At 41.0% G+C, this 72,089-nt stretch overlaps 1 long non-coding RNA gene across 1 annotated transcript; it reads right to left on the bottom strand.

The window, feature by feature from the left end:
- Positions 1-53,102: 53,102 nt before the first annotated feature.
- LOC148182915 (uncharacterized) lies at positions 53,103-53,940 on the bottom strand. The gene is made up of 2 exons (XR_015774125.1): positions 53,681-53,940; positions 53,103-53,544 (listed from the first exon to the last, which is right to left on the bottom strand). It is a non-coding gene; the product is annotated as an uncharacterized LOC148182915 (long non-coding RNA).
- Between the last annotated feature and the right edge of the window lie 18,149 nt (positions 53,941-72,089).

The following is a 72,089-nucleotide window of genomic DNA, read 5'->3' as shown; positions in this document are numbered from 1 at the left end:
GAACAAGCTGTAAGGAGCAAGCTGACTTCCAGAGTTCCCAGAAATACTGAAGGATTGAACAAAACACACAATGTCACGGTCAAAAAGATGCAGCAGGATCTATTTTTGGCTTAAAAATAAGCTGTTAACAACAGAAATACACTTAGCCTTACAAAGAAAGCCCATTTTGTCATATTATTATTAATATGTCTATTATTTACTGAGATAAGAGTGGTCTATCAATAGATTCTTTAAATATAAATGGCTCCTCATGACTCCACAGAAGACCTGGCAGTCTGGAGGCAGGACTGGCTTTCCTTTATCCTTTCAGTATGACACAGAATCCACCTGCTTGCATCCAACACCTAAATCACAAGGACTGTTTTGTGCCTTCTTTTTTGGGGTTTTTTTCTTCCTTCCCTCCTCCTCCTTTCCCCTGTGTGTGGGGATATCTTTTTAGACTTCAGACTTCATAATTAAACTAATTTCTCTTGCTGCACTGTCTCAGTTGTCCTAAACCCTTAAATCACACCTTGTTACCTCTCCCCCAGGTTGGTGCAGTGTTAGAGGCTCAAGCAGAGCACAGTTTTCACTTATTTGTTGCACTGCAGGCTGAGGACACAATTTGAGCTGCCTTGTTGTCAGACTAAGCAGTGATGCTTGTGGAAATGTGTCACATATCAATTAACATTTCCCCAGAGCCCTAACTTAAGCCAGGCCTGGGATCTTAGCACTGAACAGCAAATCCATGGAGCCATTCATCTTCTTTACACCATAATCCCATACATCCAACCTCCCCTCCTCTCTTCCATCAAAAGAATCCCTATCACTGGTACTTCCTCCTCCCTCCCACTTCCAGCTGAGGAAATCCTTCCTCCTCTCCATGAAAAAACCTCACATTCCCTTTCCAAACCCCACATTCCTGTTCCAAACCTCACATTCCTGTTCCAAACCCCACATTCCTGTTCCAAACCCCACATTCCTGTTCCAAACCCCACATTCCTGTTCCAAACCCCACATTCCTGTTCCAAACCCCACATTCCTGCTCTCCCTGCTCAGCAGAGCCACTGCCAGGCTCAGTTTTCCCCTCCCAGGAGCTCTGGGCACTCCCTGCTCCATCTCTACCTGCTCTGGCCTCTCTCATCACCAATCCAACACATCCACTGTCTCTTGCTGCTCTCTTACAGACACAAATGTGTTTTCATCAAGGAATATTAACATTTTCCACGTGTGGGGAAGGTCTCTGTCCTGCAGAGGAACACTACCAGCTGGTTTATTTTAACTTCATCACCAAACTACAGATTTTCACCACCTTCTTTAATTTTTCAGAGCAGTCAAAAACTGAATAAATTTCAAAGGTTTTCCCACAATAAACTACTGCAGCTGAATTCTATTTGTGCTGCTGGTTTCCTGAGGGTTGAGTTATTGCTTTTTTCCTATTTTCACTTCTTTCAACCACCTGGCTTAAGATGGTCTTGTCAAGGTGTTTTTCATTTATTTCAACAATCTGATTCCTACAGCATCTGGTTTGATTTTCCACTAAAGTCCTTTATGGGTACATATAAGCTTTATAATTAAAGTTAATAAAGGTAAATGGTTGTGAAGTCAGAAATGGAAGAGGAGAATACTAAAACAGGCACAGAAAGGGCAGGAGAACACCAACAAAAGTATTACTTCCCAAATTTCAATAACTCCACAAATTCATCCATCCACTATGTGATCAGTGTTATGTCCATCTTTCACAACTGCAACTCAGAGAAATTTTGCCTCAACAAACTTAGGTTGCAGATTCTTCTTCTGTGCTAAAGAAATCAATCCCATACATCTTTTATAGCTTCCTGAAAAATCTTAGTCTGATTTGTTTTGGTCTTCAGGTTTATATTGTATAGAAAATTGTAGCACAATAAAATGTATTGATTTTGTCTATACAATTTATGTACAGTGGGATAAGAAAAACAAGTGTACATCATTTACAGACATGTTGAGGCAGAAGGTTCAAAAACAAAGATGCAAACACAGATTCTATCAGTCTACACTACTTAATTTTGAAGTTTATATGAGAAATAACATTCATGGGGCAAGAGGAAGTAGCATTTAGGTGCAGTATTATAAGGCACAGTCACTTTAAATCCTGTATTTCCTCACTGATTAAACTTTTGCTCAGAAAAGTCCTGCTGATAAAATATGATTTGGTTCTTTTGGAGCAATATCATTACCTGATGATTCTGAAAAAGCCTTATTGTTCAGAGGAGGAGCGAGATGCATTCCCTGGGATTGCACAGGGCAGCTCAGAGGAGCCAGCCCAGCTCCTCTGGACATGTTTAGGGTGGGAAAGGGGAATGAACACACCCAGGTGGGATCTCTGGTTTGACAGAAACTCTGAATTACACAGGGGAAATCCTGATGTGGAATTTTTCAGGTACTTACTGAAAAAAAAAAAAACCACAAACCTCAAAAACCAGAAATATAACTTTGATCCCTATTTCAATAATTATTTATGTCTTAACATCCGAGCTGGTCACCAGGAGTCATCATGACATTCTTGTACTCTTCTGGACTCTTTCAAAACTAGCAATTTAATTTCAATTTCCAGTATTTTCCAAAAGTGATAAAACTCCTGCTTTTCCTACTGCCATTCATTTCCTAGGACCCAGCAGATAGAAGCTCAGTGGGCTCTACATCATTCCTGAAATTCACGCAGGATAATCCCCAGAGCTCTCAGCAGTCATGACAAACCAAAAAACATGCACAGAAAAGTAATATTTCTTTTTTTTGTGTGTACCACAAACTGTTGCTGCTGGTGTAATTTGTATTTATGCTGCTTTACCACACGGTGCTGACAGGGCTGCAATAGCCCAACTCAGCACTGCTTTGCTATTTCATTTTTGAGAAATGATTCCAAGAGATTTGGTGCCTTATTACGGCTTCATTAGAGAGGAACAAAAAGACATGTAACTGTCTAACAGTCTGTGGGGCTTTCATAGCATGGAGATTGTGGGATAGAAATGCTTGAAAGTACTCCTAAAATGGCCAGATGCAGCCCCAAATTCCCTTTATGGAGAATAAACTCAGGGTACTTGTTTCATTATTTCCATCCTACAGGAATAATGCAAACCAGGTGCAACAGAAGCAAGAGCTCTGACTTGGATTAATAAAGTCATAAATCAAAGTTTAAACTAAATACCCTTTCCTATCTAAATGCTGTTAAATTCTAGTGCTTGTTGAAGTGTAATTCTTCTCATTTGTGCTTTTTTTTTTTTTTCCCCATGGAAACTCCATTTCCAGTGAGAGCCCATGGAAAGGCAGGATGGTGTTTGTGCAGCTTCACCTGGCTGAAGCCAGGTGAGACAGGATTCCCTGCAGTGGAAAAGTGCAGGTGCACTTTTCCTGGGGGGCACTCAGGAATGATGTGCACATTCATGGTATGATTTCCATATCTATCTGAAGATGCTGAGAATTACAAAATATCTGCCCTTCTACAAGGATATAATGATGCATTTACACCTGTACTTCCAATAATTGCTGCCTAGGCCAGTAACCTGTCCTGTCCATAAATCACATTTTAGGGAACTGAACCTGATCTGCAAAGCCAACAGCAATGAGGTGTTGATGCTCAGAATCCTTCACATCAATCCACACCCTACTTCCTCCTCCCAGCCAGGCTGTATGACCAGCACCTGTACCCTCCTTTTGACACGGAGCTGCTTTCATTCCCTCATTTTTGGGATGAAATCAGCAGTGTGGCTGCCTCTGCAGCAGCCTCTCTGAAGGTGATGCAGCTGGGGCTGTTTGGCCAGGCTCTCATAAATACAGGTAATAAGAATTCATCAGATTGTTTTACCCTCAAAGAGGCTGAACCTCTTGACTCTTTAGGCTGCAGAAAGTAACAGACACCAGTCAAGTCCAACATTCAGAACTACTGGAAACTTCTGATCCTTCTAAACCATTCTTGCATGAAAAGTATTAAACATGAACCCTCCCCAAGCATGTTCCAGCACAGAACTGCAGGGCTTGAACAGCAACAGCAGCAGGAAGCTCAAATGTCCTGGTTATCTGCAACATCTGTGCAGGAAGAAGATCAAAGCAATATATGAAATGGCAATTTTCAAAAGACACTGAAGGAGGCTGAGCCATAACAGTCTAGAAGAGAAGTTCATTACACTTACATGTGCACTTACAATGTTTATGAGTCTCTAGGCCTGAGTAAATGAGCCAACACTAAATAAAAGGAAGCAGTCAGAAAGCTGTCATTATGATCTACTACAAATTTCAATCTCATTTAGATTTACCCACTCCTCATACCTCAATTCAATTCAAAAGAGTCAAAATCCTTCTATAACCTTGTCTTCCATAATGGAATAAATCAACATGCAGGATTTAACTGAGGGGAAAAGGGAATAAGACTGAACATGCTATCAGGATATAGGAAGGAATGATACAGAAAAGATCTGTTTCTATACTTTTATATGTATAGTCACCAGAGAATAATGACCATTTTGCAATAAGAAACAAACAAATACTATTAGCTCTAGCAACATCTACTACAGGGGCAGGCAGAACAATGTTTGGCCATCGTTAGAGAGGGGCTTAATTATATCCAAGATTTCAGTCCTGATTCCACAAAATTCATATGAAAGACTTTCTACTGTTAGGGTGTTGAAATATCAATCTTGCTTTAATGAACAAGTAGAGTCTATCCAGAGAATATCCTTGTGCTGAAATAAGTTTTGATTTTCTTTTTTTCTCCTACACATTTGAAAGGATTTTAAAGTTTAACTCTTTAAGTTGCACATCAAAGTGATCCACTGGTATTGCAGAAAGGGCATCTCAATGCAAGTGCACGGGATCAGCTCTCAGGAGCTGGCCCTGCCCTGGCGCCAGGGATGGGCTCACATTTGGCTCTGCAAGTGATGGCTCTGAGCTCTCAAGGTCTGTGTCTCCCTTTTCTCAGGCTGCCTTTTGCCAGCCAAAGGAAAGCTGTGCAAACAAGCCAGGGCAAGAGAAAGCCTTTCTGCTTGCCTTGGCCAGGAGTAAATGATGAGTACTCAGGTGTGCTACGTAACAAACCCCAGCAGGCTGACACCCCAAACTACAAAAGAACAAAAAATCCTCAGCTGGAGGCAGAAATCACTGTACTTGTGACAGAATGAGAGGCCCTTCTAATAGACATTAAAAAATTAAGTTTCTAAGACAGTACACTGGCAGCAGCCATTTACTTTATCTGTACATTTGGGAGCACATTGAGGAGCAGCTTTTCAATCTGAAGGATCAAATCTGACACAATTCATCAGACAATAACAGTGAAATCAAAAAGACAGTAACTGGAAAATGTAATCCTCCCCTGAAATTCTCCTCAGCTCACCATCTGCTTCCATTCTATTACATCCCACTGGGGACTCACTGTCTTGCAACATCTCCTCTGGGTGGAATTGCCACAGATGTAGCAGCAGGGCTGATAGCTCTGCTGCAGGACCCCAGCCAGGCTTTGGGGGACACAAAAGGCAGCCTGCACCTTCCCCAGGCAAAGGGACACAAGTGCATCACCCAAAGAGCAGGGAACCCAGAGCCAACACATCCCAGCAGAGTAAAGCTGCTGCTCACAGAAAGCAGCCGGGTTTTCCTGGAGTGAAGGCAGCAGGATTGAGCCACCACGATGGAAAATTTAACAAGAATCATTTAACTGCAGAGGTTATTTCCCCAGAATGCCCTCAAACACAAGCGGTGCCCGCAGTTGTCAGAACTGTTTTGCTGACACAGAAATGCACTGTTGGTGCCTAAGACGTGGATGGAACCACTGTGACAGGAATTTCTTTGAAGGAAAGTGCTCCGAGCCATCTGGGAAGAATAGCAGCCAAGCAGTGCTGACTGAAATGCTATTTTCAGTCTTCCACAACTCCACTAGACTAAAATGGTGGAAATTCTATTTTAAAAGATATATAATCCTTACAGCATAGAGAGAACAGGGAAAGCTGAGATCTATCAATTATCCACTAGACTTTAGGACATTGCTACCAACCCAAATGCATTATCAAAGGTTATTCTTTATATATTAACTTACCCCTATGTATACTTATTGTTGTGTGATGTATGCCACACAGCTCACAGCTCTGAGAGCTTGGGGGAAAAAAGAATCTGTGTTTTCCTCTTAATTTGTTCTTGGTTCTCTACAATTCAAAGTGCATGTTCTTTGAACAGGACGTGTAAGTGACCATTTCTGCTCCCAAAGAGAGTCTCAGCAGCAGCAAAAGAACAAAGATGAATCTGTCTAACTCATTCATCTGAGCCTCAACTGCAGCTGAGTTCAGTGTGGCAGAAACAGAATCCTGAACCCCCAACCATCTTAGTGCACTTGAATCGAGTTCAGCTGCGAGCAGGAAATCTGAATCATGCCCAGGTGAAGAACAAAAAGTTTTTTATAAATAAAGCTTCCTATTATTTTGGGTGCTCTCTGTGGTCTGATAGTCCAATAACTATCAGAGAAGGTGTTCTACTCAGAAACAGGAGTGTTGGCCTGGTGTGGGTGAGTGGTGTGGGTGAGTGGTGTGGGTGTCCTTTGCTCTCCAACCCCATTTTTCCAGAATTTCTCCCCTCTCAGCTCCAGCCCAGCCATGCACAGGTGTGGCCTCACCTCTGCCCACCCCAGCAGCCCCAGGGGTCAGGTCACTCTGTTAAAGCCCAGCCTGGGTGGAACAGTTTCTCCCATTAAACCACAATCCTTTGGGAACTGCCAATTCCTGCCTGTGTTGTGATAATGTTGTGATAAATAGATTTATTCAGTACTGAATAAAAGCTGCCTGCACTGACCTTCCTGCTGAAGCATGGAAGCACCACACATTGAGCAGGATCTGGAACAACCCTGCCCACCACTTTGGCTCCAAACCCTCCCATTTTTAGACAATGACATCTTTTAAATTCTATTAGGAGAACCATTACACCATTACTTCATACCTTGCAAGCAGCAAATAGAAAAATGTTGTCGATAATCATATATACCATAAAGGAGTCTTCAAGGAATTAACAAAAAAAAATAATTTACCTAAAATTTCCCAATATTTTTTACCCAGTCAAGTTTCTTTTATTATTACTAAGGTGAACTCTTATGATCACTTCAAAATATATTAATAAATTTCAAGCCAGGCAAAAGAAAGAAATATATGTTACTATTCATATTTTAAAATATATTATGTGTTAAAATTCATTTGGTCTTTTACTGAAATGCCAGAACATCAAAATGCTAAAATGCTTGCACCTAATTTTTTGCAAAAGGTCATGTTGATTTTTCATGATGGAAAGTTCATACCTTCCCACTTAGCAAAAATGGGAAGTACAACAAAAACAAAATATGTTTAATGAGAAACTTCTGATGTACTGAACTCATGTTGTCCCAGACTGGGTAAACTGAAGCAGAAAACAAACAAGTCTTTACAACAGCTGGCAAGGATCTTAACATGCAAGAAAACCAGGAAGCCCCTGAAACCTTCACAAATCCATCTGAAAACCCCTCCATCAGATTCATTTCAGTTTCTTCAAGTCTGGAAGCCTCCAGGGATTTTGGACCCATTAAAAGCCTGTGACAATGCATCAGTTTAGACAGATTTGGAATGAACATAGGTTCTTTATTTTCTTTTTTTTTTTTATCATTTATTCTACTCTAAGGTCTCTCTTTAATTTCTTACTGAGTGATGAACATACATCTATTGAGCCTCAATGTCTGAGAGGATATTACCTTTCTCACTTTGCAATGCAAATGCAATAAAGCATTAGGAATGTTCTAAATAGACTGCTCTAAATACAAGAATGTCTGCTGTATCTGTTATTTTTCTGACAAATTATTTTTTGTGAAATTATTATTCTGCTTGTGTAATGCAAAGCGTGATTATATTAAATTAATTGGAAAACTGTGTTTCGCGTTTGCACATTTTCAGTATTTTATTTCCTTCGTAAATGTTTGAAAACTGTGGTGCTTTGGGAAACCATTTAAGCACTGGAATACCTCATGAACAGCAGCTTTTCCCATTCACATGCAGGAGAAGTTCTTTCAGCAGGACCATTACCAGAATGACTCGCCTTGGTTTTAGAAAATCCATTTTAACCTAAGAACAAACTCACTGCTTGGAATTTCAAAACATCCCGGCACAACGGGGTTTTTATGTATTTCAAATTCCAATATGCTGTGGTTTCTCCCTCTCTCCTCCCACTGCTGCTGTGCTGTAAATCAATTATATGTTTGTGTCCCAGCACCATCCCTTCAGCCAGGTTTGATCGAGGCCATGGCCACCACCCTGAGAATGCTGCCTGGCTCCAGGGCCAGGAATAGGGAAAAATCTGTGGTGGGGAATATCTGGAATGTCAAATATTGTCATCAGTGGGAGCCTCCCCAAAGGGATCCCAGGCCCTGAGGCTCACAGGGTGAATGTTCTGGAAACTGCAGCCCTGAGGGCAGGGAACTGCCTGAACGCATCAGGCACTGCAACTTGTCAGGGGCTTGGAAATGGAATTGTTCCTAACCCTGCTTTATGATCATTCCAGCGGCAGAATGCTGGGAGCACCTCATTATCTTATGTAAATGTTTATGTTAATGAGCGCCACCTCTCCTGAGCAGGGCTCCCAGGTCAGGACTGCTCCCACCCCAGCTGGATTTTGGGAGTCACTGGGACGTTCTCTGCTCCACTGAAGGCCCTGGATTGCTGTGGGGACCATGCTGCACTCCAGTCCCGTTGCCCACCTGTGTCACCACATATCCCCTGCTGTGCTTGCCAATAACTGGATTTTAATGAGCTTTTCAAGCCACCAGAAAGGCTCCTGGGGGTGTGAGGGCTCAAGGGCTGCCCTGGTATCAGACAATGCCAGGCCAGCTGCTCAGATCAGTGCAGGAACCCACAGCCACTGTGCCAGGCCTGCATCTCACCACAGATGGACAACTTCTTTCCCACTTGCAATAAGAAAAACAAAGCCCATCATCTTCACTCATTTTCCCCCTATAATTCACCTTGGCTGCAATGCCCTTCCCAGTTAATAAACTGAGACTGGAGATGTGTTATGACTCCAGACACATCATCTTATTGTCATCTCTTATCTTAGATTTAGATCATAAGCTTTATGAGGCAACGTCTGTGGTTTTGGGCCGATTTTATCCAGTGGCTGGTGCACAGGCTTAATTCAAAACTGTGGCTCCTAGGAATTGTCACTAGTGATAAAAACAACTGTATTAATGAGCATGCATTATCAATAATATCATTAGTGTTATTCTCTGATAAATGTCATCGTTTCAAAATCAATGTCAGGCAATTATTTTAAAATATACACTGGATGGATTATTTTCTAATAACCCTACAAATGCGTGTCTTGGTCAAACAAAGAGACAAATTCAGCTCCAGCTAAGCATGAAATACTCTCTAATGTTTTCATTATGAGGTTACATATGAGGCTGTTCATTAGACAGACTAAATAAGTAGACGATAAATAAAAATTGAAAGAGAGAAATGTTCAGGGCATCAGGATAAACTCAGCAGAGCTTCTAGTTTTTCTCTGACAATCAGACTTTGCAGCCCTCCCGGATTCCTACAAGGAGACCACTGCTGCCCTTTGCCAGCTGTGCCAGGCCAGGCCAAACAGCTGGAGCTGTCCCACCTGTCCTCAGGTCAGTGGGAGCTCCTGCCCCTTCTCCTCCCTGGATATGGGGTCAGGATCCTCCCCACCAAGCCCAGCTTTGGTTTGTGGCTTTAGTGAAAACCACTTCATGGTTAATAATTTACTACTGTTCTCTCTCAGATTATTGGTTTAAGGGCAATTAATTGTTGACTAATGACAGGAAAGATGGTATAAAAACCCTTCTCTCTTTTCTGCTGTCTGCACTCTCTCCCATGGAAGCAAGCTGGGTTTACCACCTATTTCTTCCAGCTAAGTAATGATCATTTTAAAGAGCATTACCAGTGTTTCTGGGCTATATTTAGAGATACACGTGTAGCTGTGCATTAGGCACCATCAGTGCGCTTCTTCCTTCTCTTATCATTTCTACCATGAAAGAAAAAGATGAGGATAATATATACAGAGCATTTAAGAGTATTTGTTTCCCCTGAATGCACTCATTTTGGTGATATTCATCATCATTAGGCACAAGGTTTGCTTCCATTCCTTTTTATTTTGGTGAAGAAAGCTTTCTCCCCAGCAGTATTTGCACTTGTACAGATTTGGATCCTCCCACTGGTGGAAGCTGTACGTACTAGCTGGATGCAATGAGTGAATTGAAATTACAGAAATATGTCCATAAATATTCATCTCTTTAGGCTGTTTTCACCTCCTTTCCCCTCGAAAAAAGGCTGAGTGCTGTAGTCAGTGGATTAGGGCACACTGAGCAAGGCTGGGGAGGAATCAGGTATCAACTTCCCAGTCACCAAAGCCATTGCAGTGACCTTGTCTTTCACAGAAAAGGACTGGGACACGTTAATGCTTCAATCAGCTGCTTCTTTGTGCCATCCCAGGGACAGAATTTCTCCTTGTGTGAGTGATGTGCAGCCTGTGCATTGCTCTGGTGGCAATGGCTTTTTGCTTTCTCTTCTTTTACAGGAATTAGGAGCATAGAGAAGTTTCCTTCCTAGAAATTAAGCTAACGACTTGGGATTTGCTGTGTGATTTTTTAAAAGGTGTAAAGTAAATGAAACCAAATCTCTCTTTTTCCTTAACTGGCAACTATTATTTCTGTATCTTGAGGAATAAGAAACTTTACAGAGACCATTCCCTCATTGCTGTACCAGAAACAGGCACCTACAGACTACTCAAAATAAGTAGGATAGAAAATTATTTCAAGTTTCTACACGTAAAGAATTTGGGATTAAAGTTACATTTATTGATATTGAACACGAAGGTGTCTCTAGAGGTCATCCTTATATATCCTTATGCTGACCACAGTGGCAGCACTCAGGATCTAGAAGTTATTAGTGTAAGAAAATTCCCATTTTTACCCAGCTCTGCAGTGAGAACTCAGTGGAGTGGGCAGAGGGGATGAAGTGCAAATGCAGCCTCGAGCATCCCGTGCCATGAAGGACACACTCATGTCCTGGCGGTGTAGGAAGAGGGACAGGCTTCCCTTGCCCTTCCTTTGCAGCATTGAATCTATTTGTTACAGCTGTAGATTGTCCTTTAGATAAACACCTGCACCTGCACATTAAACCTGACTTCATGAAATACCCAGCTCCAGCAAGAAATGGAAGTACAGTGGCTACTGCCATGTTCTTGGGTGGTTCTCTTTGAAAGCTGCTTTATGTTGACATGAAATATAACCATGGCCTCAGAAAATTTCCTGGACACTGACTTGAAAATGAAAATTCCCATTACAAAAAACAAGCAAACAAAACATCTTATCTGGTTCTTCTGGAAGTACCTGATGCACAGTGAGATTAAATGACTTCACCAAAGAAAGACAAGAGTCAGGTCACTCCCTTTAGACCCTTAATGTGTCAGATGCAGATTTCATTTTGTGTCATCACCTACAATGGTTCACAAGGACACATGACAAGGTAATTTCAGGGATGCAGTTGAAAATTTTCATGGAGTAAGGAACCTCAACATGGTTTCAAAATGCAGGAGAGTTAGATGCCTAACACATAGCTTGAGCTAGCATTTCCCCTACAAGAAATTGAACAATTAGAGAACAAAAAAAAATAACATTAACAGCCATTCACTGTCATTGTAGCCTGGAAATGAAAATGGCTTTGAAAATAAAGACAGCTCAAGTGATCTGTCTGTATTGTGCCTCCTTTTTTGGTAGGAGGATATCCATTATTATCCAGCAACACTGGAAAATGGTTTTCCTCCCACTGGCTCTATGAGATTACACCCCTCCATCACTTTCTCACTTCACTTAGTGATGGCTGGGTTTGGGCAAACATCTGCAATAAAACAGTTCCTCTTTAGAGAGCAAAACAAACAACACATGGTAAATTTAATACAACCAATCATCTCCCCCTCCAAACGACTTTCATTGCATTTGCTCCTGATAGTAAGTGACAGCTGTGTTTAACGAGCTGGAAGAACAGGTCAATAAAACATATATATAAATATATATATATATGCATGGTGCTGAAGTGTCTATTCCATATATGCAGACATTAAGGCAGCTCATGGTGTTTTACCCTCCTGCACGATTTTATCATAATGACAGAGCACCACAGGTGCCATCAAACAAGATTAAAGATTATTTCCTCACACAATGCTGCCAGTAATTCCTGAGTATTTAAAATGCATTTTTCAGATCTTTGGATTGGTACAGATGATCAGACACCACACCAAGGATGTCCTTGCCTGGCTCTGTGGAGTTCATTACTGAAACACGAGCTCCTTGCCTGCTTTCCTGCTACTTCCCAAGGAAGAGCTCTCTCTTGGAATCACCTGCTCTGCATGTTACTAATGCAAACAAACATTTCAAAATCACAAACCTAGAAGGGTGAGAAGCTGCTAAACCCAAATTATTTTAGGAGCTATCCCTAGGGAACACTGTAGCATTTTCCTACTGTGGAAAACCCAAGGCGTTCCTACACTTTGGTTTTGGTGGTAGAACCCACCACCAGGGATTTGCCTGACACTCCCCTGCACTTCCAAGACCCAACTTCCTCGCTGGATATTTATTCTCAGGTCTTCTCTTAGCTCCAGAAATTGAGGCTTACTTAAACCAACATACTCAAGAAAAGAACAAACAAACAAACCAACAAACAATAAAAGCACAAGGTTACAAATTCAGTGCTTAAAGAGCATTTGAGCATCATTAGCCCAGTCCAGGATATTCTCCAAAGTGAGAGAATGTGAAATGCTCTCAACCAAGAATCCGTGAGCACAGCACAGCTCAGACCAGCAGCTCAGAGTTTCCAATTGCTTAGAAAGAATCCTGCCAATAAAGTGCCTAAATAACTACAGCAGGATAATGATCCTCAAAGCAGTGTGGAGGCATCTGGGATTGGGACTTGAAAGAATCAAACTGCCTGGCTCTATTCTTTCATGTTCACACACAGGCCTGAAAAAGCTGAGTCGATCCTTTCAAAAGTGAAGTTAATGAATTAAAGTGTAACAGTGAAGAATTTATTAAGCATTAAGGAAAGGATCAGAGCAAATGATCCAAATGCTGTCTCTGTGAGAGTAAAGGGAATGGCTAATTAGCTGTGGCTTTGCACCCTAACACAGAACCAACCAGAACACCCTAGGTTTGCTTTCAGATCAAAACCATGCCTGAAACGTTCATAAGAAAATAAAACTTGTCACATGCCGGATGAAATGACTGAGTTCTCAAAGCCTGGTGGTCTGTCACCTAACAGGGACCCCATTAGATTCCAGAGGAAGACAATCTTGCACCACATTAAGTGCAGCATAATGTTCCAGGTGAAGAATATGCAGGTTTTGAATGTCTGCATAGGATATTCTCAAAAAAGCTCAAAAGGTGCAGGCAGTACATCAGCACTCACCTACACCAGCCCTCAACATTATTAGAGAAATTAAATTAATAATTATTTACATACTGGGGGGTTCACCCAAAGTTTGGACACTGGATACAAGAGGAAAAGCCAGGGAAATGGCCTCCCTTACAAACCCCAGAGTGCAGTGAGATACACACAACACCACAGCTCTGTTCTCGTCCCTCCCAGCTCTGCCTCAGACTTACAACTAGAAATTGAAAATTCCTTTTAACTCATTTCTGGAAGAGAGCAAAATCTCCCGGAGATGAATTTAAATTTGTTTTTCAAGAACATCAGGACCCAGACACAGCGGTTTAAAGGGAATCAACCAATTTCAATTTACCTTGCAGCATGTCGTGATCCCAGGCTGCTGGGGCAGAAACTTCTGCACTCCAGCATCTCTGTGGAATGGCTGTGGCAAGAGAGAGCCCTGCTCATTTCTGGAACACGCTGCTGGTGAGCACTGGGGCTGTGGGAGGGAGGAGAAACCCTCCTGAGCCCCGAGCAGCACAGCTCTGAGCCCCGAGCTCGCGCCTCCCGGCGTGATCTGACACCCTCAGTATCCATGAAACATTAATAAAGTGGCAAACACACCCTAAAGAGCAAAACTATTTTAGGTTAATTCCACTTCTGCTCTATAAACTCACCAGGTTAGAGCCAGCCCAAACAAGCCTCTTGAATACTGAACAGTGTCCAGTGAGTTTTCCACAGGAATTGAGCAGATTTCCATCGCTCTCAGAGAAACAGTGGGGAGCTGAGCAATCTGAAAACCAGTTTCTTACCCAGCAAAATGAACTGATTTCCCTCTCTTTGAAATCTCTTCAGGTTCATCCAGAGACACTGTGATTTTCTTGTATGTGCAATGTTTGCATGTGGAATTTGAGTCTTGAGCTCAGAATTGCTTTGAAGCTGCCACAAGGACTCTCTAATCTTGTTTTAACAGATTTTCTTTTTTTAAATTCCGCATCCCAGTGAAAGTCAGTTAGATCAATCCAGGCTTCTATTGTCAATGAAAATTTTCAAACTTCACTTAGAACAAGGTGAGAAAATCACATGCTGCTGGCATTTGTTGTTTTACTTGTTACCACTGTAACAACTCTTTTAATTTGACTTTACAGCGCTTGAAAAGGCTCAATGCTGAATAGTTCAGATTTCAACTTCTATCTCAGCAAAAGTCAGACCAGGGACTCTCTATTTTTTATGCCATTTAGCACCTACACAGAATTTTTAAGCGTATCTTAAGCCACTTCTCCAATAGGAATGCAATTTAATCCCAATTTCTGGCCTTAGCTCTGACCAAGGCAATTCAGTGCTGTGTAAAGTTCTTCTACCAAGTACCTGAGCTCTGTAGGAGCCAGGGCCTCCTGCTTGGTGTCCTTCATGCCTATAAAATCTCTTCCATTTAACACTCTTTTGCAGAATTTGGTGCATTCTGTGACACCATGGGATATTTTATATTCTATAATCTTGCTGATATTGGGAAGATAACAACTGCCAGAGAGTAAGCATTTTTAATTATCTAAATGAATATTTTTTGACAATCAGTTAGCAATTTTTAGTAATTTGCAAAACAGATTTATCATGCTAAAGGATGAAATGAAAGTATTTGATACAGAATATTAAACTACCAAATACCCAGTTTTCAAGAAATAGCAGGGAGGATTATGATGTAAAGAGCAGCTAAAGTCCCATTTAGACCTTATTAATGTGAAGAATTTTCTCAATAACATTCTGAATTGCAAGCTCAAGCCTTGATAGTTTAGTCAATATTCTTAACCCAAATTTCTTCATCATTCACAAAGCTTTGAACATCAAAAGTGGGCAAAACCCACCATTTTCCAGTGGATATAAACATAGAAACCAGTGGTTGCTGTGCTATTCAGCCAGGCAATGTTTCCCCTGAAAGGAATGAGAAAGAATGCACTGCCCTTCTATTTTAGAACAAAGAGAAGAGCTAAAAATTAAAATCTCATCTATTGCAGTATCCTAGAAATTATTTAAAATAAGCCACATACCAACAAAACTCTGTGATTTAAGAGCAGAATTTCCTAACATACTCAGTTTATTCAATGTAGGGAAAGTAAAAATATTCCACTGTAGCCCGTTTGCCAATGCACCTCAGTTCTGCACACATGAACTTTGAACACCTGTGTAGCCAGAGGTGTGTACTTGAACAGGGATTTAACTGCTTTACTCAGTGACTTGTAGTGCATGGCTATCACAGCCAGAATAAAATCTGCCTGAGTAAGAAAACTCTGGAGGGAATCTCAAAATTAGTCTCTTAATGACCTTTATAATTTTAAAAATGAGATTAAAAAGTTAAAGAAATTATAAAAAATGAACCACCTTACAATGTGTTCTTTTATTGGGTCTTTGACTAAATGAAATCTGAGAAGGGATGACCCATGAATAATTGTCAGTTCATTTTAAAATCTCTACTCTTTCCATCTTGCTATTCAGCCTCCCTGAACTTCTAAAGTGTTTAATTAAAAAAAATGATTGGACCAAATCTTGAAAATTGTTCTATAGACCTTGAATGCTGAAACACAGGAAGTTACCAGGCTACCTTATTCCACTAGCAAAAGAGTAGGAAAATAAAGCACTCAAACATTTATATTTTCTTTCAAAGAAAGGCCTTTCTGCTGGGGATCAGCACTACCCTGTGATGGACAGAGCTGCAGTTCTGCTCGGCAGCGGGCAAATTCTGATTGCCACAAATGTGTTTGTTGTATCAAAACATTTCATGAGTTAGTTTTACCCATTTCTCTCCTCTGACAGAGTGAATGGAACTGGTTTCATCACTGCTCAGGGTGTGACAAGGTGGTGACGGGGTGAGATTTGGTTGGACTTTGTTTTAGAGATTTTTCCAGCCTAAATGTTTCTTTGAACAGGAGCTGTGATCAGTCAGAAACTGTCTCAGACTACACTCAGTGTCCATTTGTTGGAATCCAAAATAAAAGCCTCTCTGAGCTCCTCAGAGAGAGAAAAGAATTAAAATATATTAAACCATAAATAAATGTGTATAAATAAAAGTGTAGGTTTTAGTTTTAAGTAGGTAAAAATATAGCTTAAGTGCCCTAAGCTTAAGTGTGTCAGCTAATGAAAAGCCTTATTACCCAGTTTAAAGTTCATTGATTATATCCTTCACAGATTCAACTTAGCTCTAGACATAAGGAAAATATAATTTGCATTCTTGGATAGAACAGGATTATTCACGTAAACAGATAATACCCTATGCGTAAGATTTAGGTAAAAAGAACATTGCTTTCACATGTTTGAATTAAGTCCCGACTGGTGTAGAAAGTATTGTTTTAGAAGCATGTTTTTAGCTGATTGGATGATTTATGAATTTAATCCCCTGTGCTGGGGATCAGAGACACCTGAAGAAGAAGAACAGCAGCTCCATCATCATCACCAGCTGCTCCTGTGGTCCAGGACAACACAACTCCACCTGAGAAGGTGTTGCTCAGAATTCAGGACTCCCTGGGCTTTAAGATTCCTTTCCAACCCAAACCCTTGTGTGATTTTTGATGATTCAGGTCTCTGCTGGAGACCTCAGGAGAGGGTTTCCAAGTCTCAGACACAGATATAGAAAATGTTTTCCTGTCTTAGCACAGTCCTGAAGTGGACATGGGCCTCCTGCAGCTCCTGGCCCAAGCAAGGTGCTGGTGTTGGTGCATTCCCTGTCCCTCTGGACCCTCATGAGAGATCCCTGCACTCCCCATGCCTTGGCACAGAGGGTTCGGGGCTGGGAGCTTCTGTTTGAAGCAGTGGGGTGGAAAAAGGAAGGACTTTAACTCTCTGAACTCTTTGCCTTTGAGACTGAAGTTTTTATACAATAAATCCTATTCTAGCAACCACCAGCTGCTCATGACTCCTTGAGACCTGGAAATGCCTCAAATCCCCACTGAAGTGTCAGCATCCATTGACAGCAAGAACAATGCTTTCCCACGTGGTGTGGGATCCATCCAGCAAGGCACAGCCCCGAGGATTCCTGTCCTGGCCCAGCCCCGTGGCACCAGGCACAAGGCTCAGAGTTCATTTCTCATCAACGTTTCTGGCTGGCCCGACTCTGCAAGTGCCTGTCTGCTACACCACAGCAAAGGAAGGATCATGGCTGAGGAAGATGGTGTTGCTACTCTATTAGCACATTGATAATTATCTCTAATTATTTTTATTTCCCATTTTAAGGAATTGGGACTTAGAAGTTGATTTAAGAGCTCTGGTATGCAGTGTCAATAGTGAGAAATGCCAAGTTGCCAGGACAGCTGAAGTTCTAGATCATACTGTGCCACATTGCTTGGGCCCGTCCTTAAGTTCATGAATTGTCCACTAAAATCAACTCCTTCTATAAAATACCTTAAACCCCCCAACATGTGTGATCTGTCCACAGCTCGAGGATGGTCAGTTCTAATCAATGTCACTGTACAGCCCAAGCTCTATTGTTTATTTAAATATTCCAACATTTCACTTTCAGAGAGCAGTACATGAAATTTTGCTTATTTTCTTTGTTTACCGCTTCTCTTTCTGATTCAGGGTTTTAAAACCAGTAAAACTGAATATATTATCTACACTGGAGAGTCTCTTTTGTTGTCTCCTGCTCTCCCCACTCTGTGAGAATGTTAATTCTGCTGCCAGGTCAGCTCTGGCGATCTGATGCCAGCTCCCCAACCTCTCTCTACCTCCTGATAATAATTTTTTAAACAATAAAGATAAAACCAATTGGAACAGGTTTTTGTAAGTGCCCAGGAAAAAAAAAAGCACATATTTAAATTGCTGCACTGACTTGAAAGTTCAGGGAAGCAGAAAGAAGATGATTATGCTCCTTTATTTTCAGATTTTGATATCCTGGCAGGCACACTCTGACACTGCAAACATGCTCTGCCTTATAATGCTACACTTAGGGATGAAATTTAAGGACATTTTAAAAGTTATATAAGGAGATTTATTGACAAGAAACTCAAAACACTGTCTTTGAGGACTTTAATTTATTGCTAAGTTTAATTAATGTTTCCTTCAACCTTGATCTAGATAATTCTGTCCCCTGGGAGGAGGATGAGGGGAAATCTTTCAGCAAAAAAAAATATATATCTACAGCTCTGAAGAAAAAACTTTTAATTAAGACCAAGAAAACCCAACCAATCACAAAATCTAAACTCAAGACAGAGATAAAATGGAGTAATTTGCATTTTCTAGAGTAACTTCAAACTACCTGCAATCAATGCACAGGGTGTCCGAATGCCAAATTTCTTCAAGCGATGCAGAAGTGTTCAGCACTAAACCCAACAGTGAATTTTAGCTAACACCTTAAATCTCTATTCTTGGGAGAGCTAGAGTCAAAAATCTCCACCAACCCACACACAGATGGAAATGCTTGAGGGTTTAGGTGATCAGGAAGCTTTCAATTAGAGCTGCAGTGGGCTCAGAGAAGTGATGAAGAAGGCCACACTCAGAGTGTGTGTGCACAGCTCCGTGTCACAGGGGCAGCGGTGCCAGAGCAGGAGTCACATTTACTGATAATTCCTTCTTGTTTGCAGCCTCAGGCCTTCCTCACATTTCAGTGTCCTGACATTTAACTGACCTTGACAGATTCCTCTTGCATGAATTTGTCCAGTCTCATTTTTTAATCTGTGTAAACTTTATCAACCATAAAATCTGACAGGAAGAAATTCCATGGCTTAATTAGAGGTTGCGTTAATCAGCAGCTCCTTTTGTTTTGAAGCCACTGCAGCAGCAGCAGTTTCCTTTGGGCTGTCCTAGCCCTTGAAGGGGAAGGGACATGAGCTCTCATGGTCTGTTACTGCTCACTCTGCAAATCAGGAGTTGCAGATCTTGGTCATAAACTCCCTTTTCTGGGCTGGAGAGCTTTTTTTGTGATCCCTCCCGTAGAAGCTCGCATACCACATTGTTCACACAATGAACGGCTGTGGGAGTATTTCCCATCCTCATGTAGACTCCACACACATTCCAAGTTTAACTAAATTCAGCTGAAGGAGAAAAAAATAAAGCCTGAGCTTGAAAAGCACTGGAGAGGAGCCAGTGTGGTTAAGGGGAGCCAGCACAGATTTAGGCAGGGCAGGTTGCGCTCAACAGAGCTCCTGGAGCCCTCTGAAGATATTACTGCAGTGACAGAGCAGAGCAACCCTGTGCTTGTCCTGCAGTCAGTTTTCCCAAAAGCATTTGGAAAAAATCTGCATGAGAGATGAGAGCCAGGAATCCCAGGCTGGAGGTGAAAGCAGGGCACTGGATCCAGGAGAAGCAGCAGAGCAGGAGGAAGGAGCAGGAATATCAGCGTACACATGGAGCACAGGTCCCTCTGCAGGCGTGGCACCCAGCCCTCCCTGGAATACAGAATTTATGGGACACCACAGACCCCAGGCACTGCAGAATCAGCAGAGAACAGCCTCTGCAGGAAACTGCTGATTAATTTTATCTGATTGAAATTAGAGGAGCAACGAGAGCAAGGTGAGCAAGCTGTAATTACTGTGGCAAAGCAAGCTCAAGGCACCTCCCTGAGTGGGGCTCAGCAAGGACACGAATAATGCGTTTCTACCGCTTCTGTAAGTCAATAAATATGTGTCAAAAACGTGTTCCAAGAACTTATCCACCCATTTCCAGTAGCCAGGTCTGTGAGTTCATGGCATGGTACTACTTTAGACATTGATCTGATAAACATTCCCTCTAAAGGGCCTCAAAGCAGCCAGCAAAAATACTAAAAATACATCAGATTTTTTTTTCAGGTGTATTCTTATTGTTATCACCAGAATGAGTGAGAAATACATGTGTTTTTCTAACACACTCTGGCATGTCCTAATATGAAAATATCAAGGCAACCATACTTTTTAGTCTTTTTTCCACAAATGAGGAAAATCTAGCAGAATGACTTTGTTTATGGAACAGTCTGGGATTTTTGTTATGGCAAGATTGTGGCACATTACACAAATATATGAGGTCCTAATGTACCATCCTCAAAGCTCTTGGATACTGATAGGCAGCAATGGAGAGATAATTACAACTTTTTAGAGAAGGAACAAAGAAATATTCCCCTACTGAGTAGTATAAATTCAAGGCTAATAAGTAGTTATTAGTATCACACAAGTAGAACTGTGTAAATTATGCAGAAAAAGTATTTACAGATCCATTTCAGTTTCCAAGTGAATTACTTTCAGCCATGTGCTGGATGCTCACTTTCATAAAAAATTAAAGCTGTTGTGTTTTACTACAGAAACACAGCCCGTGAAGAGGAAGTTTTTAAGTTTCATTAGACAGTGATGTTATTGAAAACAGGTTTTGAATCTTCACCAAATATATTCACATAGGCGCTTGTGTACCCAACCAATTAAGGTCTGGGAAGTCCATGCAGCCTCCTAAATCATTCATTGCAAGAATCAAGCTCAAAGTTCCAATCTGTACAATAAAGTTTACAGAAAACATTTCTCAGAAACATCTGAATAATTAATACACAGCTGAGAGAATCTTAAGCCATTCTGCAAGTGGAAAAAAAAAATAAAATTATTTCCTATGAATTATTCATTTAGCTCTGCATACAACTCTTTTCCTTAACCCAGAAGGATTTACTCTTTTTAGGTGATTATCTGCCACAGTGGCTCTGCTACGCTGGAGCTGAAGCGATGCTGTTTGTGACTCCAGACTGGGGTAGCTGCACCCCAGCAGCCAAGCCCTTAAAACCACAAAAGCAGAGAGGAGGAGGCAGATGTTTGGGGTTTTCTCACCCATTACCTGGCTGCCACTAGCTGGGAGGAGAAGATGAACTGCAGCCTCCACCCTCCTGCTGGAAAGGTGTTTGGTCTGAGCCACCAAGGTGTGAGTTTATGTTGTCAGTGCAGTGCACAAAGGAGCTTGTTATTTGCCCTTCAGAGCACTTCTCTGTAGAGCTGAAATAAACATTGCCAAGCTTATGCTCATTCTTCTCTAATTTTTTAAGTTTGCTGTGCAGCACAGGAATCCTACCCTGTAATACTTGTTGTTGTTTACCAGCATAAATTAGCATTCCCCGGTTTTAAAACAAAAAAACCCAGATGACACAATAAAATTTGTTCAGTGGTGCAGCAGAAACCAATTATAGCCCAGAAACATGAAGATTGAAAAGCAACAACTTGTGACTATTTGTTCTGGCTGTTTTCAGAACACAACAACTGAAGTGTATTGGCATGTTCCAATTCTGACTCTTTTTTCCACAGCCTACCTTTCCCCTCCTTCCCTTTGCTTTAAATGAATGGCTGCTTTATCATCAGATGGAGATACAACTCTCTCCAGAAACCCAGGGAAGAAAGAGATACTGGAATTTCTGCTGAATGCAGAGAAATAACAAAACAATGATATAAAAGCATCCGTGAAGTGCATACATCAAAGTCAAAAGAAATCTTTGTATTCTGCCGGTAATGCTTACAAGGTAAAGTGGCATGCAGATTTCTTATTTAATAAATTCCCACAGAAAATTAGTTTTTCACAGTGGGAAGAATTTCAAGGCTTGCTGCGATGAACAGGCAGGATCTAATCACTGCTCAGGCTTTGTAGATACACCAGGGTTTGCAGATATTTCAATGATCCAATTATTCTGTTGAGGCACAATCACCTTACCTGCATACTAATCAAGTCATATGCCAACATGAAACAACTCTGCCTTTTCTGGAAGCTCTAGACATGTACGGCTCCCTGGTTGACCTTCTGCCAATTACATTCATTTCAATTCTATTAGCTCATCTTTTGCCCAAAGGTGACATATGCACAAATCTACAGGGAAAATTGCCTGAATCAACTTTGCACTGCACAGGATGCAGAACGGTTGCTCAGCGATGTGAACAGGAGGCATTAGATTCTAAAGCTGGGTGCAATTGGACACTAAATAGCAATGAATTTTTCACTCATGAAGCCTCTTCAGAAACTGTAAAGTTACATTCCATAAAAGCGACAGGGTTCTGTTTATTAGAGGAAACAAAATCAATGACTCAGTTTTGTACCCTGTGAATGCCAGCTCAGAAGGAGGATGAACAGAGCTCGTCTCATTTCTGCTGGATCAGTATTTAGAGTGAGTGTTGGGGTTCCCTTTTGGGGGGCTTCCTTCAGTTTTAGGATGTTCTAGTCTGATTCTTTGTGACTGTGGACTGAGAGATGGGTAAACTGACTGAATTTGTCACTAGTAGAATTTTGGAGCATAGCAAGCAGAGATATTTTTAATACATTTTCCAGCTATGTTTTGTTACAAAAATGCTTGTTATCTAGATTTTACTAATAACAGCCTTCTCCTCAAAATGACAATGGAATTATTTTAAATATTTATTGGTATCTATTCCAGAGAGCCATACCAATTTCTAAGACTCACCAACATTTTGTCAGAACATTTCTGATGCTCATAAACTCAGGAAAGGAGGCAAAAGCCACAGCATTTTTCAGGCCTAACAATAGTGACACTAGCTATTCTTTAATTTATAGACAACTGCAATGGTTTTTGCATCAAGTGCCTGCTCTATCAAGAAATCTGTGCCCTTATGCAGTGCTGCACATGTTAAAGGAGAATACCAGAGGGCTTGAAGGGGATCAGAAGTGTCAAACCATTAACCCTGGAGCTCATCATTAACCCACAGGAGATGGTGTGGGGCAAAGCCCCGCCAAGGAGCAGCCAGAAGTGTGAAATGTTGCCCCTGATTAACGGGACTGATTCTTCAGCCTTTCCAGAAAGCCTCTGCTCTCCCTTTCCTGCCTCTCTGAAATCATCATTAGCATTTTAACCTCCCCTGGAGACAGGGGCAGGGGGACAGACCAGGCTGGGACTCTCAAATCTGCATGTTCTGCTCTGTTCCCCTGCCACCCCTCACTTCTGGCACCTTCAAAGTGGGGAAAACCAAATTTTTTTTCTTTTTGTTTTGTTTTTTAATTACCCCTGCACAGCCTCACCTGCAGCACCAGGCCAGGCAGCAGCTGTAATTACTGCATCAGGAGTTGGTTTAAAAACTCCAAGGCACTCTTGAGGAGAACTCAGCTCCATTAAATGAGAGGGATAAAAGGCAGATGGTTTTCTGTTTTCCTTCTATTTCGTTTTTCATACAAGAAGCTTGTTCAAGGTAGTAAGGGAAAATACCTCCTCAAGAACAATACTGAGGTGAATTTCTATTGCTTTTTTTGTCCTGTAAGCTTCTTACAGGGGAAAAAAAAATCAAATAGATTCTCTGGAAGAATTGACTTTGTAGAATAATAACACAGGAGGAACACAGGAGGAGGACAGATGGATAAGATGCACATACTCCTAACAAAAGGATGCATTGTTTATTTATTTTTCAAGGCCATTTGTAATATGTGAGTGTCCCCAGGAAAAGCTTTTGAAAAGAGAATGGAAAGTGCTCACAATTGAGGAAAAATGCTCAAGTACTGCATATTTTACAATTATAAGTGTCTTTTCTGAAAAGAAAAAAGTCTGGAAAAACTTATTTTTTTGCAGCTGGTGATTATTACTTAAATAAATAAAAGCAGGTATAGCTCTGCCATCTCCCCACAGAACTGATACAACAGCAAAGGAAATCCATTCATTACAGAACTCAAGCAATTCCTAAATTTATAACTATTATTAAAGAGGTAAAATTGTTTTTCTCCTGTGTAGATTTCCCTGATAAATCCCAACAGTTGTAGCTGTGCTGGCTTTGATTTAAAGGCCAGCTGAATTCAGCTTATCCTGAAAGAATCTGGTCTCTGTCAGAATTGTCTATGCAAATCTGGGTGACAAGAGACCGAGAAGAAGGCAATCACTTTTATACATTTTGTCATTTTGAATGACCTCTTCTTCAAAATATCCACTTAACCCTACATCCTGCTATTTATACAACAGCTTTTCTTTTTATTGTGGCAAAAAAATGTATTCATCTACTGCACCCAAAACTGTGTTATTGTGAACACTTCTGTTTTTTTGCTAAGCCTCCATTTATATTCCTAAGCAGAACAAAGATTGCCAGGTGATCCTGCAAACAATTAAAATTTAAGTGAATTTCCCAAAGATATTTCATCAGTATTAAAGCAGGGCACCTCATAGATTTCCAAAGTGGACTTGCTCTTGGCCATGTAAAGGAATTCATAAGAGAATTCAGTTCTGCACAGGCTCCTGAGTGAACTGAGCAAGTGAGGAGAGGCAGAGAGCAGCCACCTTGTGTGAGCCTCTGCCAGGACCTGCACATCAAAGGCAGGGCTGGGATCAGGCACAGGAAAACACCCCGTGCACTCTTTCTGCTGGGATTTCACTTGCAGAATAAGGAAGCATTCAGGGGCTGAGGAAGCAGGGCTGGCGAGCTCAGTGACCACAGCTGGATTTGGGAGAGAGGAGCAGTCCCTGAGCTCACAGCCCCAGGGATGGGCTGGCAGGCTGTGTCCTCCCAGGGACCACAGCTCTGGGCTGCTGCAATGAATTCCAAAGGTAATATTGTATTTTTAGATCCATATTTATGTACACATCATGCCTTGGTGCTCAGAGTTTGACACTAATGCAGCGCAGGATCTGAAAAATATAAAAGCTGAAAATTTCAGGCATCACACACAGATTAATATACATCACACACATTCTAATAAAATAGATATAATTATAGAATTTGCTGTCCTAGAAGCATCTCAATAAAACACTCTTTTTCCTGCCCTCTACAAAGCAATATTTTGCAAATCTTGCAAAATCTTGCCTGGCCATGGAAGTGCAGTCTGTAGTGATGATGCAGAGTTCTACAAGCAGCCCCTTCCTGCTCACAGGGCTCTTCTCTCTTGGCTCTCAGTTTAGAGAAGTGAGAGAAGCTTTAAGGATTAAATTATTCCCAAAAGATTTCACTAGGCTTTTTATAGTAGTTAAAAATAACTTTAAAATTGAGAACACTGAAGCAAAAATTCTGTGGTGAATTTTAAATTGAATTTTAACTAGCTGTGGATTATTGAAACATTCACTGAATAAAACACTGAACTTTGAATACGAACAGCTTCGTTTTTGTTCATATAACTTGTGTAGTAAGAGACAATATAACTGGAAGATAAAAAAATACTTTAGTTGTTCATACTTAGTGTATTCCTTCCACAAGTGCCTGCTTGGTGTTCAATTTCTTGTCCTTTGCAGATTCATGAACATTTACTGCAGAACATATCAAACACAAATGTTTAAATATTGTCTGTTATCAGGCTGAGTTCAGTGACTCTGGGGAAAGAGGCCTCCAGCTCCTTCCCCACACAGCACTGCAAAGCAGAAAAATGCTAATCAATAATTATCTATCAGGCTCTATTGATATAACAGATACAACTCCTAATATCCAGGTTATCTTACTGAACTTGTCTCTGATTTAGAAGAGTTTAGGAAAGAACTGGGAGGAGAAAGGTGAATATTTTTTTTTAATTTTTTTTTAAATTTTTATAGCAGGGCTGTAAAGGAGCTTCCAGTCTTCAGAACAGAAATTGGTTTTTGGCTAAAGTATAGCAAATCTTAGCACAATCCCAGAGAAGGTTTATGTTTTAAAGCCCCTGGTGAGTGTTTCAGCCCCACAGGACCACTGTGGGGATGTCAGTGCTCCAGCAGATCCTAAGGAGGGTGAAAACCTGAAACCCTGGCACTGCAGAGTGCTGCAATTCCCTCTCCCCTGCTCCTGAGTCGGTCCAGCTGCTATTTACCTATTCCCCACCCCAAACCAGACTTTAAACAACAGCTATAAGCGTGCTGGGTTCTCTAGCCTGGGCTTGTTCTGCTGCTACACTCTTTGGTACCCATTTTATGCATAGTAGAGCTTCATTCTAGAATTTTCCCATAAGTTTCAAAAGAATATTTTTGTATTTATTTACAGATATAAGTACTGGGGTTAATATTTTGTTAATGAATCTTCCTTTCTTTATTTATACGTATGTCCACCCCTCAGTCACCCAGAAGTTGCATTACATTGTGATACAGATATTAAGAACCTTGCTTAACTTTTTCTTGTTTTTGGTGAAATGTCTATTTCTGCCAAGAGCTGCCTGATGCTGATGTTGTCAGTCCATACATGCTGTGAATATTGGCATTCGTTTTGCATGCAGTCACCCAGCACCAGGCACTGTTTTAGTGCCCTGATATGGTGACTAACGCTTGAAGCCCTGGAGAAATAAAGATAAGCAGGGGGAAATACAGCCCTAGCAGGGATTCACAAGTGAACCTTTCTTGATGAAAAGCAACACAATAACTTTACAAATGTTTTCATCATAATAATCCAAATCCTTATGAGTCACAGCAGAGGAAACTCAGCACTCATTCCTCTGAAATATTTACGACTCTTATCACTTTTTGACCAAATAAATGGAACCATGTTCTGAATCACCAAATCCTGGCTGTTACCAGGGAAGTTTGCAAAGAGGGGGAAAAAACCACCTGACAAGTGTTTGGCTTATTTAACTATTCAGAGCAACCCAGCATTATTCATGCAGCATTTCCACTAGGAGGCTGGCTGATTTCTGCTCTCTTCTCCAGTCTTTTATGAGCAGCTTCCTCAGTCTAATTAAAGCAGAGAACCCAGCTGTCTTCCCCTCTGCTTCAGAGAGCTAAGGGAAGAACTCCAGGAAAATCACTCTTCAGGGACTCCACAGGGATAGCCAGGATCTAAGAACTGGGAATTTAAATCTCAAGCCCCAGATTTCTGAGCTAAAAGGGAGCTACATTTGCAAGTTACGTTAGGACCCACTCCAAGCCCTGGGTTTTGGTGCAGCCGAGGGCACGAGAGCTGGGTGTTTAAAGGAAAGGAAGTAAAAATATTGCATTTCCCACCTGACCTGACCCACAGCAGCAGGCACTGGGTCTGAGTGGGGTGGGATGGGACAGCTCCTCCCAGCTGGTGCAGAATGTGGCTCAGACATGGACAATCTCCAAGGGCTTTTGCTTTTTGTGCTCCCCCTTTGCTCCTGCCAAAGGGGTCCCGGTGTTAATCAGGGCAGGGGTGATTAAGAACTGTGACAGCTTCTAGGAGGGGTTAGGGGGTGGCCACAAACCCTCTTACAGCTCAGAGATGGCACCTGAACTCAAGTTTGCCCTGAGAACATGCAGCAGGAGGAACAGGAATATAATCAGCAGGGTTTTGTGGAACCGAACAAAAAGAATTTCAAAATTTCACTTCAACAGAGACAAATTCTATTTCACACCTTTGGCAGACTGGCTTCATCAAACGTTTCTCTCCCCCAGGAAAGCTGGAAAATGCTGTCTGTCTCTGGGAAATATCACAATCCTGTTGCCTGTGTCTTTCCCTGTGACTGCCCATGTGAAAGACAAGCATCTGCACAGCTGAGCCTGGGAGAGCCGAGCAGAATGGGACGTGTGGGCTGACTCCAGCAGCTGCCAGCAACCCTGCACCATCTCAGGAGGGATGGATTGTCTCTGCAGCCTCCTGTCCTCTCAAGGACAGAGCTCAGGAGCAGAAGGGGACAGGGCTGGATGTGCCATGTCCCATTGCAGTGCCCAAGCCTCTCCACGAGGCCAGGGCACTTTGCCATTGCTGCAGGATAAGGGAACCCAAGGCAGGCAGCCCCAGCAAAGTCCTGGCTTGTCTAAAACTGGGATTTTGCTGCCCTCATCAGTTTACAGCCCTTGAAATTACCTGGCTTGCTTGTGCCTGAAGCTGACCCTCGAGATGAGCTTCCCCAAAGGTGTTGTAGCTCATTAAAAACCGCACTGAACAGTTGGCTGTGGATCTAGGAGAGGTGGCCTTGCTGCATGATTAAGAAAAGTAAAATGAACTGCTGGAAACTGTATGGTTACTAATGAATTCCCTTTGAAAAGTCAGAGGTTAAATACAAATGTCAACAACAGGATTGCAAGCTGTCCTCAATTTTATCAGTGAAATGGTCAGTGCAGGCTACTGACTCCAAAGATAAATATTTAGAATAAAAATAGAAAGGTCAGCCCAGAGAAACGCAGAGTTTGCAAAGCCAATTAAATAAAACCCTCAGGATAGATGGTACAGTGATGATATCCCAGTACAGTCCTGTATTAGATCAATGTAGGAATGCACTTAAAACTGATTTTTGAGAGCTGTAAGCAATACACAACAGGGTAAGTTGTCTCTGAACACCATGAAAAGCAGATACTTCAGGTGAGCATGACAGAACAATGATCTCAATTTTACAATGTTAAAAATTCCCTGTCCTTGCAAGCAGCAATATATTTGTATTAAATTTCCAGTGTTCCCTCACTGGCACAGGGAAGTTGATACAACAGGTCAAAGTTAGTTAATTACAGAAAAGATGTGTTTATGGGTATATGAGGGCTTGAAGAGATGTTTAGTACTCACATTTCCATGTAGGAGCTGGATTATTCTCAGACAGAGCCCAGCAGATGATCTACTCCTCACAGACTATTCTTTTAAATACATTGGGTGCAAAATAGACCAAAACAAACTTCATAGTTTGGATTTTTTGTGGAAATGAGCTAGCCTAGCTAGGGAAGTGCTTAAAAGCAGATTGTGTGTGGTGTGAAGGGGTGATGCTGACGAGCTATGTACGTGTGACAAGAGGATGTGCCATGTGCAAGGGAAATCTCCTCCATGCCATCAGAAGTTCCATTAAATGAGGGATCATAAATATCTGCAGATTTAACCATGTGCATAGCACAAAGAATTATGCCCCACTGCGCCTCGCAGCTTCTGAGACCTTCAAAGTTGGAATATTCCAGAGAAAGACGAACACCCGCCCTCAACTCATCAGTTATCAACACCACACTGCCTGGTCTGGATCAACAGGATTTGAATGAAAAGTCCTTCCCTAATCCTCCTCTTTGAAAGGAAAATATCTCTGCATTTAAAACATCATCTGCTTCATTCCTTCGCTCATCAGAAGAGCTTATCTGCAGTCCTAGACAAGTGAGAACATTCAAAGTTATGTGTGGAAAGCAAATGGGGAAGAGTGATAAATTTGGCAGTGGTCAATATGTTCAAAAATTTGAATGAAAATCTGAATGGTGTAAAGAATAAAGCACACTCTAATTATGTAGTAAGCCAAAACAGTTTTCACAGTGCTTTGATCTATTTAGTATTTTACATTCACAATTAAAAAGTGCCTACTAATGCATTTACCTGAGATTTGCTATGATCACTCAGGGAATAAAGCTGCTTATTCTCATTTATAAAGCTGAGACAACTTGTTTTCCTTATTTTAAGGCAGGAGAATATGGAGTTTGCAATATTTTTATGAAAAATTATGATTTGACTAAGAAAACAAAGAGTTCTAAACGAAAATGTACAATTAGAAGCCTCTCTCTATTTGTTTACAGAGTAGACTCAAGTCAGTGAGCTGAAAACCCAACTCATTTTGGCCTTAGATAGAAAAGAAGTTTCTAAAGCCAAAATGAAAAAGGAAATTCATAGAACAGCTCGTGTACATGATCAGTTTCTGTTGTTACATCTTCGAAAGGCCTCAGCCTCAAAGTCTGCTTAGTTACTCATTCATCCAATTTTGAATTATTAAACATGTTTTTGCTTTTCACAAACTTCCTCTAATCTATCCACCCCGTTTTTGGTTGTTTTTGTGAGGACTGAGGGAAGAATTGAGCTTGGCATTTTGATGAGCTCCCATTGCCAGCTCAAGAGAGGCATGGATCAGTCCTAGCCCAATTTATGGAATCTAAAATCTCCTAAAATACACATTAAAAGTCACAGTGACTTGAAAGGTCACTTTCTTCTTCCACAGGGGAAATCCCAGAGAGACTCGAGTAGAAAAGCCCAACAATTGTGTTTGAGAAAAGGAGCTGAAGTAGAAGAGGGTTATCCAGGATGGATCAGAAGAGGGTTATCCAGGATGGATAACCAGAGCTTTTCGTCATTAATAGTATAGAAAAAGAGGTGGGCAACCTGAAAATAGCCTGAAAGGCTGCCACAGAAATTTTTCACCACTTTAATGGTGGCAGTGGGGGGGGGAAAAAAAATCTCCATTTTTGACTACTTGAGGATGTTTTCCAAAACAAAATACTTTTTTGCTCTCTTATCCTGCTGTTCCTCCCAGGTTCCAAGGAAATTGTAAACAGGACTAATAATGAGAGGGAAATCAGTGCAAAGTGGTATTCTGGAGGAAAAGGATTACTGGAGTTCTTATTTTGTCCCCCAAGCAACAGCCCATTCTTACCTGGGCCAGGATCTCCAGAGAGAACTGATTGCAGCACAGATAAAACATCAGGAATAACTCATTGAAACACCTCACACACAAATCTTTTATTCTCCAAGTGAAATAGAAACTGTTGAAGAACCACCACCAATGAGAAGCAGCAGACTAATTTTTAAAGAAATTCTTTCCATACCATTCCCTGACAGTGCCATCATTAACCTGGGCATGTTGTGTTTGTTTTTGTGAACTTTTACTGCCTTTTACCCTGACAGTGCCTTTGTCCACGGGCTGCCAAAGCCTCAGTGCTCTCAGAAATGCCACCCAAAGTGCCCCTGAATCCCAGGCCCTCTGCCAGCTGACAGCCCTACAAGCACACAAGGATTTTTTTTCCCCATGAAGACAAACACCAGCAAATTGAATTACTGCGCTAACAGGAGCAAATACAATTTATTTAGAAAAAGAACTCATAGTGAGATTATCTAATTAAAATTATTCAGAGTTGCTTGGCACTGCCAGTGTTTTGAAGAAGGATAGCAGGTAGTACAGTATCTAGTCCCTGTGAATTTATTAGTGTTGAGCTTTAACCCTACAACTGTCAGCTCTGATTGGAAAAATTACGTTCAAGGTTTTGTAGCAAGAAGTGATTAAGTGCATTTACAAAGTGAGGACATCCGTTCCCAAGCTGCCTAACATCAATTAAAGGAGGCCAAATTAAATCGATGTTCTAATTCTACAAAATTAATGGTAACTTTTTTTTAATAGATGTAACAACATTTCCCTGAGGTCCTGTAATAAATTCTTATCACAGCAGCTCATGTAGAAAGTAAATGGTTACCTATCCATGAAAATGCCATGTTTAAAACCAGTTATGGGAATGATGACAATGAGATTCCTAACAGTTCCAGCATTCTTCCAGGCATTTTATACTTGATTTAATGTTTGAGAGTTCTTTACTTTTAAACATGAGGAAAGCATGAAGGGAAAAAACATAATAAATAAGGATTTATTATGGAAGTATTAATTTTTTTGCATTAATTCATTTTAAGTAGAGCATTCCCCTAAACTCATGGGATCAGGAGCTAATTAAGGTGACTTGTAATTACCTTTAATCAAAATGCAATCATATGTCTTCACTTTACATCACTCTGTGAAAGGAAAAAGGGATTTTTTAAATTTGTTTTGTTTTGGGGATTGGTTTGTTTGTTTGTTTTGGTTTTAAGTGTTGGGTGACATAAACCAAATACTTCAATTTTCCACCTCATCATTCCTGCTCAGGAGACAGAGAGACTGGAGACATTTAGATGCTGTTTTGCAATCTAGAAGCTGAGGTGAAGGCAGAGTGACACTGGCTGTGGGTGAGAAGGAATTAGACACCCCTCACCTGTGGGAGAAGCAGCTGAATTAATGCCTCAAATGTATTCTAAACTTTCACTTTCATTCTCTCTGCCATAAAGCTCTTACAATTATTAGAAAAGACACATTTGACTACTCTCTATGACTCCTTTAATTTAGTATTTGAAGTATTAAATAAAGAGCCATAAACCAAAATTTCTGATAGTTACAGTCACATTCAGGATTATTTGTCACTGCCATTAACTCTTCTCTTTCTGGAGGATCTCTCCTGAAACACTGTCCCTAGCAGAACCATAATTGAAGATATCATCCCTATTACAATGAATAAAGTATTTATTAAAAGCTTCACAGAAACAGGATTAAATTATTCTGCCTGTTTGTTCTGTTCTGTTTATGTAGGTCCAGGCCTTAACCTGCTCCTGGGCTTTTCTTCTGAAAAGCACAAGCAGTATTCAACTGCATTCTCGACTGAAGCCCATGCAAGACAAACTAAACTAATGAACATAGCTCAGTTCTTGAACACAGATTCTATAAATTCAGCAATCTCTTGGTATCGATTTAAAATGTGATTTTGTAACACAGGTTTTGTAGTGATGCTTCAAAATTCATTAAACACCACAAATATTTCCTCCTAGAACATTATTCTGGTCTCCTGACAATCGGTGGCTTTACCAGCATGTAATCATCTATGTTTATCTGGAGATGCCCTTGTGTTATTTGTCAGAATAAATCAGCTAGAGCTCAAACACGATGCTGTTTTCAATTTCATGTTTTCAGAAGTCCTGCTGAATGTGAAGAGCTGTTCAGCTGGGAGCTGCTTTTCCTCCCCAGAGAAGTTACAGCAAAAAACATTCACTGAATCCAGAGCAGGAGAGAAATTCTTGTGTTATGTTTGAAGTCTAAAAAAGTAAAGTCTGCATAAAAAAGCAATTGAATTTAAAAGATTGAACTCTTTGAGCTTCTCGAGATGGTTTGGATCTACTCTGAATTCTTCAAATCCTACTCAGGACAACGTTCACTATGTCCTTTGGAAACAAAGGGCACTAAGGAAGAAGGAAATGAGATACAGTGAGAAGAGCAATTTTCAAACCAACTGCTGGGAGTCACTCTGTTATAGAAACCCTGGAAAGATGATTCTGAAGACTTCAGCCTGGTCCCAAAATCATAAGCTCCCTATCCAAAAGACAACATCCTTTAGTTAGAACACTTTAGTAATTCAGCAAATAATTCATCATATGCCAATAATTCATTACAAAGTGGATAAACCACTTCCAAACTACAAGTAATTGAAAACTCTTTATGAGACCAGAACCTGAAATCATGTTTCAATGGCAAAGAAATGTGGAACTGCTGGGGAAAAAGGTGCCTTAAGAAGCAACTCTACACCTCGGGCTGCCTCTGTCAGCCGCATTTCCTGAGGTGGAAAATGCACATCTTCCCAAAGCAAAGCGGGCCTTCCCCTACAACATGTTTTAATTATGACCTCTGAGAAAACTCAAGAAAAGGAAATATTTTGGCTATGCCTTGTTGATCTTTCCTTAAAGTTGCCATTACTGAGGGAGAGAAAGATTCTGTTTCACCCATCACTCCTCAGCTCCACACTTTCCTCCAGCACATGAGTCTCTGCCAGGTCCACTCCTTTATCTCCTCCCCTGGGATGCTGGGCAGCAGCTTCTCCCTTCCTTCCTCCCTGAAGCAGCTCCACCAGAGCAGGTACCACTGTTCACCTTCCAGGACCCAGCTATGAAAAGCGGGACACAGAGAACAAATCTGCTTCTTCTCTTCCCCTATTACAGCAACATGAACATTTCTCCAAGCAACCACTGCAGTTTTAAATCTCAAACCCTCCCTGGGATTTTCCAGAAGGGTAGGAAACATGTTTGGTGGCTGTTAAACAAGAATGGGAAAGCAAAATATTTTAGTATTTTGCCCCCAAACAGCCCCCTCATAATTCTGGATATTTACCTTTGCATTGAATGTTGCTGCTAAGAAAATTGGTTTTTATATGTACAGTGGGAATGGGCAGCAGCATCCTTCCACAACTTCCTAGTGAAGTCCCAAACCAAAGTGCTGCTCGGCTCACAATTGTTTTACCTGTGAATAGATGTCACCAATGAACATCTGTGTTTTATAAACACATTATTTCCCCTTAAAATAAACTCCTCATGCTCTCTAAGTGCTGAATCAATGTGTTTGTACTGTTGGAAACATTTCTCTTCATCCTGCCGCGGAGCTTACAGTTTGTTTACCCAAAACTACTTACATTTCATTCTGAAACTTTTCCCAAAATGTCTCTTTTGCCCATTTTGGGCACAATGTTAAGCAGCAGTACAAGGTTTAATTAATAAGAAATCCAGACTTTTCTGCCTTTTCACATATAAATTAAAGCTGTTGAACTAAGTACCTGATGGAAAGATATCTGGTTTTGACCAGACACTGCAGTTCCCAAGCTGAGACCTTTTTTTATTTAAAAGTGACCTGTGGGGACTGATTATTAACAATTTAAACTCCTCTTCCTCTCCCTCAGCTTCTGCCACCTCCCACCCAAACTGAGATCATGTTCACTGCTTGTAAAACCTGGCACGGCTCCATTAAGGCCCAGCTCCATTAAGGTTTATGAAGCTCTGCCAGTTTCCATGGCAGAGAATTTGGCCTGTGCTTTGCTTAAAGGTTATAAGCCTTGCTTGCAAATGCTACAATTCCATGTGGAATTCAGCTGCTTTTTAATTTTTACAGCTTCCCATGGCAGCCAAAAGGTCTTTACTTCAGACCCTCAGTGAAGCAGAGCAATGAAATTGTTCACCACCTTTCAGTATTCTTACAGGCTCTTAAGGAAATTTTATCACAATAATTTACAGTGTACTTATGAAATTTCATCTTTTGCTCTTGCTCTGCTGTAAATCATTTTTGTTCTATATCAAGAGAAAAGAAACACCTTTTTTTCAACAATTGTAGAAATAAAATAAAAGGCAGAAGTTTGCTCACTCTACTTTTTACTAACAGAATTTCCAGTGTAGGTTTTCAGTGTATGAACTGAATAACCATCGTTACTCCTGTATAATAATTAGTTAAAAGAAGAACAGTCCCCAGACAAATTTCACTAGGCCTGAGGATGGAAGCAAACTTTGGTAAGAATCAGAAAAAAGTTACTTTGAAATACCTGCCTCTTTTTTAAACAGCCAATGGTGAATATTAATGTATTTTCAGCTAAAACTTCCTTTTGATGTTTTTCTGTAAGTACACTCCTTTTGTTAACGATGTACTTCATAAACATGACAATTGTTGCCCATGATTTTTCCCAGCACACAGCCAAGGAATGCATCCAATTTTAATGGGAAGAGTATGCAAAGACCTTCTGAATGTTAGTCCTTGCAGAAGGAAGAGATTTATCTTCAAACAAAGATCTACTTAAATATGTTTGTGACAGCTGAGGAATTTATCTCCAATTCTTTTTGCCTGTGGTGTGCCACATCGCTATTTTCCCCATAGCAGCATGCAAGAAGTGAACTAAGATGTCATATACATAATACAGAGATAAAAAATGACCCTATTTCCATGTCCATGTGATAAATAGAATGAAAGTTCAGTGAACACATATTTGCACATTAATTGAACTGCATGATTCTGTCCTGTTCAATCAAGTCACTACTCTGTGTACCACAGGAAATTTTTCCCCAAGAACCATTAAACCAACTTTATTGCTTAAACACATACACATTTTCACCTATTTATCTTCCTGCCTTGCCAAGATACAAGCAGAAAGTTACCTCTGCATATTCACATGATTGAAAACACGTACACAGGGATTTATATATTACTACATCACATCACTATAATGAGAATCTGAACTAAGTGTTGCTGCTCACTGTAATAATCAGAGAACAGAGGTATTTGATGAACTTTTGTAACCTATAAATATTTAGGAGACATTTGGGTTTTGAGAATATTAAGTTTTCCCTCAGAAATCAAGTTTCCTTTGGCTGATTTAATCATCAAGATCAATATGGCCCATCTAGAGCTGTGACAGTGTGATACTCTTGAAATCCACAGCGGAGGACTGAGAAAAGTGTGATTAATGCAGCACCTTTAAAACCTTCATCAAAACACGTCCAGATTCTCCTACAGGCAGTGAAAACTTACAGCATTCAGCAAGAGGATGTGGAAGGAAAGTAAGAAACTGAATCAATAAACAAAATGCACTTTCAAGTCAATACCAACCCTTTAGTGAGACAAGCTTATATTCACTTCTGTCGCCATCAAATTTCTGATGCACTTTGCTGAAACACATTCTGCAGACACATGTCCATAAAATGTGTGTGTTTATAGATACACATACAGAAAAGGCATGCAGGATGGTTCACAGCTGTCATTATTAAATGTCACTTTCTACAGAAGCCTCCTCAGAGTCCTGCCCAAACAGACGTGGGCAGGGTGGGGGGGTTGCTGGTGGCGGTGCAATCTGTAAATCTTTGGGGGAATATTCCAGTTTGAGGCTCAGGGGTTGAATCCAAACAGCCACATCAGGTCTGGGGAGGTCTGGGTACAATATTTCCCCTCCAGGAGCTCGCTCTGCAAAGTGCAGTGACATCCAACACAGCAGCCTTGGGTCCCACCCTGTCCTGTCAGCAGCCTTGGAACCACGACCAAAGGGACTGGGCAGAGTTCGGCTGAGAGAAGGACAAAAAATCTATGGAAGGAAACTTCACAAAGCAGACATCAAAAGAAAGATAGAGGCTCAAAAAACCAACCAACCAAACAAAAAACCCTCAAAAAATAAAAACAAAGAGAAGAAAAAAATTGTAAAAACAAACAAAACAGACAAGAAAAAAATAATTTATAAAACAAATGAAGCAACCAAAACAAAACAAAATCTAGCAAACAAACCCCCAAAACCCCAAGGCCAGTTAAAAGACTGTTTGCAGAGATAGAGACTTTATTGGGGAAGATTGTGCAATTTTGAATGAAGCAAATGGAGGTACCTAAATAAGTCCATGGACCATTTTTCATACATGCACAAAAAAAAAATCCAAGTCAAAAGCCTGTGTAGGCAACAGAGTCTCAGCTACCAGAGGCACAAGTAAGAACCTGCATGGTATCATGGCCATAAAGACTCCAGTCAACAAATATTCTGCCCTTGTTTTGTAATCCCTCTGCTAGGAGCACCATGACACACCTGGGTTCTCTTCACACTGTGCTGGGACACTCAAAAAACACCTTTTTAAAAGCCTATAAGACCCAAACTTTTGTCACTTGAACTGAGTAAAGGTAATTTATGTGTCCCAAGTCCTTGCCAAACTGGATGACAATTAAAGCCTAGTACTTATTTAAAGAAATACAAAATGAAGGCTCAAGTTACAATCATATATATTATAAATGCTCTATTTAATAATATATAATCAGTAAATTAGACAACTGGTTGTGTCTAAACTGTGATGTATTGCAGGATTCAATCTAGCTGGGGGTTTATGAAAGTTTGTAATTTCCATTCATTATCTTTTGTTGAACTACTTGCTTTTCAGTGGTAGAAGCTTCTGCTTCTATGAGTAAAGTAGTCCCCAAACCATAAATTATATCCTACAGTTTTGACATCATTTATTTTCATACCATTATACATGCCAACCTTTTGACTACTCAAGATCAAAAGAGTTGCTCTCCAGGCTCATATTTCACTATAGCTCTCATATTTTATGCAGCAAATTAGGTTTTACAGTAGCAGCTACAGCAAGACTGTCTCTCATGCTGCACAGATTAAAATTACTGCACAGGATTTCAGACAGAAGGAGCAGAATCCTAGAAATTCATGCTCAAGTTAAAAATGGATGAAAACTTCGTACAATTCTTCTCCATCCACTTTGTGTAGTCTTTATACATCTATATGTAGCTAATGCGGTTAAACCTCAAAACTATAAAAGGAAGTCAGGATTCTGTCTTTGGTAATAAAAGTTGGGGGGAAATCCATCAAATCCTGATGGAGGCAGGTATTTGCTGTGTTCAGGGGTGGCTGCACCCCAGGCACATCCCGGGGTCACCCGGCAGGCACACACTGCCATGAGTTTCCTTCCTGCCACGTTTGGAATGTCCATATTAACTTGTCAGGATAATTGCTCCAGCTGGGAGCTCCCATCACTGCCAATCAAGGGTTTATTGGGGATCTGAAGACACAGAATCAGCAGGATTTGTATGTGACACTGAGTCACCCAGGGACACCTTTCACTGGGAGTTCAGACCCTTACTCAGCTTGCATGATTGAAAAATACTTTTTAGTGGAAATTACTTAAGGCACGACATCAAAATCCCAATTTCTGCACAGTTACAACTGTTCAGTTCTAAAAGCTTGAAAATTAAAAATTATTTTAATTTCTAAATCTTGATTTTACACTTGAATTTATAAGTATTCTTAGTTATATTATGCAGAATTATATTACAATTATATTACAATTATCTTTTTAAGAAAAAGTACTGGTACCTATTTATATATAATTTGTGACAGCTTGATTCGGCCAAATTCAAAGTGAAGACCAAGCAAAAATTACAATCTTACTGCAATAATTATAAATTCCAAAGTCACACTACAAACTACAGAGATTTTAAACCCCTTAAAATAACCATAATTATGACCATAAGGAAAGCTTTATGCTACACTCCTATATATTTGTAGTTTTCTTAAATCGCAAATATTTTCTTGCTGTAAATACATTAAAGATAGGAACATTCAAAAAAAAAAAGTACTAATGGCAAATTCTTTATTAGTCATCATGATTGATCACTCCATGCCTCATTCCACTTGGAAGGGAAGAGGGAACACAGAGCTGGATAAGATTAACAATGCACAGTTTCAATCAAACGCTGTGGCTGATGCAAAGTATTGATGCATCAGGACGGGGAGAAGCTGTAATCCACTCGCTCATCCTGAAAAACAAGCTGAAAATAGAAATGGAAATGTCTCCTGTCCTGAGCACGCACGTCCCCTGCAGTGATGGCACACGAGGCCCTCGCATGTTAAGTGTGCTGGGAAGAATAAAGTAGGGCAGGGAGTGGAGGGAGGCTGAATGACATGTTTTTATCTGCCATGGGGTTTTAATACAGCACCTGCAATATACCCTGACAGCATCCAACCAAGCATTCATCTTTCCCCAGATAAAGTTCCCACTGATATCATAGTTTTCCCATAGAAATCAATCAGACAGCCAACAGGATTTAAAAATTCCTCATGAGCTAGCAGAAAGAATTATAAGTCTAGCAGGAACGGCGCACACTGCAAACCATCAAACCACTCATAGCAGAACAATATTGGTAGAGGCATCTTTCCTGAGCAAGCTCTGCTATCTGTTTACACACACACATCTCACTGACTCCTTTTCCAAAAGGAATTAGTTCACTTGGCATCAGAAGCAGGCAGTGGAGGCAGGCATGGTGCTGCTGGCAGTGAGAGCCCAGCTCTGCCACTGCCTGCCCTCCTCCATTTCTCTTGAGCTGGGTTCTCCATCACCTCCAGAGCGTGTCAGACGCTGGACAGTGTGCAGCACTGATGGGCTGGGGTGGCACCTGGGGCCCCCAGGAGCAGTGCAAGGCAAGCAGGCAGTAATTCCAGCCAGCACAAAGCCTTCACAGCACCCTCGTGGTGCCTTTCAGACTGGGTCTGCTGTGGACACCTTGTACGTGCATCCCTGACACCTCTCGTGCAAACAACTTTCCTGCAGACAGGATTTCTCATACACATTTTACAAATAAAAAAACGGTGAAATTGCCTGTCCTGTCAGAGGATTCTCCTCTCCCCACCCCACCCAGAGGGCAGCAGAGGGTGGATGAAGGGAATCCATGTGCTGGCCTTTTCTGAGCTGACCCGTTCCATGTCAGGGATATGGGGACCTTAACAGTGACATTTCCTGATAATCAAGGACCTGATGGATCACTGTATAAATAAATCACACTTTTGTTATCATTACAGCCATATTCTCCTCATTATACTGAGGTTTTCTGTGAACTCTGATTTAATAACCTCCTTGGGCTTTGAGCTGATTTTGATTTGGTTTTACTGAGATATATTGGCACCCTTTTCTTTATGAGAGTAAAAAATAGGCTGCCTTGACATTCCTCCCATTAAAGCAGGCAGAGAGCTAACACAAAGTTATGCTGAACTTGTATTTCAATCAGGCATGACCTCTCACTTCTCACAAGAAGGCCTTGAACTACACGGTATCATTTATTCAAATATTGCAGAGGAAAAGAGGAATCACAACAAGCTTTCTCTGTTCTATTTTAGTAACACCATTTGTTTCAGAAAAAGGAAAAGAAATTATGCTTTGCCTAACATAAAGATCATTTATTCTCACTTCTAATTAGAAAGAAGAACACTCTGGAAAGTCAAATAGTCTGCTGAATGAGACATCTTTTCAAGGGAAAAAATGTACATTCAGAAAAAAAAACAACAAAAGGACTAGATGCCAAACACCTGTAATAGATAAAGTTAGCAGAATGGAAAAAGGGAATTCTTCAATTTGTTGTTCCAGAAAATCACATGAAAACTTACTTTATTGTGTGTTATGGGAATTGCTACAGTGTGTATCTGTATTTGGGACTGATCTCAGGCCCACTAATACCCAAGGGTATTAACAGAATCTGTCATGGGCTTGAACAAGAAACCAGGGTAAGCTGTGATAAAAATCTTTGTGTTTGACTACCTATGCATAAGTTATTCCTTTTTAAGATGCCTCTAACTGGCATATTTACAAGATGATGACCCCAACAGACACAGTGTGGGCAGATCTGGCAATTATTTTTGGAAGGCTTTGCTGCCTACAGCTTTGACTCTGTCACTATTTGCTGTCCCTTTGTGTTAAAAGATGGAAGGAAGGTCCTGGGATCACTTGACAGCTTCCTCTCGATGTTCTTGTCTCTGTAGTGCTACGTGGCAACCAGCATTTAGGAAAAAGCCCAGCTGGTTTGTATCTTCCTAAAACATTCAGTAGCTGCACAAACACACTAAGTTTTCATCCAGACTTCATACAAAATTTAGTAAGGGAACACAGCAGCATCACCTAAGAACAAAGAAAAAGGAATAAACAAATTTCAAGACTACTCGGATCAACAGCTCAAGAGCAACCAAGTAGAGGCTCTGATAAAAGATTTTAGAAAACAAATGTAAGTGCTTTTTTATCCAAAAGCAGAGCAGAGAGCTTCTGGCCCAGCACTCCAGCAGCAAACAAGGGAGCTCCAAAGAGACAAGACCCGACACAAAAGTAAGCCAGAAGAAGGGCATTTGGGGTAGTATCTTTCTCAGAACTGCTCACAAAGACACAAAGGTAAAGCAAAATCCAATCCAATCTGGCAAAACAGAGGGCAGCTATTACCAAAGCTGAGGAAATGTCCTGTATGTCTTGTTATCCCACAGTTCTGTAAGGACTCAAAACTCCACCACAACTGTAGTGCTGTGCCTGTGTGGGTTTCAGGAAGAAATTTTGGGAAGTTTTGCTATTATGTCAAAGAAGTTGTTTCCCTCAAGCTGAAAATTCATCAACCACTTCTGCATGCCTGTAATCTTTTTATTTGCTATTTTATGTGAGTTACTCCACTGGACTCAGACTATTTCCAAGCAACATTCATGCCCGATTCAGGGAAAATATTTAATTATCCTTTACCTTCAATTAGGATTTCACTTAGTATTTGGCAATAATTCTGAGTACTTTCATGAATAGGAGAAACAGCACCCAAGCATAACCTCTCACACACAGAGTCAGCAGGCCCACAGGCTGGGGCACAAAGTTCAGCTGGTGAGCCCTTAAAGAACAACCAAATGTGTTAACTCAAGGTTTTCAAACCAATGGAGTACTAACAAACTCAACTGGCCAACACAGAAACTTGCAATATTCCTAGAATTTTTACACACATGAGAGAAAAAAGGTACATGAAGACATTTGACAGCTAAATAAGAAAACAGACTGTATAGAAGGCAGCAGAGTCAATAGCAGTACCCACACAGTGACAAATCTCAGCCCCCAAAATCCCATTACGAAATAAAAAAATGAAAATTACTATTAGTGAGCTCTTGATAGAACAGCACCAAACATTTGAACAGTGCAACAGCAAAAAAACAGATACAAATCCTGCTCCTGAAACTCCCTGAGACAAGCCAAGTATGCAATTGAATCAGACCAGCTAAATTGAACACTGATATTCCAGTCTCAATCTAAATAAAAATGAATGATCTCATTCTTTTGCAGTATGCAAGTGAACCCGTGCTCTTGTTCTTTAAAGTAACTAGATCAGTTTATCTATTCTCTTTAATAATGCAATTTAATTTAACAAAGGTTCATATTAAAAATTTATCTGACTCCAGCAGTTAGAGTCACCTACCCATTTTGTCACAGTTAAACATTAGCTTTGGAGCACATCACAGATTCCCTCCTGTGAGTCTGAGAAGGGTTTCACAGAGGAGCATGCTCAACTTCCAACTGACATTACAAATAAATGGCTCAGGAACTGTGCCCCAAGTTGAAATATCAGCCAGTTACTAAAAGTGCAGTGACTTGTTCAGCAGCAATGTTCAGAAGAGGCAAATGCAGTCGAACACGTTTGTGCTCACAAAGGATTGCCACTTTTGCTTTAGCAGGCAGTTATTCAAAACATACTCCAATAATCGGGATATTTTCACCTCCAAGAACACCTTCAGACCACTCAGAAATTCTCACACATCAAGAGGAAAGGTGACAAAATAAATGTGAGTCCAAAAGGATCAAGCTAACCTGCAGCAATGTCAAGCACCTAGTGTACAACACTGCCAATGGCCCTCCGGAATTCAATGAGAACTCAGCACAAAATTCAACTGCTCATTCGTGCTCCAGTCTGTTCAAGCAGCTCACAGCATATGGTACAGGAGGAGTGAGGAAAAGCAGGTGTGGAGCAGGACAGAACACGTGCCAAGCCCCAGAACCACCCCTGGAGCAGGTACAAACCCACTTGGCTGAGGAGTAAAGGAGAAGAGAGAAGGGCACAGGGCAAGGTCAGCTTGCACCTTCTGGGGGCAGGAAATAAATCACACACTGAGCAAGCCTCTGAAACCGTGTGGTTTTGATGCCATGGAAACCTTCAGAAAGACCTGCACAATGGCAAAACTTTTCTAGAAGTACTTTATGGGCTTAAATATTGTTATACCACAGCCAGATTTCCAAAAACTGGCTCGTTAAGCACTAGGAGCAGCACATACACAAAAAAAAAACAACATCCTGAAGTAACTTAAACTTCAACCCCAAAATTGTAATCAAGCTGGCCCCTCCATCAGGAGCACAGAGAGCTGTTTAACATTCCACCAGTATAAGACAGAATTTCCTACCTCAGCTTTGCTGGCATCCAGCGATGTCAAAACCTGAAAATTACAGGAGAAATGCATTAGTATTGATCCAACAAAAGAGGAGTGGGATTAATTGGCTTTTGAGGTAACTGACATCAATTGGTTATTATGGCTTGAGGGAACAGAACTGAAGAGAACTGTCTTTCACACTGAGACTATTCACCTCTCATGCACACCAGAGGCGAAGACAGGGATATATTAAAACAGTAAAATTCAGGAATATTGGGTAAAAAATCCAGGAAATATACCAAAAAAAAAGGACTGGAAAATATTTATCTATTTTTACTAATTTTTAATTTGTTGACGATGAGCTATGCAGCCATAAGCTTTCCAACCCAGACAAAACACCCAGGGTACACTCTGAAAAGATTTCTGTTCCACAGTGGTAAAAGTCTGAAGTCTGAAGTCCACATTCTGTGTGCAGTGTGACAAAGGAAGTTTTTCCAGATGCTTCTCCCTAGGGACAGTCTGCTGAGCACAGGTGACCAGGGTTTGGCCACCTGGGAGCCCCAGGGCTGAATTCCAGCAACCAAAGCTGCCCTGAAGCACAAACGTCAAGGAGTTCTCTGCCACTCAAGGGTTACACTGAGCTCAGTTAAGGTCATTGTCTAACACCAGGGAGATACAAAGTCTACTGCTATGAAAACCTGCACAAAAAACACTGCTGGAAATACAGAGAAATTCATCATTTATATTAAAGCAACTTAAATATTTTAAGACACGTATACATTGTTATAGGTCAAACAACAGCCATGAAGTTAATAAGCTCATATTAGACTCTGAAGGCTGTTAAACCATGCTGTAAGACAAAAATCTTTGTTAGAACTTTATGTCACAATATTGTCACCACTGTACTAGGTTGAAAAGCCCTTAATAGTCTCCTCACAAATTCCAGACTGACACCTAGCTATAATTCTGTCTCCAGGAGAATAGATCTTCCTTTATATTGGTGTTAATCATCACTTCTAAAGGACATCACCAATTCTCCCAAGCTCCAAGGAGCAGGAGGAGGAGTGCCCAGCCATGACCCTGGCTGAGCACAGGGGGAGGAGAGCCCAGTGGTTATTGAACAGAGCTCAGCCTGCACAGCAGAGGAGACAATTTGTGTGCAGAGCTGCTGTTCAATGGAAGACATCTGTGGATTCATCAAAAACTCGTTCCAAAGGAATTTAGGAATGGAAATGAACTCCTGTCACATCACAACACGGTACCTGCAATCACAAACAGTTATTTAATTTAACCTGATTCAAACCCAGGTTCAGCTCTATTTGAAATGTGTATCTTTGTCACTAATGGGATTTTGGAAGCTGTTCAAGAATTTCTCTCACACAAGCAGAACTGAACTTATTTCAATTCTATTTATTTACAAACAACCTATCGCCTTTTTTTGTTGTTGTTGTTATTCCTCTTCATCAATATTTTTAAGTGCTAGCAGTTATTTTTCCTTTCCAAAACAAACCATACAGAAAGCCATCCCATCCATTCCCTGCTGGCATTCCCTCAGGTCACTCCGGCAGTGTCCCCTCACAAAAAGGTCTTCCTACTAATAGACTCATAGAGTTTCACTCCACTTACATCAATTTAATTAAGTCTTTCTTGGAGGCAAATGACTAAAAGCACATATTGTAGAGGATATACCAAAAACCTGTCTTGAAACAGCAGAATTTGGAGTGGAGCTTCCTGAATCTGCCATAAATCCCGTTCTAAACCCTCTGTCAAAGGTGCCTATCTTCTCCCTCTATCAGCTTTGCAGAAAACGTGAATAGAACTGAACAATGTGACTATTCCAGGCAGAGCTCACTAATGCCTTGCAAGGCAATTACTCTTCTATTTTAATAATTCACCTTACGTGTCCAAGGACTGTATTTCTCTTTTATATTTTTGTACCTTCCTGGTGCTTTACAGTCACCCAGTGGTCAGCTGGGCCACCGGACATATTATGTCCCTATCTTTCTTCTCCAAGTTATTGTCTGATAAATCCCTGCTCAGCAGTTGAATTCCAGTTAGTTCTTAGAAGCATGACCTTTTCCTTGCTATTACTAACATTAATTCACTTTTATTTCAATCTGCAAGCCCATCCATCTCTTCCTGGATAACACACCCGGCTCCTCTGTGTTAGCAATTCCTCCCAGCTTTACGTTTTTATCAAATTCCATTAGCACATCCTTAGGCCAAGCATACTAATGAAAAATTATCAAAGGAAATGACAAATAACTCAACACAATGCCACTGCTAAGAGGAGCTCTCTGTTGAGCAGTGCAGCACCAGCTGCCCCCGGTACAGCAGGTCAGGGGGCCAGGCTGTCACACCAGAGTCCTCCTGCTGAAATACTGCAGCAGCCTGAGCTACACAGCTGAGAGAACATCTGCACCCAGGATGGGCACAGGGACATGAACACACCCAGAGTTATTCTGGGAGCTCTGCAAATGATCCTCACAGCAGAGGGATTACGGTCTTTGATAGGATACTCACCACTACACCAATGGAGACAAAGATGGAGTGTTTCTACTTAAAATAATGACATTCCTCAGGCTAATGTTTAATTAATAAACAGTAAAACACATTAATTTAATATTATGGGTCAAATAACACTCATTAAATTAATGAGCTGACTATTGTTAGTCTGTGAAGACCTGACAATTATCTAAAAGTTTTAACAGCGATTTTATTTAAGTTTATGTGTCTTGAAGGGAATGATCATTCTGTTTGTATGAATGATTTCTTCCTCCCCCTCACTCCTACCCCCTGCTCCTGAAACTTGTAATTTCCAGCCCAGCAGCTGTATCTCCTGTCACGTTTGAGGAGCCAGTGAATGAAGACCTGGGAGCAGTGTAATGGGTATGACAAAGACTTGCAGCTCCAAGCCATCCTTTGCTGAGGCTTTTGAGGAAGTATCTGCATGTCACAGAGTGATCACTCAATTAAATCCTCTGAGAAGGCACTGCCAGCTCTCCTTGAGCAGAGCTAGGACCTGCAGCCAAGCCACCCGAGACACAAAGCAAATTTATTCACCCCCATCCCAGGGGATCCTGGCTGAGGGAGCACCTGGAGTGATGTGTCCATGATAAGCTCATTGCTGCAGAAGGTGGGAGTGGGCTGAGCCAAGGGAGGAGCAGAGAGGAGAACGGAGCTGCAGACAAGATGTGCCATCACGAGTTCACCTCCTTTCCCTTTGCAGTGATCCATTGCTCTGCCCCACGGCTCCTGTGAATGACAATGACCATTTCCTCTCTCCTGCTGCTCCCCCATGACATCTCATGTCCTAGTTAAAACCACAGCAATTTCACCAGGAGGAATTATAGCTCAGGCGAGGGATCCTTGTCTCTCTCACCATAATCCCTCTGTGACATAACAAAACCATGGGTTTATGTCACTTTCCCAAGCAAGATGCAATTTATTCTTCTTGTGCTACAAGCTAAACATGACTGACAGAAAACATCTTTAAAAATGGATTTTTTGCTATTCCTAGAAGTTGTACTCAATGCAGAACTTCCCATTCTACCTGAGGAATCTGTGAATACTGACAAAAACATAAACACGGTGATTACACTGCAAAACAAGTAGAGTCTTTTAACTTCTGTCTACTGCTTTCAGCATTTAGAAAGGTCTTATCTTGAGGTGCATGCCTCCATAGTTCCTCTCTCCAGAACAAACAGAGGACAATATTTGCCATTCTAATCCAGGAAGCAAATAGCTGCTATTTGTTATGTATCTCAACACCTTACCAGAAAGAAATAAAGGAAACTTTCTTGAATGAAGAAAACTCCTCAAACATGAGGCTGGACAGCTCATTTAGTATCAGTTTTGTATATAAAGTAGATGAAATTCCCTGTGTCAAAGTTCAAAGACAAAAAGAAAAACAAACAAACAAACAAAAAAAAACCACCAGGAAAAAATTGAACAGGCCATGTTTTGAGCACAGATTCTCATCAATCCGGTGCCTGAAGGTGTGATCATTTCACTGAACTGTCCCATCTCACCCACATGTGAAGCCTTTTTTCTGTCAGTGATTTTCCTAAAAAAGACGTTTTCTTAATTTTTGTCACCTCCTCACATCAATCTGAATCCTGTACATTCAACAAAAAAAGAAAAAAAAAATCCTTTTTTACCTTTATTCCTTTAATATCCTTCCCAGGTTCCTAAGGAACGAGAGAAAGAATTTAAAAAAAAATAAAATGAGGCCAGGACTAGAAAAAAAATCTGCTGCAAATAAACACTCAAGCTAAAGAAAACAATCTTTGGCAGTTAGGACTTTAGAAACTTGTTTGGAATATTAGGCATAGAGGATTTTAAGCATGAAGAAAAGATATAAACCTAGAAATAGTATTAATGGGATTGGAATTGCTAATGCCGAAACAGAATTAATTTTATTTCTTTTTAGACACAAAATATCTGACAGACAGACAGTCCTGGAGACCAGCACCTCCACTGCTTACCCACTCTGGAATCTGCTGCAGTCACACCCTGCAAGGGAGCTCAGCAAATTTGATGAGATCAAGGGCAGAGACTTGACAAGGTCCTGAGAATGTCCTGGCATTTATCTGAACAAATGTGAAATTCTGCATTGCAAGTTTGTCTCACTGAGCTCAGGCAGCATTAAAAATCACACTGTGATTATCACTGTGCTGCAAACTTTTATTAAATTGGGGATCCCCCTGTGGGTCGGGAGGGATGGAGGATGGATTATTGCCCACTGACATTTCCCAGTTTTTCTCTGCCTGGAGCAGCTGCCAGCCTGGCTCCTCGGGATTCAGAACAGATTTCTGATTGTGGCTCCCAGTCCAGGCCACTGAGCAGAACCTGAGCTGTTGGAGCTGTTTTATGACAGGGTGCAAAGAAACCAGCCCTGTGCTGAGTGTTCTTCACCACCTCTGACTCCATGATGTGAACAATTACCTGTAATCTCGCTGCTTGGCTGAGATAAACAACAGCAGGGGAACAGGAGAAAGGAAAAAGATAAAACCAAACCAACCAACAAGCCTTTAGGAACATTGCAATGTACTGTCTGGCACTTTCAGTGTTGACAAAATTAGAAAAATAAGCCAAACCATATTGTAATACTTCACTTCCTAAAGCACTGTGACTTTCAAACATGGAATTCTAATGCATCTTGCCAAATTTAGTGAAGTAATCATGATAAATATAGCTATAAATCTAAACTGTTCTTTAAACATATTTAAATCTCTCCATAAAAAGCATAGAAAAATATGCATGCAAGAGAGATCACCTTCTTGCTAAAGCAATTCTTGTTAATTCATCAGTTTTCATTCACCTCCTTCTTGATTTCTAAAAGCAATTCTGGAAAGTGAAGCAAAATTAACTTTTACATCCCCACGCCTACCTAAGACTACCAAGAAATCCTACATGACTCTTTATGAACCTAATCCCTAATGGTCACCAAAGCTCCTGAGTGCCAGGAGGGTGGGACTTGACCCAAAAATGTTAACTCATCAAGGCTGGGCTTTTTCATTTTTTTTTTTACCCTTGTTCTGACTAATGCTCAAATAAAGGTCTAAACTAAAACCCTTTTTCTTGATAAACACCCTGGATATTTTTTCAGAATTGTCTGTGAAGGCTTTAAGAGGTTTATCTCTAGCACCTCGTCTCTTCACAAAAAAAACAAGATGGCCAAAATGAGACTGTCTAAGAAAAGAGAGCTCTCAGATGGATTTTTGCCTGGGACATGAAAATGAACACCTACATTTTCAATAGCCAAGACTTAATTTTTTAAAGCGAAGTCCTGGGCCCCAGAGAAGTAGTGAGGGTAAAATGCTGCTCTTCAGTACTTGCTCCTGAAAGCACAAGTGAGAAATTCCTGGGGTATCCTGCAGGATCAGCTCCCTGGGGCTTCCACAAGGCTAAACACAACAACCTGTGGCTGTTACACATGAGTGCCCAGCACAGAAAATCTAATCTATTAAAGGCATACATGAATGGAATATGCTGAAGGGAGAACAGGGGGAATCAAGACTCATATTTCATAGATATGTATCTTTAATTAAATTTTGCTCAGTTTATTTACTGCTGTGGATATATATAACAGCATTAGGTTACTCCAAACTTTTGTTAACTCAGTAAGTCTACAGGCAATGACTTCCACAGTTGGTGAAAAATATATCTGCCCTTAACTACACCCTAATAGTATTTGTGATGCTCAGTTAATATTGGCTGTTAAAGATCTTTAAGCTAAAGTTGCTCTATAAATCAGTCTGCAAAATGTGGAGTAGTTATCATGGTTAGTTCACTTAATGTATGAATTCTCAGTCATAATGTCGTCTTTTAAAAAGTTTCTGTAGTATAACCAAATAAACTCTCCAAAATAAATAAACAAAAGGAAAACAATCTCTGAAACACTTGTTCTAACTAACTTATACAATGATTTTCATGAAAGACTCTGTATATTTGTGTGTCTGGTATAAAGCAGTTGGAAAATAACGTGGTTTTCTCTTTGAAATCGGAACTCACTTTTACAAAGCAACCTAAGCTGCACAGGACTTGCTAAATGGCTCCTCTTTAATACTGGGAATAAATTCCATTACTTGGGAATAAATTCCATTACTCTTAAAATGAGGTAATGAGAGAAAACATCAATACATAATAAGTTAACCACAAAAAATACATGGGATTTTTATGCAATAAAATATATGGTCTTTGTTTGCTGTCCTCTTAAAAGTAACCTAAACCTACTTTATCCACACCTTTAGCAAAATATCCACATACACTGCTGCCCTGCTGCCTATGATAATCCTGGCAATTTCTAGATGTCAACAAGAGTAGGATTTCACACTTATTAGATGGTAGAAGCTCATGATCAGAATGCAACTGCAATAATATAAATCTGGAATTCAGGGTAAACAAAGTGTTTTTAAGGAAATTGTCGAGCCACTACAGCTTTTCCATGGATTCTGGTAAAAATGACATTAATGCTTCCTGCTTATTTTAGCAAGGAGAAAAAAACAAAAACAAACAAACAAACAAAAAAAAAAACAGACAAAAAACAACTGGAATATAAATATAAACAAAAATATCTCCGGTGATTTTTTTTCATGTGTCATTAATTTTGTAAGGCTCCAGAGCAGCGAGGCAAGAGGACAGAGTGAAAAGGCAGCAATGAAACAACTCCCTCGCGACGCCTGCCTCACAACACTCAGCAGCACTATTAGCACTATCCATCTCGCCCAGGAGCAATAAACTCACATTTTTTGGAATGCCCACATTATGCCAGAATAATATAAAAATAGATGATGAAGCAAAAATGAGCTAGATTTAGCCCCGGTGTCCTGCAGTAAGTGTCATAATTGCACAGCCAGCTCATTACAGAAAGCCAGTCCCCTGAGCCTCCCCTGTCCCAGTTAAGCGACTGTAATAGAAAGCAGCTGTATGAGGACATCAGGTCAGCACAATCATTAGCCCTGAAAATTGCATCCCCATCCCTCCCGTGCGGCAGGCAGGCGTGCACACAGCAGCAGCCTCCCAAACACCAGGTCAGGCGGGCTGATGAACCTCACCCAGGAACTCCATTAGCGCTGACCCGCGGCTCGTGGCTCCCAGCAGCCCTCACCTCTGCAAACTTCCAGTGCTTTAATGAATTTGGGCTGCTGCTCCATGCCCTGGGCTCCCAGCCCTGGGGCAGAGCCCGTGCCAGGGACACCCCTGCACTATCGGCTTCCTCAGGCTCGGGGACTGGGTAATGCCAGAGCTGAGACATCTCCCAGCTCTGCCAGGTCATGGTGATCCCTTGGAGTGGTGGCCTGGAACAGAGGCCAGACAAGATTAAGAGAATAAAGTGGGTATTTATTAAAGGCCTCCAATAGGAACACCTTGGGCAGTCAGGAGCCTCCCAGAGGCTGCACCCAAGATGGAAAATGGTCACCAGCTTTTCCATACAATTATGAATTTGGTCCATTTATATCAGGGGTTAATCCTCCAATTACAGCTTCAGGTAATGAAGCCATTTACCCCCAGTTTTCCTCCCTGAACTCACTTTTATTTTTACTTTTCAGGGCCTGAGTCAGGTGTCCTTGAGTTTCAGGCCTAGAGAGGAATTGTTTTATCTGACTAAAACAGGAGAAGAGCAGCTGGCAGCCCATGGAGTTTAGAGTTAAACACTAAAGCAGCACAGGATCTGAAAAATAGAAATGCTAAATCCTAAGGCATCAAAGGGAAAGTGATGCTGCCAGCAGCCATCACCATCAACAGGAGGAGCAGGACATCCTACCCCCATAAAATCTCATCTGCTGTTTGTTAACCACTTAGATAACTCAAACAGGACAGGATGTCTCATAGGGAGTTATTTTGGTGCCATAGGGTTAGCACCTCCCAAGTGACAATAAATATCTTGTAAATAATAAATGTCCATTTAAAGGGACATCTGACAAGGTAAGCTGGATTTCTGACTGACAGCCACCCCCTTTACAACCATGAAAGCCACACCAAACTTTCACAAAGTAGAAATCTTCCGTGTGTTTTCCTGGAAATGTGTGGAGTTTCTCCCATGAGTAGGGATGCCTACTCCAAGGTTACTACCCTGGGGTTAAATGAAGGAATCTGTACATCATCATAACTTTGGTGATAAGTTACATTCAAATCCTAATCAATGCCATTTCTTTTGCCAGCTTTAATATCAGTACCTTGATATCATGCACTTCTTTATGATGTTAAAATCAACTATATTTTTTTTAGTTTCATGCAGCACAGGAAGTAATTCTGATTTAGATCTTCCATCCGTTATCTTTTGTCTGTTCATTTGTCTTAATAAATAATTAATTTTTATACAAATATATCTGATTTGCCATCGTTAGAGCTTGTGGAACAAAGCAATTCAATTATACCTCTATAACTACCTTAAGTTTAAACTGTTGCCAAACCCGAGGCTAAGGAAGGATTTACTTTCATTTAAAGCCCTTTCTGGGAAGGAGTTGAAATGCACAAAGGGGTTGTTCTTTCTGCCCCAGTACTTGGAGCAGCTCGGAGACCCCCACGTGTGTGAGGAGCAGCTCTTGCAGGAACTGGGCAGCGAGACTGGCCAGAGTGGTGGCCCAAGGTGCTTCAGCCCCCACCAGCCACCCCCAGGGCCAGTAGCCATGGGCAAGAGTGGCCTCTCAGCCCTCCCAGCTCTGAGCAGCAGAGATCCCCTCCCAGGTAAATCCTTGTAAGAACAGGAGATGGGAAGAGCAGCTGCACCATCACACACTCCAGGCCTCAGGGGCTGTTTGGAGCTGGCTGTGGCTCTGAGGGACAGCAATGGGGGCAGCACAAAGGGCGGGCCAGGCCCTGAAGTGGCAGCACAGGCACTGCTCTGCTGTCCCCAGCTGCCAGGGGCTCAAAGTCTGGCCTGGTACACACACGAATTCCCATATCCCAGGGGCACACGTTCCTCCTCCGTCATTTCTCCACCTGCGCCCTGAGGCCGTGAGGCACAGAAATGAAGATGGAGCCCTTTGCCGGCCTTACCGTGTGTTCTGATCAAAATGCAGCCAGTGAAGTCAGCCAAGGTCCTCCCAGGTCTGGCTGCTCATTCCCACCTTTCCCAGGGATGAGTGTCCTGGTGGAACAAGTGTGTCCACAGCCCCTGGGCAGAGCAAGGCCCTGCCTTCATGGTCCTCTTGAGTTTTGGTCACAAAAGCAACATCCCCTCCATCAATGTCAAAGACTAAACAAGTCTGACTGTATGCTGATGTTCTTCAAATTGTTTCTACCAGCACTAGTTCTGGCTGGTTTGTTTTGGGGAAATTAATGATGATACAGCAAGGTCGTGGTACCTCTGCTGTAGCGAACAGATGCTGACACATTAATGCCACGGGCCTGTGCTGCACGAGGCCAGAGCTGCTCCTGGCTGTCACTGCTGAGCAAAACCAGCCTCACCAAGCAGCCCAGTCTAAATAACTCAGTCTAAAAGGCAAACATTTGAAGAGAAGAGCTCCTGCACTTTCCGAAGCCATCGCTCTGTATAATCCTCATCAAAACACGCCACTTTTCTTTTTTTAAAAAATCAACCCAAAGCCAGCAGAACAATAAAAAACCAAATCTTTTTCCCACTCAGCAGCACAGTTTTCAATGCCATTTGTAAGCTGCCTATTTATCCCTGACATTCACAGCTTGAGTGTATCTCCAGTTCAGTCACTCTCTTACACCAGGGTAGAAATAATCAAGTATTTTTTCCATCTTTTTGCTGGGAGGATGCAGAGCTGAGAGTGCATATCCATAGCTCTGTTAACCTGGTGTGAGATTCTCGTGGTACACTGCACAGGAGGAAGGCACCATCATTCCCAAATATTCCAGTCAGCAGGGAAAGCAGCAGCCTCATGACTGGGAGGGAGCCGAACTGGGGTAGTTTGATATCTAAAATAAAATAAACACTTTTTTCTTAATAACCTCATAGCAGCAACACATTTAAAGCATTAAAAAAGAGAATAAATAAGCAGGATGAGGGCAGGGAGATACTTCACTGAGATAAAGCAATGCACAGCCCCTTTACCTGTGGGGAAGTTTAAGATTTGTGGTCAGTATTGTTAAGTTTTAACTATCTAATGTACTTCCTTCAAAGGAATTTTATTATATTTGGGGGCTATTACTGCAAAATGAATTACACAAAAGGCATCAGTGCCCTAAGAGTTAGCTACATAAGTGCCATGTGTCAGAAAATTCAGAATTTTGAGTCATATTTTAAAATATGGAACTTCTGACAACACGACAGCCACTGTAGCTGTAAATGAATAGCAATTCTTCCATCACCCCGGCCCCAAACAGGGGACTTAACATCAGCACAGCTTGAAAGTCCATTTAAACTGTGACAGGGCTGTAAAAAGCCCTTAACAGAAGCATTTCCTAAGAGAGTCTCATCTGTTTCTAAGCTACAGCTGTTGTTCATTCAGGACTGATAGGCATACAAAATAAGAGATGGATCACTCAGTCTCAAACGCAGGTGTAAGCTATTCAAATCCTTCACTCCTGATTTCTCATCATTAGTAGGGTTATACCTGTCTCCTGGCTGTGTTTCATGCTGCAGAGCTCCATCCCTGTGAGCAGGGACAGAGAGATTTGAAATGTCCCCTACGCATCCTCCCCCAGCACAGTGGCACTCCCAGCAGTGCTGCAGGAGCCACCCTCACACCCTCCTGACCATCACCCAGAGCTCACTGGCACACCACTTATTAGAATTCCTCACATTTATGAATATGAAAAGAGTCTTAATCCTTGGAGTGAAAGATCACAGCAAGAGATGCTTATCATTTTCATGGGCAGGAAGAAAATAGTGCAATGAATTATGTAAAATACTTTAAATATGGGCACTACTGAAAGCCTTAAATTAGGAAGCAGAACCTGTCAATAAGCAACACCTCTTCAGTAGAGGATCCTCTGACATTAAAAGGCATGGTTAAAAAGCAGGATAACGTACAGATAATTTCTGCACATTCCAGAATTTAAATCTAAGCAATGTAATAAAATGTAGTAACAAGTGGTGTCCCTCAAGGGTCCTGTAGAAATAGCTCTGTCTTTTGGAATCTTCCCTGTGCAAAAAATATATTCAAAAATAAATCAGCTTTTCTTTAAGCTCTCTACTCCAGGACTTATGTACAGTGAATGATTAAAAATAATCAAGAAGTCCATGCAAATGCTTTCCAATTACAATGTACCCCTTAAACACTCTTAATCAGAAGGCTCTAATACTAAACCAGGACTTGTTGAAAACCCCTTTCAAAGCAGATGAAAGCTTATGAACCTTGAGCCAGGTCCTTCTGCTTAGACCAAGGGAATGTTACAGGGTTCCATCATTCAAGATGATAAACCAGAAAAAAAACCACCAACAACAAAGATTCTGAGAGAGAGTTCATGTCAATATAAAATAAAAGTAAATTCAGTTTCACTTGAAGGAGATTTTAGTGGAAGTTGCTGTTTTGAAATAAAAAGAGCACAAAAAGCATCACTGAAGCCCCACATAATGCACCAGATTAGAGCTGGTGTGTGTCAGGAGCACACAGCTGTGCACTGCTCTGGAAGCACGGCGTGCTTTGCACCGGATGGAACTTCTGTGCTCCATTCCAGGCTGGCTCCATCCCACACCCTGCAATTTCTTTAGTTCTAAGGGGGTTCTGACTGCTTTAAATGAGAGAGAAGTTTACAGGTAACGTTTCAGGAGCAGCCAAAACATTAACCCTGTATATGAGAGCAGCCCAGGCTGAGGCCCCCGGTCCAACACAAACAGCTCCTCAGACTGGTGATGTTCAGCACAAGCCTTGGCATCACAGGCAATTCCTCCTCCAGCAGTTACTAAGAAACAAACCACGCAAGAGTTCTGCTTTTCACTTTTGTGCCTCTGAATAATCATCACCATTATTGCACAGGCTAACAAAGTGAGGCTGTCACCTGCAGAGTGATTTCCCTGCCTGCAGGCTGTTTGTCCCCTCAGCAGGGCCCAGCTCTCAGATCTCCCCAGGAGCCCCAAGCCCAGAGCCAGGCTCAGGGAAGGAACCCTTGCCTAGAAGGGGAGGGGGCACAGGGGACAAGCAGCTCCCCAGGCTGCCAAAGCTGCCATTACCTGCTAGAGGGAAACTGCAGCTCAAACACTGCTCTGAATCTTGTTCTGGAAGTTTAGACAGCCAGGCAAATCTAGAAATCACAGGAAAAAGCCAACTCCTCTGCAGCCCCAGCTGTGTGGGGAGCTGTGAAGGGCAGGGCTGGCATGGGATGAATCCTGTGTGGAAGTTCTGCAGCACTAAATGCTGCTCTGACATGTCAGGGGTGTGTTTGTGTTAGCACCACTGCTCTGTGATTGCTCTAAACCCACTTGTCTCTATCCACCAGCCTTCCCATCAGTCCATACTGTTAATTTTTTATTTCTCAATCAAGAATTCATGGAGGTTAGTGTGACATTGCTGCAAATACCCTCGCAGCCTAGTAACTGTAAATAATGGATACCACTCCAGAAATACCAACCAGCCTCTCGTCGTTTTGGGCACTTAAATCGTGCCTGCCCAAACTCACCTGCCAGCAAACAAACGGGCTCCTCTCTGCACTGCAGCAAATCCCTCAGTCTCAGGAAAATTAAATGTGTCATTGAAATGGCTGTAGTTTTGGTAAGTGCACACAGACATTTAACTGTGACAGCGCTCACAAAGATGCACTGAGTGCAACCATCTCCTTTCCCTTCAGAAAGCGTATTGCAAAATGCTAACAAATCTTCAGAAGCTCCGGTGAATTTTAACACAGTTATTGCATTTCAGACCACACTGCAGTAAACTGCACCTCCCTCTTTACATTTCTGCCAATTTCTGGCATTTATTTAAAAATTCTATAATGATCAGCTACTACTGAGGGCCTATTTGCGCCTCCCATTTTCCATTTAACCTCAATGATTGCAGCCTCCTTTATTTCCTTCTGTGTTGAAAAGTACTTTTACAGCATTACCAACACATTTGTTAGATTTCTCCTAATTAATTTTCCATGAACATTTCAGCATAAAAAAGAAAAAAATCTCACATTTCTGCATGAAAAATGAATTATATTTTCTCCATTTCCTTAGAAATTTACATTCTGGGCTCATCTGTGCCACATATTCTTTATGGATAATGAGCAAGGCGTCCTCACTTAGCTGTCACTGAGGCAGTGAAATGTTTACAGTGTGCACTTTGGAGATTCTGGCAGCTTAGATTCCAAGAATATTTCTTATTCATGACAATAAGCTCTGTCCTAAATTTCTCTTGCACATGAACAGGAAAAGATTGATCTGAAGAATCCTTGAACTTTGCTGACCTGCAGTAATGCTGTTTGAAGAAAGGTTGCTTCAGACACTTCACGCTCATGATCTGTTTCATATGATGTGACAAAGATTCTTTTCTGCCCTCAGCATCCCACAGAACTACTTGGGAAACTGAAAATATCCACTAATGGAGAGACAAATATCTTCATTATGAAGCTTACAAACAGAGTACACATTGGATAACTTTGGAGCCTGTTCTCTAACCGTATTTGTTCTGTAACAGTTTGGGGACAGATTATTGCCAGGCAAAAGAAAACTCATGCATGAATCTCATGCCAGTTCTGTGCAGGAGATTTCACTCAACTCATGGAAAATCTCTCTCTCTTTAATTACCTCTCTGAAGCCATTCTTCAGCCAAGCCATGAGAGTATGCCTGTTGTAAAGATTATGTTAAGATTTCATTTCTGTGCTCAGGTCCAGTCACAGGCTCACAATGACACACTTAAGCCTCTGGGCTTTATTGAACCAGGGCCTGGAAAAAAAACATCTTTTATGCTTTGTTCTTAGAAAACCTCATATAGTTTGAATAAATCTTTGAAATGTAACCAAAAGAATCTCACACGAGATTGTCTTTCATTGAAGTCATAACATCCAATTCATGTAGATACAGTTGGAAGGTTATTGCTGTCAAGTTTTGAACTTGGGCTATGAAAGACATAAAAGGTGACAGATTTCCTCCCCAGAAAGGAGAACAGAGCCTTCTCAAACCTCTCCTTCCTCAGCCCAGCTCCTGCACCAATCTGAGCCTACTCAAACCTGCTGGGGTTGTTTTCTGTTATCAATCAAATTTCCAAGTGTAATTATTAACACAGTCTTTAATTAAATGAATCCATTCCTTTGGATACATTCTAAAGAAAAGGCAGTTATTGAACGTTAACAATTCAAACACTTCAAGTGCCTTTTTCACTTCTGACTTGGAAAATCTGGATTAATTCTCAAAGGTCTTTCATACAGTTACTAACTCTAATGGAATTTTTAAAACATATTTAAACCTGTGTTTTCCATATATTACTCTAAAATGTTAATCAGTTCATCAGGAGTAATTGAATTTTGCAGGATGAGGCAACTTCTGCCATTCCAGCAGTGCTGGTGCCATGGCTTTTCTGACATTGCTTGTATTATTTCCCCTAGTAAACTATATAAAAAAAAAGAAAAAAAAATATATTATTGTTGCATAAAATGCTGGTACAGTGGGTGGAACAGCAACCCTAAGCCTCTTCTTACATAGAGAAACATCTCAATCTAAACAGTGCTGTTTTCAGAAAAGTTGTTTTCACACCAATTATCCTGTGACTCAGTAACATCTTGATAATAAATGAAATAATGTAAAAGTATTTATTGCCAATAACGGAGGCCCCCTCAGCCTTTTTAAATCTTCATATTAACTTGTCAGAGGTGAATCTCTCAGATCTGAACTGGCAGCTGTGAATACACAAACAGTATTTCAGTATTCTCTGCAATGTCACTGGCTTTGTTCTTTGGCACACTGGATAGTGACTGGAAAAGTTCTTTCAGAGTTACATGGTGAGAGGGGCAGAGCAAAAAGGAGTTCTGCACTCTGTGCCAGCCTCGAGATTTCTGGAGGATCAATGCAATACACCTAAGCAGCTGCAGAATAAAAAAAAAAAAAGTTTTTATGTAAGCAAGGGGAAACTGTATTTCTTTTTGTAAACCCAATGGTCTCCAGCCTCCTGTGGAACTCTAAATTATAACTTTGATAATTATAGCAACAGTCAGGAGATAAATTATTATAACAAATCTTGATACAATAGCATCAGATGCTCAGAAGTCTGGTAAGGGCCCTGACAGAGATGCTAAAATCAAAGCCAGCAAGAAACCAGCAGGAGCTCCAGTCAAGCTAAAAAGGTTATTCAAGGCAATCAATTACCATCTCTAGTCTTAGGTTTTGAGATATGTGTTCTCTATTTGCAAAAAAACCCAGAGATACATCTATCTTGAATCCTTGTGAAGAAAGCAAGGAGTCCATTTTTCCACCTAAGTCCAAAATCAAAAGGAAAAATATATGTTGCAATTCTAAGTTTAATTTGGAGTGACTGATCCAGAGTTCAACCTGTGCAACAGAGCTTGGAGCTCTCTATGTATCCTTTCAATTAATATTTCTATGTGTTAGTCCTGAATTTTTCTTTATTCCTGTGAGTCTTTGAGACTCCAGACTTTTCAATTCCACTCCAAATGGAAACTCACTGTTGATGATGTGCAAAAATCAAGTCACAGGTAACAGAGCTACAACTTGAGGCACACTTAAAGCAAAAATTGGGCTTTAATTAATATTAAAAACTTGGGGCAAAATTAATGGTCATCCCTAGACATGACAAGGGATAGCACAGGAGGTGAGACATCCTCTGCATTCTGGTGACCAAGAATTTTCTGTAGAGAAGTGTGGGATAAAAGTTCTGCAAGAAGCTGATTCAATTGGAATTCTGTCTGCATTTAGAGCCTAATACAAATTCCAGTTTTTTAGTTAAAAAAAAAACAAAACCCATCCCTCTCTACCTAGGAGGTTTGAAAGATGTATTTCCTGGAAAGTATTACACAATTAAGTTATTTTTACTTCTGTGTACACTACAGAAAACCAATTGTCGGAGAAACACTTCACATTTTTCTCTACAGTTGTTTTTCTGTTCAAAGAGAATTGAAAATAATTAAAACATTTTCCTTAATTTCCCCACTGGAAAGGATACTAGGAAAGTCTGACTAGCAGAAAACATGTATTATTGATTTTTTTTATATCCTTACTTGTAAAGAGAGATATTCTATTTCTCCTTTCAAGGAGAGGATCCCTGATAGCCATTATCCTGTTGCTGGAAAGGGAGGAAGCTGTCTCTTCCCCTATTATTCCCCTCTTCTCACACTTCACGTGTTACTTGCCAGTGGAAATCATGAAAGAAGGCTCATAATAAAGGAATGAAAAAAATCAGAAAACTTTCATTATTACCAAGATAATGTCTATCTAAATAATGCTAACAGACTTAATTCCAAATGCAAATGGAGAAAAAAAAAATGTTAATTTAGAAGAATGAAGTGACAGAAAAAGAAATTATCTTAATTGTGCTTATCAGAAAACTTCCCTATTGTAATTGTGAGTTAAATATTGTGGGCATAAGCTTTGATTGCCTGAACAATTTCATTGATTACATATTAATTTGTCTTGAAACACAAACCTGCTTGAATTCAACTTCTCGCTTTTTTTACACCATCCAAAGCAAAACTACAGATTATTCAAGGTCCCACCTTGCCCCATCCCCAAAAGGACTCAACCGCCTCCCCTAGAGGTGTGTTACTTGTTTGCCTCTCTCAAAGCCAGTTTTATTTCACATAACCAATTTAGAGAGCGGTCAGATCATCCCCGACCAACTGCAGAGCAAGAGGAGAGCCAGCTGGTGACTGAGCTGGAGCCAGGAATTATTTTACCCACATGGGTCACCATTAGCATCGGTCCTGGAGCCACAGCGACCTCACGGTTTGCTCAGCACTCTGGCCCGAGATAACTGAATGTGTGTGAGGAGGGAAATCAGCTCCAGCAACTCAGCACAGCACCTGGAGCCATCAGGAAAGTTACACACTGCCCTGAACAGCTCAGACAGTGAAGAGTCAAAGTGCTTTTCTCTGCCATCAGCCCTGTAAGAGCTTTCCGCTTAATGCTGTGGAATTATCTTCTTTCTGTCTGTGCATTCCCACCATTTGCAGCAGTTGCACTTGCATATCAATGAGTTGTCACACAGCTCTCGTAATTACTGTGCAGAGGTGCCTGTGCTATCTCCTCCATGCTTTCTGTTTCTCTCCACTAATCTCTCCTGCCTGTGCAAGGAGAGGCTGCCCAGAGCTCGGGATGAAGGAGTAAACCTGCAAACAGAGATGCTCTAACACATTTTACACCGGCCTTTTGCAAGAACAGCTTCTGTCCATGTGCCCAGGTGCTCTGTGCCGTGTGCCTGGCCTGGGGAGCCTGTGCAGCCCTGCCCTGCCCATGGGCAGCCCTGGCACAGGCTGGAGCGAGCAGGGCAGAGGCTCCAGCACACCCTGCAAGCTGTGCCTGGGCACGGCTGCCACCACAGCCTGCTCACACACAAGCCGAGGTCGCAAACAGCTCCAGCAGCCCAATTTCGGTTTCCTTCCATGCTTGTCTGAGATGTCATTTGGGGAAATTCACATATTTTCATGCATTTGCTTTCCACAGACTGGCTGGGAAATAAGGAAATTATATGCTCTAGGAGCTGTTGGTGCCTGTCACATTGTTTTGGTCAGGGTTGCTCTGTTTGAATCGCTCTGAATTTTCAATCATCTACCAGTGACTTAGTAGTGACCCCAGAAAGAAGTTTTGAGGGATAAACACGGGAAATGAGCTGTACCTGCCTCACCTTACACTGTGTATCAACACACAGCATACCACATGTGGATTTATAACTCAAGAGGAATAAACAACAGCGTAGCATCAAAATGCAACTGCTATCTGAAACAGATTCATATAAAGGTCACTTTCCACCAGAAGTAAATAACATTCAGTTTGGGGGAAATCACTGTAGGTGAAGGGGAAAGAAATGCACTGTTTGATTTGGGGAGAAATTGGTTAGACAGAAGGTGATTCAAAATATAATCAAAAAATAATTAGAAAAAGGAACAAGCCAAAGGACAAACATCTGTGACAGAAGGATGTGAAGAGATAAACAAATCCTATGTATGACAGTTAATTTCGGTTCAGACCAGTATCCTGCTGGGCTACATTTGGAGTACTCTGCAAACACCCTGGGAAAAAAGAAAACTTACATTAATTTCAGTGTGAACGGTGGCAGCATCAACAAGCGAAAGACTGCAAAACCAGAACCAAGACACTGAAAATCTCAGATTTCAGCAGAACCCCAGCACATAGGGATAACAAATAACAGTAAAGGGAAACAACAGCAATTAACAGACCAAGAGTTCTTCACAAGGCAAGAAGACTGCAAAACAAATACACGCTAAAATCATGCACTTTGCTTTCCTAAAAACGCCAGATGAGAGAGGGAAAGGCCCAGCTGGCATAACTCCAGCAGGACACATCACTCTTCCAAGGCAGATGCCCCTGGAGTGTTCATACTGTTCTGACTTGCTGACTGAGGGCTGTGGTTTGTGAGAACTGAGCTGAAAAGGGAGCTGCAGTAGCAGTGAGGAGTGGGGTTAATCCCACCCCTTGCTGGGGGTTGTGTTCTCTGCCCCATGGATGATCTGCAGCTTCCCATTCCTGGAGAGTGAGCAGCAGGAAAGCTCCTGTGTGGGGCAGGGAGGTGTGGTGGGACCTGCCCAGGGCTGCCCTGAGCACAGCAAAACTCAATGCAAAATAAATGCAAAATTCACCATGGAGCAAAAAACAAAGAAGAATTCACAAGCCCAAACTCTCTGAATTTGTTTATGTTCAGCCTGTTCTGTTTGCATTTTGTTTAGCAGTGAATGCTCACCTGTATAGACCACAGCTTGTGTGGGCAAATACACAAACTACAAATAATAATCGAGTCAGAGCTGTGCTGTAACTTCTGCTGTGGGGTTGATGTGCTTTCCTCATGAAGGTGATAAGTCTAAACCCATATTTTGTTTGATGGGCATTGCAGAGAAAGGCAGCCTCAAGATGTTGAGAAGCATTGCAACCTCCCTGATTGAATTGCTGAAACAATTCGCTCGAGCTGAGTTGCAGTTTGTGACTAGTCTCAGCTAAATACAACTTACATAACTCTGCCTCACCATAAAGTAAGTGTTATTAACAGTCCCCTAAGGATAATCAAAGTTAAAATTTCTTTTTCTGCAAATATTCTGAAGTATTTGTTGAAAACTTGATGCCAGCATGCTTATTGAATACCAATAAACCCATCTGCCAGAGTATTTGGGAAAAGCAAACACAAAGCAGGTGCAAATGAACTCTGATTAAATTTGTTCAAAACTTCAAGCAAATACTAAAGTTAGAAGATGAGTGGAGATGTATTTTTCATATTTGGCTAACTGTAATTGCAATTTCTCTCCAGTCAAAGCAGGATAATTAAGCAAAAGACAAAAAAGAATCTGGCAGCAGCCTGAGCAAAGTTACCATTGCTAAAGAAAGAGCAAAAATAAAAGTGTAGTGGTAATGTAAACAGAGTGAATGAGGGAATGTTACTACAACACCAAGAAAATATAAAGCAAATTGTTATTAGGAAAACTCACTTAGCACAACTAATTAGTTAGTAATAAAACTATGTTAATAATTGCCATCAACCACAATTTCAGGCTAAATTTAGTAACTCAGTACCAGTTCTCAGAACCTGAATTTGTTTTGAGCAGAAGCAAAAGAGGATTCCTGGTAAAGCAGGAGATATTTAGGCCTGGATTTCCAGCATCATGCAGCAGCTGCTCCAAACATTTCTGGGGGTTCACAGGACATGCCAAAGTCAGCTGTCACCACAACTGCATCCCCCTCTGACAAAAATGTGGTTATTTGCTCACATCATGGCTAGAGATGAAATGAATTGGCTTGAACACAGAGGAATAAAAAAGAGACCGCAGCTGAGCAGGAATGTTAGGTTTGGAGCAGGCAGAGAGGACATGGAGAAGAAAAGCCACTGTGTATTTAATGAAGTGGCTACTTTACCTTGGAACACTTCCAGGATGATAAGAACCCTATTTAAGGAACACAGTTACCTCCTGATTGTCACTTCATGTAAATGGCAGGAGCACAGAAGAATTAACCGTAGAAGAGTGAAAATTATTTCCAGAAGAGATGAGTGCCTGTTCCTGAGAAAGAAAACATGAAGAATAAAGCACTTTGATCCGTGAACAAATTATCTGCATCTTCCCTCTGGAGCCCATGAATTTGATTTTCTCAATAAGTTATATGATTTAAACTTTATAAAGATTTATAAAGGTTTAAATGTTCCCTGCTACTAAGGTATCCTTTACTGACCTGGAACCTGGTTGCTGGCTGAAAATATGTTTCACCTAGACTTTCACAAGATTCTGAACAAGCCAATGGCTCCCTCCTAGGAACTCACAGATGGGCAGAGAGGAATGTGTTGCTGACAATGAAATTATCATCCCTTCATTTGAGCAGGAGTCAGAACACTCTGGGCAACCCAGGCAGACAGAAATTACTCAACACACAGGACAAATCCACTGCTCCTTGGTTAAAAACAGTGGGAAAACCTTCCCAGTAAGATATTAGAATTAGCAGTGTTTTCATGGGATTTTGGGATGGGCTTTCCAAGACCTTCCAGTCAGGTGAGTAGAGAAGATATTTCTGGTTCAGAACAAAGCACCCTGGCTCAGGGGAAGGAAAGAGGTGGGGGATCCCTCCTGAACACCATTAATATCTTTGCACTGTAGCAAACACCCACCACTATCAGATCAACAAAGATATGGAAAAATCTGCCTGTGCTGCCAAATTTTCAGATTAAATGAGTTCTTTCTTTAGTAAATTATTGGACTTTCCCAGTGGTGACTTTCAGAAAACATCCGCTGAACTTTTGCAGAGCATTTTGTTTTTCTTTTAGCCACCAGTTAAAGCTGAAGGCATTTTGAGAGAGGAGTACTAAAATTACTAAAATTAGCTAGACCTTCCTTATTAAAAGTAAAATCTTCAGTAATTAGCTCTTCCCCTGACTGCTTTTTGGCTCTCATTACAAACAAAGTGCTATGCTAATATACCTTGTGTTGCAAATGTTTCACAATTCCTGCTAATCAAATTAAACTCAGTTTTCAGCAAATAAACCCTCAATGCAGTTAATGGAAAACAAGGAACAGCACTGCTTTGCCTGAGAATGGGTCATTACCACAAGCTCCTAATTACAAGTACCTTAATGCATAATGTAAAGCACAGTCTTATATAGGCTCTTAAGAATTAAAGCTGAAGCAGGATCAAAGATTTGATGTGTCCTTGAATTTTTTATATGTACATTTGAATACAGATGGAGAAAAGCAACAAAGAGAAACAGAGCAAAGCTGCAAAATACAAAGATTCATTCACTTACCCACCCTTCAAAATGTACAATAATAATAATTTATGCAGTTTATGAGTCTGCAGAAAGAGACTGATTTTGACTCGGGACACATTCTGAAACCAATTTTCATTTGCCTCCTCCTCTACCCTCTTGATAAAGAATGTTTCACACCTACCAGTTAATGAAGGATTATTACTTTCCTCTAGAGTAAGCTGCAAATACAACCAAGGTTAAAGCAAAGGACGTTCATCCTGAATTAGGTTATATGATGCCATCAAACAGGAGCCCAGGTGATTGATGACATATTGCTATTACTGCACCAGGCATTTATCAATACTGCACTGTGAATTATTTTCCAGTTTAGTTCTCTTATTGTCACATGATGGTATATTTTATCAAATATACTTAACTGAAAAAAAAATTAAAAAATAGAAACCCAGAGAGAAAAGCACTGGAAACAACAGAAGGCATAATAAATCACAGTAACCGACTTACAAAATGCAGACTGGCATCACTTGCCAATCAGAATTCTGCTGTTCTGGATGAATTCACACAGGTTGCATTTTCTACTCGGATTTCAGAAAGAATCTGCAGGAATGGGCACGGCAGCCACTGCAGCCCAGCCCATGAGTCACCCTTAACCAAGTCCTGCAGAGCAGTTCACCTAGAATCACTAAAAAAGACTCTTCCACCAAATTAAAACTTTTCCATTTTTCTGCAAAATAATTTGCATCCATTTATTTTCCTGGAGAATTATTACACAAAGCTTTGAAACTTTCAGCAAGATGAACACTTTATGCTCTAACTCGCTCTGAGTATAAAGAATTCATGTTGAATTATATCTGGTGCAATTATAAATCTTCACAAGGTTACATTTGCAAAATTTCTGTGTGTTGTTGTTACATTCAGGCTGCCTCTCCTCATCCTCATTATTATTAATACAACATGAACTGCCTGTGCCTATCCTCCTGACACCACAGAGTCTGTAAAAGCTGAGCTCTTTCTTTAGCTTTGTAGTTGTCCTCTCCCTGAAGGGCATGCAAGCACAGAATGGGAATTATGGCTATTTGAAAGAAAATTAGTTCCTGTTTGGATATCCATGGAACTGCAGGGAAGGCAGGCTCAGGAAAATCCCACCTCTCACCCTGATCTCATCCTGGGCCTTGTGGAGCAAAAAAATATTGTTGTGACTTTATGAACAGCAGCCAATAAACAGCAGATCCTTCCCCACCTCCCACTCACATTCACCTGCTTCCGCCCACATTTACAAGCCAGAGGTAAACATTATAACAAGTCATGGAAGGGGTTTCTGCTAGGGAATAATACATTGAACTATTCCAAATTCAGTCAGCTTGACACTTGTTTACTTGTGGCTCCTGCAGAAGCAGCAACTGAGACAGACACTCATCCTCCCATGAAGAGAGAGAGGGATGGGAAGGCTCTCCAGAGGAAAAGCTCTAAGAATTAGGGGTGAATGGACAAATATTAGAAGTAACCTCCCTTAACAACAGACCATCCAAATCTGAGCCCTGCCCAGTCAGTTCTGCTGTTTCTTTAAGCTTTTCCTTATGTTTCTGAAGTATTTGACTATAAAACATGTTTCTATGAACAGCACTAAAAATAATCAGTTTCTGACAAGATATCAGATGAAATGTTCTAACAGGTCTAAAAAGTTTGTGAATACTGTTAGAATAACTCCGTTCTATGTCTGAAGATAAACTGCCCTCAGATCTAGAACCTTAAGCTTCTATTACTTAAAGGGATCACCTATTTTAAATTTTCTAAACAATTTTTAGTTTTACCCAGACTTTACAGCTTTATTTTGTTCCAAAGTAATAATTGGCATTTCTGGAATTTTCGTCCCTTGTCTCTTGCCTTCCCCTTTCTTTGCAGTAAACATGGAGAAAAAAAATCTGCTCTGGGATCAAACTCAGATAATTTCACTGAGGATCAGAATTCCTGTCCTTTGCACTGGCAATTTTTGCACAAAAAATGCAAAAAACACTGAAAAAAACAACAAAAAACCCTCACTGTCTCACATTCCTCAGACTGGTTTATTCATAACAAAGTGCCTTATCTCACCAAACTGCATTTCAAAATACTATGCAAATAGTTTTCAGCCCCCCTGTAAAATGTCCCATATCCATCCTCTAAACAACTGTAATTTTCACCTCTTTTATTTAGATCTGTAGTCGTTTATGGATAATTTTGGTAAAAGAGGGTGAACTGAAATTTCATCTTACAGAGAAATAGAGACCAAGGTTGATTTTTTATGAATCACCTTCAAAACCAAAGGCAAAGCTTAATAGGTGAGTCAAAGGAATTTACAGGACCCAAAACATCTGAGCCAGAACATTACAAAATGCAGTTTTATGGAAAAAATTGAGGTTCAGCTATGCAGCATTGTGGGTACTGGATATATTCCTGTCCAAGAAGGGAAACCAAGAAATTATGCTCAGGAAGAACTCAAATATTTGTTTGTTTCCTCCAAGTGCAGGGTAGCAAAAGTTTACAGCAGCCCAGAGGAAATATAACACCATTATCTACCTTTACAAGGAAGTAAAAGGGTAAAGTCTCAGATGCCTTTAGAACCCTTCCAAAAATAGGTTTATTTTCAGTGCACCCATGGCCTTAATTTTCTTTTGGGTATAACTTCTGATAGTTTCAGCTGCAATATCTCCTGTTCCCAGCAGCATTAATAAATAGGATCTGTATAGTTTTAATTACTTCCCTTAAAACAGATTGAAATCACTGTGAGAAAGATAATTTCAATGAATTATATGCAAACAAAAAGATTTTCATGATAGAACTTCTCCCTCTTTCCTTTTTCTTTTTTTTTTTTATGATGACTCTCAGCTCCTGCACTGCCTCACTCCTCCAGGGGAGATCCCTGTCCTACAGACTGGCTGAGACACTGCCCTGTTACCTGGTGCTGCTCCAGAACTGATCCCAAACTCTGCAGTTCATTCTCAAGCAGGATATCACTGCAGGCAGACTCTTTAACCCTCAGGAGAAAGCCTATCTTATTTCTCAGACATCTGAGAAGAAGTGAAGTGAGAATTAGAGGCTGATTCCTGTAAATACCTTCAGAGCAAGCACCCAGCAGCCCTGGAACACGTTTGAGTGCCATTTATTTTCTAATACAAATAAATAGAGATATAATTCCCAGGCAGACATCGTTAAGGCATTGCTAATTACACACAATAAACCAGTGATACAATCTTACTCATATATTAGTAGAAGGAGGCATTGCAGATCCTGGGCTGATGCACAACTGACAGTGGAAAGGAGATACATTAATTTTGTGTGCACCACTGTTGCACAAGTTTAATTTTCACAGTCACTCTCCTTCTTGATGACAGCAGACAATTATGAACAGAGAAGTTTGCTTGCAGGTAACTCCAAACAAAAACCAGATCAAATTATTAAAGTAACAGCAGCACCTGCAGATAGTGTTTTTAGAGCAGAAACACAAATGTGCACACACACAGGCTCTATTTGTAGGAATTGCCATGAAGGGACATCTCCCCCTTTTAATCTCATCAGAACAAGAGTGTACCTTCATCACTCTTTCTAAAATATGAAGAAACTTTAAATCTGAATAAACAACATCAAGATCTATAAGCTCATCAAGGAAAACTTCTGAAGAAAATAATATCCCTTTTTCATATATTTACAGCTTAAACAAACCTTGAGTTGTTTGTTAGACAATTCCACGTGGACTTTCATCTTTGTTGTCACCGTTTCACCATTAAAGTGTGGTGCTGTAAAACACTGGAGACTTCAGAGGCTTAAGCTAATATAAAAATCTCTGCAGTATGAAGTAATTTTATGTCACTACTCTGGTTATTTCAGAATTGGCTGCAAATAAGAGCCTGAGGATGATTTAATGTGTCCTCGACCCATCATGGCCATGGTTAAACAAAGTAAACACATCAGTCTTTAGCAGTTATTTATAACTGGAGGAAAAGCACAAACCAGCCATGGTAAACAGAGCACTGGAAAACATTCTGAAGGGGAACTGAAAGTACCTGAAAATGCCTTTCTTCACATATTTCTGTATTCCATTTCTCACTAAAATAAAATCCCAGTGACCATCCACAGGAGGATTTATTAGAACTAAAATCATCACTTCCAAAGAAGATCCCAAGATACCACTGCTGAAGTGGGAAATTTAGGCATTCAGATGTGATTACACACCAGCAACTGGCACTTCTAGTGCAGTTTTAAAATAGAACAAGCAGCCTGCAGAGCTCATACAGTGGAAGAGCCCAAATCCTGGGAAGCTCTCTGGGATAATTTGGGCCTTGCAGAGGTACCTGCACCAGTGACCCAACTCCACAGCGCTGATGTCGCTCTCTTTTCAGTCAGCTCAGAGAGATGTTTACCTTGCTTGTGAAGCCTGGATTCCTCCAGCAATTCCCCTGGCTCCTGACCTGAGCTCGGGGCTGTGTGAGGAGCCTGGCCTGAGGGTTTGCTGTCAATGTGTGACCCACACAGTGGAGCTGCAGGTGGGTCACCCTCTGCCCAGCATCAATGAAGGGTTTGTTTGCAGCCAGGCCAAAGCCAGAGAGCTGTTTGCATGACTGTGAGGAGGAACTGATCCTGGAGAAACCATCCCAGCACTGCCCTGAGCGACAGCTTGGTAAACTGGATTGCTGTTGAGTTGTTTCACGTGCCCTGACCTCTGTGGAAAGGAGGGATGACTGGAATGGGGTGTGAGCACTCCCAGCACGCTGGAAACCAGACAATGTCAGCACAAAGGACTGTGAAGTGCTGCTGTGACCTGCAGGACACAAGTGCACTGAAAGCCTTCTTGTGGGAACACAGAACTGGAGCTGGCAGCGCAGAGCCCCATGGCCGCTGCTCAATGGCACAAGGGCCCTTCTGGAGGAGACACCAGCTGAGGGTCCCTGGGGCACCTCTGCACTCATCTCCTGAGGGAGAATCACCTTTCCATGAAATCACCTTCCCATGAAATCTGAGTCTCAGGATTTAAGAGATTAGTGCTGGTCCGTGTCTGGCCAAACTGACGACTCACTCTCTTACATATTAGCTACTCATATTATTGAGGAATATACCTAGATAGAGTCATGCATCGTAATATTTGGTATCTAAGAAACCTAAAAGATGCCCAAAACCAAAAACCAACAACAAAAGTTTTGGGATGTGAGTTCTGATTGGTTTTTTGGGGGGTTTTGTTTGGTTGGTTGATGTTTTTTGTTTGTTTGGCTTTTTATGGCTTTTAGTTTCATTTTGTTTTGTTGGTGTTTTGGGGGGTTTATTTTGGTTTTCTTTTGTTTTTTTTTTTTTCCTTTTAATTTAGAGATCATTAATTTAGGACAATTCTATTCTTATCCATGCAGTCCCTGCATACAATGCTCTAGTGCTGGAATGATTTGTGGAAGCAGCAGACAAAATTGTCTCCTGAGTGGTGCTGTTGCATGCTTAGAATTTCCAAATCTTACGATGGGAGAGTCACGATTAGCTGAAAAAACTGATTATTCCCAGGCATGAAAAATAAACTATTGGAAACAGTTTTCCTGAATTCTGTCTGTAGTTCTGTTGTAATTTTCTGGCTGTGAGAGATGTCTGGAAACCATTACTGCTTGTCCTGTGTTAGCTTTGAGATTGCTGTATTCTACCTGAGGGAAGGAGTTCTTATTTTAGCATTAATGAAGCATAATGCATTTTGGAAATCAAACCCATGGCAGCACAATATTTATTTAAAGTTTAGCCTCCATGTCTTTTGTTACCTGCACTGGGCAGCCTCAAATCATAAATAAAAACTGGAACAATTTTTCCCCATAAACTCATTCCTTCCACAGCTTTGCCAGGTCCTCTCTGGTCCCCTTCTTTAATTATAGAATTCTTCAGAGGCACAGGATGCATGTTATTTTCATCAGTGAGAGATAAGAGATGTCAGCATAGAACTGAGCTCTTGCTATACTTAGTCATAATCCTCCTATCACTTAAAAAGGCAACTGGAGATCTTTTTCAATAAAGCCATCAACAGGGATTCAAACATAAACACTGGATTTAGGCACATAAGCTTAATTGACTTTCAAAAAGAGATGAGCATCTCTTCCACTTAGGCTTTCCTGATAACGCCACCCTGAGTAGCTCAGGTTTATGGATGCAATGATTAACTTGGGGGGGAGGAGCCAAAAATAAGAACATTCAAAGATCACTATCTTGCTCTGTTCTTTACAGGAAAGTTAAAAAAAAATAAAAAAAAGAAGAAGAGTTAACATATTCTTCCTGTAAAATTATTTTCAGTGTGAGAATTGTCAGAAGCACCTGCAAACGATGCAGTTCTCTTTGTATTGATTGGCTGCAGTATCACACTGAACTGCAAAGGGTGATTTAATTGCAATTACATTTCACTGGAACTTCTAACATGAATTACATAACAACCTTTAGAGCATCTTCTCCCCCTTTGTTTTTTGCTTACAGTTTTATCTGATCCCTCTTCTCACAGTCCTGTTTTATCTGTCCTCCCTTTCCTGTAGTCCAGGGCTTACAAGGTCATGACACCGAGTCCCATATTGAATGAGCCACTGAAACCAGGTAACCCAGAGTGCAATTGATCCCTGATGAGCAGGGGGATATTTCCATCCAAATGAGGAGGATGAGCTTTGTGGCTCCCATTAAGGTTAATGGGGGTTATATAGCTGGGTCCTGCTGTACCAGAACAAATGCTTGTCCCCTCAGCAAATCCATTCCAATCTCTGAGTACTGAGAGAGAAAAAAACATTTTCAGGGAAAAGAAAAAAAAAAAGAAAAGGAAAATAAAAAGGGCTGTGATTTGGAAGCAAATCTGAGCTGTTCCATGTTTCTTCCCTAACTTTTAAAAGTGTTAAAGCAGCACATTTCACCACTTTCCACTTCATCTGCAAGAGTGTTCAAGTTAGTGAGGGTTCTTTGAGAGCCATTAAAAATCTGTCAGAGAAGTGCTGGTAATGGCAAAAACATTTTTCAGGAGCTGTCAATTTCCCCAAATATCCATCAGTGCTACCAGGCACAACAAGGGATTCCTCATTTAGCACGTGTCAATTCTTATTATTAATGTCATGATGAAAACACCTGCTAAGTGTCTGTGTCTGGCAAAGTGAGGCTGTCACAGAAATGAGAGGGTGAATTCCTCTTGGATTAGTGAGCAAGGAAGA

The sequence above is a fragment of the Pseudopodoces humilis genome, chromosome 18, assembly GCF_049639895.1.
Source record: "Pseudopodoces humilis isolate 2021_Gansu_Grassland_sample_001 chromosome 18, ASM4963989v1, whole genome shotgun sequence".
Classification (NCBI taxonomy): Eukaryota; Metazoa; Chordata; class Aves; order Passeriformes; family Paridae; genus Pseudopodoces; species Pseudopodoces humilis.
The sequence above is the reverse complement of the archived record's forward strand: the minus strand, read 5'-3'. Positions and strand labels throughout refer to the sequence as shown.